Genomic DNA, 72,089 nt, shown 5'->3' with positions numbered 1-72,089 from the left:
ACCTCACAAACTTAAAATCTTCATACTTGTATTAAATATAATTATTCTCTCGCTATTCCCTATCTCTGTAACCCTTGAAGATGTACACGACACTCCAAACTCCCTTTGCTCGAACTCGTCTGTCGATGTTTCTGATGTGGCAGCAGAATTTTCTATCCTCTTTGCAGCTTTACTATATTATGGTGGCCCATAACTCTACTGGGAAGAGACAAGAATGCAATCATTAATCGTATCAATCCACAGCTCAGCCTTTAGGACTATAGAACGGCCAACTGCTGCTCTTTTTAAAATATATATTGGACTGGGATTAAACATAATAAAAAATTTAGCATGAACTCCACTGTCATCAACAGAGCAAAATTAGATTTGTTTCCGAATTTAGCTGCCACATTAGTGGCCTCCTCGATGCAAAGGTTACACCATCGTAATCCTTCTGAAAGGTCCAGAACGGCCGCATTTTCACATGCGCAGTGCAGGCATGAAAACTCGGAACCTGCAATCTGTCAAGCTACGCTTTGGCACATCTACAGAACCGAAAGAAAAATCAGTTTCGCTGGTGCAGTGTTGAGCTATTTGAACAACAACTCGGCAGCATTTGCCCACGTAATTCTTACAGTTGGTAAAAGCAGGCATAGGGCCTGCTTTCGTCAGCATAAGCATTATTATAAATCTTAAATTAAGCATTTAAATATAAAGTATGATGCTGAAACACATATTGGCTAAACATTGGCTAAAATTAAAATGTTTAACATTACTTTTCAAAATATTATTTTTTTTATCATAGTTGAGGTAATGGAGAGTCTTTTAATTAAATTTTAAAATTAGAACATTTAAAGTTATTACAATTGTGTAAATTGTTTATAATTATTTGGAGATTCAGTTGCACGTTATTAAAGGATACGGTTCGGAAATGACTGAAATGCAAACCTCCTTTGCGATTGCAGGATCTGGCCCACGTGAACGCAGGGGCCCTTTCGAACTACCTGTAACCCTGGAATCCGTGCACATTTAAGCAGGCCCACGACTGAAGGCCTGAGACCTGAACTCGCCATATCTTCGGAGTCTGGAAGTAAGTTCGGAAATGTTTTCCGGGTGATAGCCATTATGTAGAGATATTCCTAAAATCGCAAATTCAGAGCCAATATTTACCAAATATTGATGGTAGTCCCAGATGTAGAAAGACAGTTCTTTTGTAGTTGCTTCACAAGAAACTTACCACAATTTTTCACCCTGAACGAGTTACTTATTCGTTTATCCATTTCAGTCATTAAAAGGTATAGAATTAGAATTTATGTAAAATAACAGAACAGTTGCAAACATATCAGAATTTGTCCCACGTTGATGGTCATTTATAACATTTACATCTAAAATGTTTTACACTCAGGAGACATAATGCACATTTGAGCATCACATGTCTGCGTCCATCAGGGAACATTAGACAGCACCGTGGAGTCAAAAGTGCAGTGTTTTATTGATTGTCTGTTATATGCTCCTCCCGATACACAGCTCCATTGATTTCAACTGAAATGAATATCCAGTGCCTCATAAAATTGTTGACAAATGCGGTTACACCTGTTGCACGTGGAGCTCATATACAATTCACCCCCAATGTTATGCCTGCTCTTTACAATTATACCACTATATAGAACTTCATTCGCTCCAGCTGTTACATTTACATTTATATATCTACAGAATCAATAATGGAATAAGGCAAATCCGTTTTCCGCTGTCTTTATTTGATTTCTGGCGCAAAAAGGGCAGAATTGGTATTAAATATTCCTGCATATAAGGTTTTCAGTAAAGATAGGGTAGGAAAGAAAGAGATGAGGTGACAGTATTGATTAAGGAGAATATTATGGTGTTTGAGAAAGAGGATGTCCCGAAGGGGTTAAGGAGAAAATCTATTTCTTTAGAGTTATGCTACAGTAGGTATGCCATTACACGACGAGGTGTATTCTGTTGGCCACCAACTAGCGGCAGCAATAAAGCGGAACACATTTGGAGAGAAATAACAAAGAGGTGCAAGAACTATAGAGTAGTGATAATGAGCGTCTTCAATTATGCTAATATACACTGGGATAATAATAGTGCAATGAGCAGAGAGGGGGAATCATTTATGAAGTTTGTTCACGGGAAATTTCTTGATCATTACGTTTCCGGTCCGCCGAGAAAGGAGGCATTGCTGAATTTAGTTCTGGTCAATGAGGTGTAGCAAGAGTCAGTAGGGACCTTTCAGGGATTAGTGATCGGAGTATCATAAGGTTGAAAATAACTATGGAATAGGAACAGGAGCAATCTAGCATAAAAATAATTAATTATCAGAAAACCAGTTTCTGTGAGTTGAAAAAGCAGCTGGCCCGGGTGAAGTGGAATCAAACATTGGCAGGCAAATCTGTAATCGAACAATCAGTTGCCTTGAAGGAGAAGATGGTTCGGATACATTGGAGGTACATTTCCACGATGGGGAATGGTAAGGAAAGCAATGTCAGAGCTCAGTGGTTGACGAAGGATCTGGAGAGTTCGATGAAGAAGATAATGCAGTGTTCGACAGATATCAGGTTGTCAATAGAAGTGAGAACCAGGCTGAATATGTAAAGTTCAGAGTGGAAGTGAAAAATAAAATATGAGAAGCAAATAGAGATTAAGAGAATTGTCTGGCAACCATCATAAAAGGTAAGCCAAAAGTCTTCTATAGGCATACAATGAATAAATGCGTAGGAAGAGGAAGGGTGGAAATTGGCCAGAAAAAGTAGCAAACCTGAGGACTGGGAGAAATTTACATTTCAGCAGAGGAAGACAAAAGGATTAATTAGGAGGGGTAAAATAAAGTATGAGAGTAAGCTTGCAGGTAACATATAAACTGACTTCAAAACTCCTACAGATATATGAAGAGAAAAAGATTAGTGAAGACTAATGTAGATCCTTTGCAGTCAGAATCAGGGGAAATCATAATGGGGAACAAGGAAATGGCAGACCAATTGAACAAATACTTTGGTTCTGTCTTCACTAAGGAATACAAGAATAACCTCTAGGTGACCGAAGGTCTAATGATAAGGGGGAACTGAGGAAGTCCTTATTAGTCAGGAAATGTTGTTAATGAAACTGAAGGGACTGAACGCCGATAATCTCCAGGGCCTGATAGTCTGCATCCCAGAGTACTTAAGGAAGTGGACAGAGAAATAGTAGATGCATTGGTGGTCATTTTCCAACATTCCAGGGACTCTGGTTCAGTTCCGATGGATTGCAGCGCAGCTAATGTAACGCCACTTTTTAAAAAAGGAGGGAGAGAAAAACGGAATTATAGACCAGTTAGCCTGACATTGGTGATGGGGAAAATTTTGGAATAAATTATTAAAGATGTAATAGCAGCGCATTTGTAAAGCAGATACAGAATTGTTCCATGTCAGCATGGATTTATCAAAGGGAAATCATGCTTGACAAATCTTCTGGAGCTTTTTGAGGATTTAACTAGTAGAGTGGATAAGGGAGAACCAGGGCATGAGGTGTATTTGGAATGTCAAAAGGCTTTTGACAAGGTCCCACACATGCGATTAGTGTGCAAAATTAAGGCACATGGTATTGGGGTAATGAATTGACGTGGATAGAGAACTGTTTGGCAGATAGGAAGCAAAGAGTAGGAATAAACGGGTCCTTTTCAAAATGGCAGGCAGTGATTAGTGGGCTGCCGGACGCTTCAGTGCTGGGACCCCAGCTAATTACAACATACATTATTGACTTAGATGAAGGAATTGAAGGTAATATCTCCAGGTTTGCAGATGGCACTAAGCTTGGTGGCAGTGCGAGTTGCGAGAAGGATGCTTGGAGGCTGCAGGGGACTTGGACAGGTAGGTGAATGGCCAAATGAATGGCAGATGCAGTATAATGCGGATAAGTGTGAAGTTATCCACGTTAGTGGCAAAAACAGGAAGGCAGATTATTATCTGAATGGTGACAGATTAATAAAAGGGGAGGTGCAATGAGACGTGTGTGTCATGGTATATCAGTCATTGAACGTAGGCATGCAGCTACAGCAGGCAGTCAAGAAAGCAAATGGCGTGCCGGCCTTCATAGCGAGGGGATTTGAGTATAGGAGCAGTGAGGTCTTACGGCAGTTGTACAGGGTCTTGCTGAGAGCACACCTTCAGGATTGTGTGCAGTTTACATCTCCTAATCTGTGGAAGACATTCTTGCTATTGAGGGAGTACAGCAAAGGATCACCAGACTGATTCCCGGGATGGCAGGACTGACATATGCTGAAATACTGGATCGACTAGGCTTATTTTCTCTGGCGTTTAGAAGGATGAGAGGGGATCTCATAGAAACATATACAAATCTGATGGGTTAGACGCAGGAAGAAGGTTCCCGATGTCGGGGAAGTCCAGAACTAGAACTCACATTCTAAGAATAAGCGGAAAGCCATTTAGTACCAAGTTGAGGAGAAACTTCTTCACTCAGAGAATTGTGAACCTGTGGAATTCTCTACCACAGAAAGTTGTTGAGGCCAGTTTCTTAGATATATTCAAAAGGGAGTTAGGTGTGGCCCTTACGGCTAAAGGGGTCAAGGGGTATAGAATGAAAGCAGGAATGGGGTACTGAAGTTGCATGATCAGCCATGATCATTTTGAATGGTGCTGCGGACTCCAAGGGCCGAATGCCATACTGCTGCACCTACTTTCTATGTTTCTATGTTTCTAGTAAGATTTCCTTACTCTGGTACTACAAATCTCTTGCAATAAATGCCGAGAAGCTTCAATGGTAACATGCTGTGTTGGCGTACGAGGGCGCCTAAATCTTTCTGGACACCAACATTAAAGCTAAGTAGGAAAGTTGGCTGCAATGAGGCCATAAAGGGATAAAGACCGGTAAAGGCAAAAATGTGACAGATGGACTATATATGTGGGGAAATGTGAAATTATCCACAGTGGTAGGAAGAATGGACAAGCAGATTGTTTTTTTAAATGTGGACATCTATTCGAAATTGCAATTCAGACGGATGTGTGTGTGCTTCTCCACGAATCACAGAAAGTTAATGTGCAGGTACAGCAAGCAATTAGGAAGGCAAATGATGTGTTAGCCTTTTTTGCAGGAGGTTTGGAGTAGAAGAATAAGAAATTATTGTTGCAATTATATGGTGCTTTGGCGAGACCATGCCTGGAGTACTGTGCACAGTTATGGTCCCCTTACCTAATAAACGATGCACTTACCTCAGAGGGGTGTACAATGAAGATTCACCAGATTTAATCCTGGGATGAGAGGGCTGTTCTATGAAGAGGGAGCAAGTGGAATGGACCTATATTCGCTGGAATTTAGAAAAATGAGAGTGATCTCATTGAAACATGTAACAATCTTATAGTGCTTGACATGGTAGATGCAGAGATGCTGTTTCTCTTGCTTGATGTGTATAAAACTAGGTGTTACAGCCTCAACATAAGTGGTTGGTCATTTTGGACTGACCGGAGGATAAATGCCTTCATTCAAATGGGTGCGTATCTTTGGAATTTAATACCCCAGAGGGCTGTGGAGGCTCAGTGAAAATGTTATTAAATACTGAAGTCGATATATGTTTGGGCACTAAGGGAAAATTATATGGGGATAAGGCGGGAGAGTGTAATGGATATAGAATTTAAGTCATGATCTTATTGAATTGTCGAACATACTTGCTTGGCTTACACCTGCTCCTATTTCTTAAGTCTCTTTCATGTTCCACGTACACTGCATTATTCTTGCTTGATTCCATTTCTACACTCCATGATATAGACAGTTAATCGTCCTCATAACATTGCTGCTCCATCATATGGGAATATTTCCTGTGTCATAGGATTCGTGTGTATTTCATTCCACTTTCAAGTATATTCTGTGCCTTAGTAAGATCAACCATGAATTTGGATTAATCTGATGACATCACAACTCTCTCTTCTCGTCTGTGCAGGACTGCATGACTATTCCTGTACTGTCTGATGAATTTCCAGTTGGCATGTTTTGGGTGAGCTACAATTTGTGTTTGCTTAATAGTGGCATCACTCTATAGTTATCACCAAAATATTTTACTTCAGCTCAGAATAGCTAGATGTTTCGTTAGGCAATTGGTTATCGGCTTAACTGTTTGCAGCCAGAGAGGATTAATAACTGTTCTGTGAAAAAGTATTATAATGGCTTGCACAGTTGAAACATCACTTATTATTATGGGGCATAATTTGACGAAGTGCAGCGCCACCTGGAGGGTATCACACGGCGGATTAATTTCAATAGACCAAAATATAGCCTCTTTGGATCCCTCGATCTGTCGATCACAAGTTTGCGATAACCTTACGTCAAAATTACCCTGGCCCATTTGGAGAATATGAGACAAAATTATTGGCGAGCATTTGCCGGGCATTGTTCTTATTAAGCGTTTGCTATATGCTAACCCTCGCTCGTGGTGTCTCTGAAAACTCCGCTCTTCTTCCGTATAAACCACTGTTCACTATCAATAATGGTAAGCGAAGCAATTAAATCCTTTTGGTTACCTGATTCTTTTTTGCGGATAATGTTTTCTGCAAGCATATTTAAAAATAAGTGATATCAATAATATGTGCAGCCGTATCAATCCTCGTAAAAATAAGAAAAACAAAATATTAATAAGGAATCATTGGATGTTTAAAGCTTATGCTTGCTGGTACAAAATGTAATAAATTTAATGATATTATCGCTATCATCCTCTAACTGCAAGATGAGAGCAGAAATTGACTTGTTTGCTAGGTTCCTGCGTTTGCTCTCACATCTCCAGCTAGTACTGATCAAGAAGGGATGATTAAAATTGTTGTTTGTGAAAATGTGATACCGTCCAATCAGATCTTTAGTGATATAATCGAAGCATTTGAAATAATTCCATATGTACTGTGCACTACTCTGCAATCAGTGTTTATAGAGACCATAAAGAATCATTGGAATAACTGCTTGCTAGTGACTAATCAGAAATCGCGAGCAGCATGTTTGGAGAGAATACCTGATCTCCAGAGGAGGACCAGCTAATATGACCAGTAAACAATTGTTGTGGAATTATCGGGAATATATTTTCACTGAGAGCGGAATATGAATAGCTAATCGGAGAAAAAAGCTGAAGGAGGTGGGAGATCATTGGAATTTGTGAAAATAAGCATGTATAACACAAGACACGAACTCTACTGAAGGTTTTATTTCCGAAGAGAATAAGTAAATTCGTGCGGAAAGATTTGGGTCAAAGTGAATGAGCGAGCAAGAAATGGTTCCTGAAAGACAAAGGAAGGTAATGGTAGTAATAAATATGCTGCCGACTTGCATTGCCAGCAACATCCAGCAAAGTCCATTGCAGTCACTGGAACTGAATATCAAATGCTGCCTATAATGAGCAGCCAATGCCATACCGCTCGATTTGTGTCACCTTCCGAGTAGAATTTATATCAAATACAGCCCATGGCAATATCACGAACAAAACAATGTTTGCGCATTGTAGTCTTGAAAACGTTTTGCACTTTTAATAACTCTACTGATTTACTGTGAGAAACAGGTATCAGATAACGTACAGACAAGATGCCATACAGGAAGTGGAGTCAGCAGTGTTTGGATGGGATCGTTCATCCTTGCAGAAAAGCGCTTAAAAATATTTTATGCTGAAGAATTGACAGCAAAATTGAATAAATAAGAAAACTGAAAAGCAATAACAAATTAATTTAATGAGCGCTGTGAACGACTCTGCATAACTAGAAATATAGGAAAATGAGTTCAACAAGGAATGTATAAGCAGCTTATGTACTGTGAATTGTTATATATAACAAAAGATATAAAGCTGAAAATGGAAAGGAAAAACGAGGTTTGTTTTATAATGGGTCTCTAATTCGACATCGCTCATTTTACAACATCGCTGGAAGTTAACATTAAGGCTATCAAATGCTAAACACCGGGGCCAAACAGGTAATGCAAATGAGGGATATTTAGTGAGGCGCTATTCCTCTCTTTACATAACAATCAGCATAGTTCTCCATACCTATGGACAAAGGCATTTTACGTATATTCAGCCAGTCTGCTCCAGGCTACCAGGGAAATATTTGGGAGAGAAGGAAATCCTAGACGAATATCTTTGAAATGACAATATAATTTCAGCGAACATGTCATGATAGGTTGACTCACCAGCTTCCAGCAGATCTTTTGTCAGACTTTCTATTGCTGAAATCAGATATTGGCACAAAACAGGATTATGTGTCGGCAACAACTGAGGATATTATGAAGTGCAAATCATTTGTTTAATAAATTGGACACAACAACTGTATTGTCAACTGGCATGCTACATACAGGAAAGAAAATCTGAGGCTGCATGCTGTGGTCTGCACCAGGAATTCTGACGGTGGGATATCTGAATGGAGTGTGTCACGTGACCGAAAAGTCGCAGATGGAACCACCATTACAAATTAGAAAGGACATTTATAACATTTACTTCTAAAATGTTTTACACTCAGGAGACATAATGCACATTTGAGCATCACATGTCTGCGTCCATTAGGGAACATTAGACAGCACTGTGGAGTCAAAAGTGCAGTGTTTTATCGATTGTCTGTTATATACTCCGCCCGATACACAGCTCCATTGACTTCAACTGAAATGAATATCCAGTGTCTCATAAAATTGTTGACAAATGCGGTTACACCTGTTGCACGTGGAGCTCAATGTTATGCCTGCTCTTTACAATTATACCACTATATAGAACTTCATTCGCTCCAGCTGTTACATTTACATTTATATATCTACAGAATCAATAATGGAATAAGGCAAATTCGTTTTCCGCTGTCTTTATTTGATTTCTGGCGCAAAAAGGGCAGGATTGGTATTAAATATTCCTGCATATAAGGTTTTCAGGAAAGATAGGGTAGGAAAGAAAGGGATGAGGTGACAGTATTGATTAAGGAAAATATTATGGTGTTTGAGAAAGAGGATGTCCCGGAGGGGTGAAGGAGAAAATCTGTTTTTTAGAGTTAAGCAACAGTAGGTATGCCATTACACGACGAGGTGTATTCTGTTGGCCACCAACTAGCGGCAGCAATAAAGAGGAACACATTTGGAGAGAAAAAACAAAGAGGTGCAAGAACTATAGAGTAGTGATAATGAGTGTCTTCAATTATGCTAATATACACTGGGATAATAATAGTGCAATGAGCAGAGAGGGGGAATCATTTCTGAAGTTTGTTCATGGGAACTTTCTTGATCATTACGTTTCCGGCCCGCCGATAAAGGAGGCCTTGCTGAATTTAGTTCTGGTCAATGAAGTGGGTAACGTGTAGCAAATGTTAGTAGGGAACTTTCAGGGATTAGTGATCGTAGTATCATAAGGTCGAAAATAACTATGGAATAGGAAAAGGAGCAATCTAGCATAAAAATAATTAATTGGCAGAAAACCAGTTTCTGTGAGTTGAAAAAGCAGCTGGCCCGGGTGAAGTGGAATCAAACATTGGCAGGCAAATCTGCAATCGAACAATTGGTTCCCTTGAAGGATAAGATGGTTCGGGTACATTGGAGGTACATTTCCACGATGGGGAATGGTAAGGAAAGGAATGTCAGAGCTCAATGGTTGATGAAAGAGATGGAGAGTTCGATGAAGAAGATAATGCAGTGTATGACAGATATCAGGTTGTCAATAGAAGTGAGAACCAGGCTGAATATGTAAAGTTCAGAGTGGAAGTGAAGAAGGAAATATGAGAAGCAAAGAGAGATTAAGAGAAATATCTGGCAACCATCATAAAAGGTAAGCCAAAAGTCTTCTATAGGCATACAATGAATAAATGCATAGGAAGAGGAAGGGTGGAAATTGGCCAGAAAAAGCAGCAAATCTGAGGACTGGGAGAAATTTACATTTCAGCAGAGGAAGACAAAAGGATTAATTAGGAGGGGTAAAATAAAATATGAGAGTAAGCTTGCAGGTAACATATAAACTGACTTCAAAACTTCTACAGATATATGAAGAGAAAAAGATTATTGAAGACTAATATAGATCCTTTGCAGTCAGAATCAGGGGAAATCATAATGGGGAACAAGGAAATGGCAGACCAATTGAACAAATACTTTGGTTCTGTCTTCACTAAGGAAGACAAGAATAAACTCTCGAAAATACTAGGGGACCGAAGGTCGAATGAGAAGGGGGAACTGAGGAAGTCCTTATTAGTCACGAAATGGTGCTAATGAAACTGAAGGGACTGAACGCCGATAATCCCCAGGGCCTGATAGTCTGCATCCCAGAGTACTTAAGGAAGTGGACAGAGAAATAGTAGATGCATTGGTGGTCATTTTCCAACATTCCAGGGACTCTGGTTCAGTTCCGATGGATTGCAACGTAGCTAATGTAACGCCACTTTTTACAAAAGGAGGGAGAGAAAAACGGAATTATAGACCAGTTAGCCTAACATTGGTGATGTGGAAAATTTTGGAATAAATTATTAAAGATGTAATAGCAGCGCATTTGTAAAGCAGTGACAGGATTGTTCCAAGTCAGCATGGATTTATCAAAGGGAAATCATGCTTGACAAATCTTATGGAGCTTTTTGAGGATGTAACTAGTAGAGTGGATAAGGGAGAACCAGGGCATGAGATGTATTTGGAATGTCAAAAGGCTTTTGACAAGGTCCAACACAAGCGATTAGTGTGCAAAATTAAGGCACATGATATTGGGGTAATGTATTGACATGGATAGAGATCTGTTTGGCAGATAGGAAGCAAAGAATAGGAATAAACGGGTCCTTTTCAGAATGGCAGGCAGTGATTAGTGGGCTGCCGGAGGCTTCAGTGCTGGGGCCCCAGCTATTTACAACATACATTATTGAGTTAGACGAAGGAATTGATGGTAATATCTCCAAGTGTGCAGATGGCACTAAGTTAGGTGGCAGTGCGAGTTGCGAGGAGGATGCTCGGAGGCTGCAGGGGACTTGGACATGTAGATGAATGGCGAAATGCATGGCAGATGCAGTATAATGCGGATAAGTGAGAAGTTATCCACTTTAGTGGCAAAAACAGGAAGGCAGATTATTATCTGAATGGTGACAGATTAATAAAAGGGGAGGTGCATTGAGACGTGCGTGTCATGGTATATCAGTCATTGAACGTAGGCATGCAGCTGCAACAGGCAGTCAAGAAAGCAAATGGCATGCCAGCCTTCATCGCGAGGGGATTTGAGTATTGGAGCAGTGAGGTGTTACGGCAGTTGTACAGGGTCTTGGTGAGTGCACACCTTCAGGATTGTGTGCAGTTTACATCTCCTAATCTGTGGAAGACATTCTTGCTATTGAGGGAGTGCAGCAAAGGTTCACCAGACTGATTCCCGAGATGGCAGGACTGACATATGCTGAAATACTGGATCGACTAGGCTTATTTTCTCTGGCGTTTAGAAGGATGAGAGGGGATCTCATAGAAACATATCTAATTCTGATGGGTTAGCAGCAGGAAGGTGGTTGCCGATGTCGGGGATGTCCAGAACTAGGGCTCACAGTCTAAGGATAAGGAGTAAGCCATTTAGGACCAAGTTGAGGAGAAACTTCTTCACTCAGAGAATTGTGAACCTGTGGAATTCTCTACCACAGAACGTTGTTGAGGCCAGTTTGTTAGATATATTCAAAACGGAATTCGGTGTGGCCCTTACGGCTAAAGGGATCAAGGGGAATGGAAAGAAAGCAGGAATGGGGTACTGAAGTTGTATGATCAGGCATGATCATTTTGAATGGTGGTGCGGACTCCAAGGGCCGATTGCCGTACTCCTGCAGCTACTTTCTATGTTTCTAGTACAATTTCCTTACTCTGGTACTCCAAACCTCTTGCAATAAAGGCCAAGAAGCTTGAATGGTAACATGCTGTGCTGGCGTACGAGGATGCCTAAATCTTTCTGGACACCAACATTAAAGCTGAGTGGGAAATGTTGGCTGCAATGAGGCTGTAAAGAGATAAAGACCGGTAAAGGCAAAAATGTGACAGATGGACTATAATGTGGGGAAATATGAAATTGTCCACGTTGGGAGGAAGAATGGAGGAGCAGATTGTTTTTTCTTAAATGTGGACGTCTATTAGAATTTGCTATTCAGACGGATTTGTGTGTGCTTCTACACAAATCACAGAAAGTTAATGTGCAGGTACAGCACGCAATTAGGAAGGCAAATGATGTATTAGCCTTTTTTGCAGGAGGTTTGGAGTTGAAGAATGAGGAATTCTTGTTGCAATTATATGTCGCTTTGGCGAGACCAGGCCTGGAGTACTGTGCACAGTTATGGTCCCCTTACCTCATAAACAATATACTTACCTCAGAGGGGTGTACAATGAAGATTCACCTGATTGAATCCTGGGATGAGAGGGCTGTTTTATGAAGAGGGAGCAAGTGGAATGGACCTTTCTTCGCTGGAGTTTAGAAAAATGAGAGTGATATCATTGAAACATGTAACATTCTTATAGTGCTTGACATGATAGATGCAGAGATGCTATTTCCCTTACTTGATGTGTATAAAACAAAGGGTTACTGCCTCAGCACAATTGGTTGGTTATTTAGGACTGAGCGGAGGATAAATGTCTTCATTCAAAGGGGTGTGTATCTTTGGAATTTAATGCCCCACAGGGCTGTGGAGGCTCAGTGAAAAAGTTATTAAATACTGAAGTCGATATATGTTTTGGCTCTAAGGGAAAATTATATGGGGATAAGGCGGGAGAGTCTAATGGATATAGAATTTAAGTCATGATCTTATTGAATTGTGGAACATACCCGATTGGCCTTCACCTGCTCCTAGTTCTTAAGTCTCTTTCATGTTCCACGTACACTGCATTATTCTTGCTTGATTCCATTTCTACACTCCATGACATAGACAGTAAATCGTCCTCATAACATTGCTGCTCCATCATATGGGAATATTTCCTGTGTCATAGGATTCGTGTGTATTTCCTCTTTCAAGTCCATTATGTGCCTTAGTAAGATCAACCATGAATTTGGATTAATCTGATGACATCACAACTCTCTCTTCTCGTCTGTGCAGGACTGCATGACTATTCCTGTACTGTCTGACAAATTTCCAGTTGCCATGTGTTGGGTGAGCTGCAATTTGTTCCTGCTTAATAGCGGCATGACTGTATAGTTATCACCAAAATATTTTACTTCAGCTCAGAATAGCGAGATGTTTGGTTAAGCAATTGGTTATCAGCTTAACTGTTTGCAGCTGGAGAGGATTAAAAACTGTTCCGTGATAAAGTATTATAATGGCTTGTACAGCTGAAACATCACTTATTATTATGGGGCGTAATTTGACGAAGTGCAGCACCACCTGGAGTGTATCACACGGCGGATTAATTTCAATAAACCAAAATATAGCCTCTTTGGTTCCCTCGATCTGTCGATCACAAGTTTGCGATAACCTTACATCAAAATTACCGAGGCCCATTTGGAGAATATGAGACAAGATTATCGGTGAGCATTTGCCGGGCATTGTTCTTATTAAGCGTCTGCTATATGCTAACCCTCGCTCGTGGTGTCTCTGAAAACTCCGCTATTCATCCGTGTAAACCACTGTTCACTATCAATAATGGTAAGCGAAGCAATTAAATCCTTTTGGTTACCTGATTCTTTTTTGCTGATAATGTTTTCTACAAACATATTTAAAAATAAGTGATATCAATAATATGTGCAGCCGTATCAATCCTAGTCAAAATAAGAAAAACAAAATATTAATAAGGAATCATTGGATGTTTAAAGCTTATGCTTGCTGCTACAAAATGTAATAAATTTAATGATATTATCGCTATCATCCTCTATCTGCAAGATGAGAGCAGAAATTGACTTGTTTGCTAGGTTCCTGCGTTTGCTCACACATCTCCAGCTAGTACCAAACAAGAAGGGATGATTAAAATTGTTGCTTGTGAAAATATGATACCGTCCAATCAGATCTTTAGTGATATAATCGATGCATGTGAAATAATTCCATATGTTCTGTGCACTACTCAGCAATCAGTGTTTACAGAGATCATAAAGAATATTTATTGGAAGAACTGCTTGCTAGTGACTAATCAGAAATCGCGAGCAGCATGTTTGGAGAGGATACCTGATCTCCAGAGGAGGACCAGCTAATATGACCAGTAAACAATTGTTGTGAAATAATCGGGATTATATTTTCACTGAGAGCGGAACATGAATAGCTAATCGTGGAAAAAAGCTTGACCCATCCACCTCCACGGAGGTGTTTGGGGGACCTGACCCATCCACCTCCATGGCACGAACCTGGTATTGCAGTACTTCCAGGAACGGTGCAGTGGCTCTAGGCCTTTTGGCTAAGAGCATTGGCGCAGAGTGATCCTTGGCGTGTGCAAGGTGACCTCTGGCGTTTGTGATTTGACAAAGAATTGGAACGATTGGCTACGAATTTCAAAAAAAAAATCGTAGAAAAAAGCTTGGCCTTTTGGCTAAGATCATGCATAACTGACCTGACAGGGGAGTAGCCACCATGACCTCCAGGTGGTTCTCCCTGGATCAGGAAGATATATGCTTGCTTTTTTGGAAACAGGAGGTGGGTGGGGTGGCTTGACCCATCCACCTCCACGGAGGTGTGTGCGGGACCTGACCCATCCACCTCCATGGCACGAACCTGGTATTGCAGTGCTTCCAAGAACGGTGCAGTGGCTCTAGGCCTTTTGGCTAAGAGCATTGGCGCAGAGTGATCCTTGGCGTGTGCAAGGTGACATCTGGCGTTTGTGATTTGACAAAGAATTGGAACGATTGGCTACGAATTTCAAAAAAAAAAAATCGTAGAAAAAAGCTGAAGGAGGTGGGAGATCATTGGAATTTGTGAAAATAAGCATGTATAAAACAAGACACGAACTCTACTGCAGGTTTTATTTCCGAAGAGAATAAGTAAATTCGTGTGGAAAGATTTGGGTCAAAGTGAATGACCGAGCAAGAAATGGTTCCTGAAAGACAAAGGAAGGTAATGGTAGTAATAAATATGCTGCCGAGTTGCCTTGTCAGCAATATCCAGCAAAGTCCATTGCAGTCAATGGAACTGAATATCAAACGCTGCCTATAACTAGCAGCCAATGCCATACCGCTCGATTTGTGTCACCTTCCGAGTAGAATTTATATCAAATACAGCCCATAGGATCATCATGGCAATATCACGAACAAAACAATGTTTGCGCATTGTAGTCTTGAAAAAGTTTTGCATTTTTAATAACTCTACTGATTTGGGTGCAAGCTTGTGAGAAACAGGTATCAGATAACGTACAGACAAGATGCCATACAGGAAGTGGAGTCAGCAGCGTTTGGATGGGATCGTTAATCCGTGCAGAAAAGCGCTTAAAAATATTTTATGCTGAAGAATTGACAGCAAAATTGAATAAATAAGAAAACTGAAAAGCAATAACAAATTAATTTAATGAGCGCTGTGAATGACTCTGCATAACTAGAAATATGGAAAATGAGTTCAACAAGGAATGTATAAGCAGCTTATGTACTGTGAATTGTTATATATAACATAAGATATAAAGCTGAAAATGGAAAGGAAAAACGAGGTTTGTTTTTTCATGGGTCTCTAATTCGACATCGCTCATTTTACAACATCGCTAGAAGTTAACATTAAGGCTATCAAATGCTAAACACCGGGGCCAAACAGGTAATGCAAATGAGGGATATTTAGTGAGGCGCTATTCCCCTCTTTACATAACAATCAGCATAGTTCTCCATACCTATGGACAAAGGCATTTTACGTATATTCAGCCAGTCTGCTCCAGCCTACCAGGGAAATCTTTGGCAGAGAAGGAAAGCTTAGACGAAGATCTTTGAAATTACAATATAATTTCAGCGAACATGTCATGATAGGTTGACTCACCAGCTTCCAGCAGATCTTTTGTCAGACTTTCTATTGCTGAAATCAGATATTGGCACAAAACAGGATTATGTGTCGGCAAGAACTGAGGATATTATGAAGTGCAAATCATTTGTTTAATAAATTGGACACAACAACTGTATTGTCAACTGGCATGCTACATACAGGAAAGACAATCTGAGGCTGCATGCTGTAGTCTGCAGCAGGAATTCTGACGGTGGGATATCTGACTGGAGTGTGTCACGTGACCGAAAAGTCGCAGATGGAACCACCATTACAAATTAGAAAGGACATTTATAACATTTACATCTAAAATGTTTTACACTCAGGAGACACAATGCACATTTGAGCATCACATGTCTGCGTCCATTAGGGAACATTAGACAGCACTGTGGAGTCAAAAGTGCAGTGTTTTATCGATTGTCTGTTAGATACTCCGCCCGAGACACAGCTCCATTGACTTCAACTGAAATGAATATCCAGTGTTTCATAAAATTGTTGACAAATGCGGTTACACCTGGTGCACGTGGAGCTCATGTACAATTCACCCCAATGTTATGCCTGCTCTTTACAATTATACCACTATATAGAACTTCATTCGCTCCAGCTGTTACATTTACATTTATATATCTACAGAATCAATAATGGAATAAGGCAAATTCGTTTTCCGCTGTCTTTATTTGATTTCTGGTGCAAAAAGGGCAGGATTGGTATTAAATATTCCTGCATATAAGGTTTTCAGGAAAGATAGGGTAGGAAAGAAAGAGATGAGGTGACAGTATTGATTAAGGAGAATATTATGGTGTTTGAGAAAGAGGATGTCCCGGAGGGGTTAAGGAGAAAATCTATTTCTTTAGAGTTAAGCAACAGCAGGTATGCCATTACACGACGAGGTGTATTCTGTTGGCCACCAACTAGCGGCAGCAATAAAGAGGAACACATTTGGAGAGAAATAACAAAGAGGTGCAAGAACTATAGAGTAGTGATAATGAGCGTCTTCAATTATGCTAATATACACTGGGATAATAATAGTGCAATGAGCAGAGAGGGGGAATCATTTATGAAGTTTGTTCACGAGAACTTTCTTGATCATTACCTTTCTGGCCCGCCGATAAAGGAGGCCTTGCTGAATTTAGTTCTGGTCAATGAGGTGGATACCGTGTAGCAAGTGTTAGTAGGGAACTTTCACGGATTAGTTATCGTAGTATCATAAGGTCGAAAATAACTATGTAATAGGAAAAGGAGCAATCTAGCATAAAAATAATTAATTGGCAGAAAACCAGTTTCTGTGAGTTGAAAAAGCAGCTGGCCCGGGTGAAGTGGAATCAAACATTGGCAGGCAAATCTGTAATCGAACAATCGGTTGCCTTGAAGGAGAAGATGGATCGGGTACATTGGAGGTACATTTCCACGATGGCGAATGGTAAGGAAAGCAATGGTTGATGAAGGAGATGGAGAGTTCGATGAAGAAGATAATGCAGTGTATGACAGATATCAGGTTGTCAATAGAAGTGAGAACCAGGCTGAATATGTAAAGTTCAGAGTGGAAGTGAAAAAGCAAATATGCGAAGCAAAGAGATATTAAGAGAATTGTCTGGCAACCATCATAAAAGGTAAGCCAAAAGTCTTCTATAGGCATACAATGAATAAATGCATAGGAAGAGAAAGGGTGGAAATTGGCCAGAAAAAGCAGCAAACCTGAGGACTGGGAGAAATTTACATTTCAGCAGAGGAAGACAAAAGGATTAATTAGGAGGGGTAAAATAAAATATGAGAGTAAGCTTGCAGGTAACATATAAACTGACTTAAAAATTTCAACAGATATATGAAGAGAAAAAGATTAGTGAAGACTAATGTAGATCCTTTGCAGTCAGAATCAGGGGAAATCATAATGGGGAACAAGGAAATGGCAGACCAATTGAACAAATACTTTGGTTCTGTCTTCACTAAGGAAGACAAGAATAACCTCTCGAAAATACTAGGTGACCGAAGGTCTAATGAGAAGGGGGAACTGAGGAAGTTCTTATTAGTCAGGAAATGGTGTTAATGAAACTGAAGGGACTGAACGCCGATAATCCCCAGGGCCTGATAGTCTGCATCTCAGAGTACTTAAGGAAGTGGACAGAGAAATATTAGATGTATTGGTGGTCATTTGCCAACATTCCAGGGACTCTGGTTCAGTTCCGATGGATTGCAGCGTAGCTAATGTAACGCCACTTTTTTAAAAAGGAGGGAGAGAAAAACGGAATTATAGACCAGTTAGCCTGACATTGGTGATGGGGAAAATTTTGGAATAAATTATTAAAGATGTAATAGCAGCGCATTTGTAAAGCAGTGACAGGATTGTTCCAAGTCAGCATGGATTTATCAAAGGGAAATCATGCTTGACAAATCTTCTGGAGCTTTTTGAGGATGTAACTAGTAGAGTGGATAAGGGAGAACCAGGGCATGAGGTGTATTTGAATGTCAAAAGGCTTTTGACAAGGTCCCACACATGCGATTAGTGTGCAAAATTAAGGCACATGGTATTGTGGTAATGTACTGACGTGGATAGAGAACTGTTTGGCAGATAGGAAGCAAAGAGAGGATTAAACGGGTCCTTTTCAGAATGGCTGGGAGTGATTAGTGGGCTGCCGGAGGCCTCAGTGCTGGGACCCCAGCTATTTACAACATACATTATTGACTTAGACGAAGGAATTAAAGGTAATATCTCCAAGTTTGCAGATGGCACTAAGCTAGCTGGCAGTGCGAGTTGCGAGGAGGATGCTCGGAGGCTGCAGGGGACTTGGAAAGGTAGGTGAATGGCCAAATGCATGGCAGATGCAGTATAATGCGGACAAGTGTGAAGTTATCCACTTTAGTGGCAAAAACAGGAAGGCAGATTATTATCTGAATGGTGACAGATTAATAAAAGGGGAGGTGCAATGAGGCGTGCGTGTCATGGTATATCAGTCATTGAACGTAGGCATGCAGCTACAGCAGGCAGTCAAGAAAGCAAATGGCATGCCGGCCTTCATAGCGAGGGGATTTGAGTATAGGAGCAGTGAGGTCTTACGGCAGTTGTACAGGGTCTTGGTGAGAGCACACCTTCAGGATTGTGTGCAGTTTACATCTCCTAATCTGTGGAAGACATTCTTGCTATTGAGGGAGTACAGCAAAGGATCACCAGACTGATTCCCGGGATGGCAGGACTGACATATGCTGAAATAGTGGATCGACTAGACTTATTTTCTCTGGCGTTTAGAAGGATGAGAGGGGATCTCATAGAAACATATCCAATTCTGATGGGTTAGAAGCAGGAAGGTGGTCCCCGATGTCGGGGAAGTCCAGAACTTGGGCTCAAAGTCTAAGGATAAGGGGTAAGCCATTTAGGACCAAGTTGAGGAGAAACTTCTTCACTCAGAGAATTGTGAACCTGTGGAATTCTCTACCACAGAACGTTGTTGAGGCCAGTTTGTTAGATATATTCAAAACGGAATTCGGTGTGGCCCTTATGGCTAAAGGGATCAAGGCGAATGGAAAGAAAGCAGGAATGGGGTACTGAAGTTGCATGATCAGGCATGATCATTTTGAAAGGTGGTGTGGACTCCAAGGGCCGATTGCCGTACTCCTGCGCCTACTTTCTATGTTTCTAGTAAGATTTCCTTACTCTGGTACTCCAAACCTCTTGCAATAAAGGCCAAGAAGCTTGAATGGTAACATGCTGTGCTGGCGTACGAGGATGCCTAAATCTTTCTGGACACCAACATTAAAGCTAAGTGGGAAAGTTGGCTGCAATGAGGCTCTAAAGAGATAAAGAGCGGTAAAGGCAAAAATGTGACAGATGGACTATAATGTGTGGAAATATGAAATTGTCCACGTTGAGAGGAAGAATGGAGGAGCACATTGTTTTTTTTTAAATGTGGACGTCTATTAGAATTTGCTATTCAGACGGATTTGTGTGTGCTTCTCCACAAATCACAGAAAGTTAATGTGCAGGTACAGCAAGCAATTAGGAAGGCAAATGATGTGTTAGCCTTTTTTGCAGGAGGTTTGGAATAGAAGAATGAGGAATTCTTGTTGCAATTATATGTCGCTTTGGCGAGATCACGCCTGGAGTACTGTGCACAGTTATGGTCACCTTACCTAATAAACGATATACTTACCTCAGAGGGGTGTACAATGAAGATTCACCAGATTGAATCCTGGGATGAGAGGGCTGTTCTATGAAGAGGGAGCAAGTGGAATGGACATATATTCGCTGGAGTTTAGAAAAATGAGAGTGATATCATTGAAATATGTAACATTCTTATAGTGCTTGACATGATAGATGCAGAGATGCTATTTCCCTTACTTGATGTGTATAAAACAAGGGGTTACTGCCTCAGCACAATTGGTTGTTAATTTAGGAATGAGAGGAGGATAAATGTCTTCATTCAAAGGGGTGTGTATCTTTGGAATTTAATACCGCAGAGGGCTGTGGCGGCTCAGTGAAAAAGTTATTAAATAGTGAAGTCGATATATGTTTGGGCACAAAGGGAAAGTTATATGGGGATAAGGTGGGAGAGTGTAATGGATATAGAATTTAAGTCATGATCTTATTGAATTGTCGAACATAACCGATTGGCCTTCACCTGCTCCTAGTTCTTAAGTCTCTTTCATGTTCCACGTACACTGCATTATTCTTGCTTGATTCCATTTCTACACTCCATGGCATCGACAGTAAATCGACCTCATAACATTGCCGCTCCATCATATGGGAATATTTCCTGTGTCATAGGATTCGTGTGTATTTCATTCCTCTTTCAAGTACATTATGTGCCTTAGTAAGATCAACCATGATTTTGGATTAATCTGATGACAACACAACTCTCTCTTCTCGTCTGTGCAGGACTGCATGACTATTCCTGTACTGTCTGACGAATTTCCAGTTGGCATGTTTTGGGTGAGCTACAATTTGTTCCTGCTTAATAGTGGCATGACTGTATAGTTATCACCAAAATATTTTACTTCAGCTTTGAATAGCTAGATGTTTGGTTAGGCAATTGGTTATCGGCTTAACTGTTTGCAGCTGGAGCGGATTAAAAACTGTTCCGTGATAAAGTATTATAATGGCTTGTACAGTTGAAACATCACTTATTATTATGGGGCATAATTTGACGAAGTGCAGCGCCATCTGGAGGGTATCACACAGCGGATTAATTTCAATAAACCAAAAAGCCTCTTTGGTTCCCTCGATCTGTCGATCACAAGTTTGCGATGACCTCACACCAAAATTACCGAGGCCCATTTGGAGAATATGAGACAAAATTATCGGTGAGCGTCTGCTATATGCTAACCCTCGCTCGTGGTGTCTCTGAAAACTCCGCTATTCAACCGTGTAAACCACTGTTCACTATCAATAATGGTAAGCGAAGCAATTAAATCCTTTTGGTTACCTGATTCTTTTTTGCGGATAATGTTTTCTACAAACATATTTAAAAATAAGTGATATCAATAATATGTGCAGCCTTATCAATCCTAGTCAAAATAAGAAAAACAAAATATTAAAAAGGAATCATTGGATGTTTAAAGCTTATGCTTGCTGGTACAAAATGTAATACATTTAATGATATTATCGCTATCATCCTCTAACTGCAAGATGAGAGCAGAAATTGACTTGTTTGCTAGGTTCCTGCGTTTGCTCACACATCTCCAGCTAGTACCAAACAAGAAGGGATGATTAAAATTGTTGTATGTGAAAATGTGATACCATCCAATCAGATCTTTAGTGATATAATCGATGCATGTGAAATAATTCCATACGTACTGTGCACTACTCTGCAATCAGTGTTTACAGAGAGCATAAAGAATGTTTATTGGAAGAACTGCTTGCTAGTGACTAATCAGAAATCGCGAGCAGCATGTTTGGAGAGGATACCTGATCTCCAGAGGAGGACCAGCTAATATGACCAGTAAACAATTGTTGTGGAATTATCGGGAATATATTTTCACTGAGAGCAGAACATGAATAGCTAATCATAGAAAAAAGCTAAAGGAGGTGGGAGATCATTGAAATTTGTGAAAATAAGCATGTATAAAACAAGACACGAACTCTACTGAAGGTTTTATTTCCGAAGAGAATAAGTAAATTCGTGTGGAAAGATTTGGGTCAAAGTGAATGAGCGAGCAAGAAATGGTTCCTGAAAGACAAAGGAAGGTAATGGTAGTAATAAATATGCTGCCGTGTTGCCTTGTCAGCAACATCCAGCAAAGTTCATTGCAGTCAATGGAACTGAATATCAAACGCTGCCTATAACGAGAAGCCAATGCCATACCGCTCGATTTGTGTCACCTTCCGAGTAGAATTTATATCAAATACAGCCCATAGGATTATCATGGCAACATCACGAACAAAACAATGTTTGCGCATTGTAGTCTTGAAAACGTTTTGCACTTTTAATAACTCTACTAATTTGGGTGCAAGCTTGTGAGAAACAGGTATCAGATAACGTACAGACAAGATGCCATACAGGAAGTGGAGTCAGCAGCTTTTGGATGGGATCGTTAATCCGTGCAGAAAAGCGCTTAAAAATATTTAATGCTGAAGAATTGACAGCAAATTTGAACAAATAAGAAAACTGAAAAGCAATAACAAATTAATTTAATGAGCGTTAGAAATATAGGAAAATGAGTTCAACAAGGAATGTATAAGCAGCTTATGTACTGTGAATTGTTATATATAACATAATATATAAAGCTGAAAATGGAAAGGAAAAACGAGGTTTGTTTTATAATGGGTCTCTAATTCGACATTGCTCATTTTACAACATCGTTAGAAGTTAACATTAAGGCTATCAAATGCTAAACACCGGGGCCAAACAGGTAATGGCCGTTCAGTGTTTCGCAAATGTAAATGAGGGATATTTAGTGAGGCGCTATTCCCCTCTTTACATAACAATCAGCATAGTTCTCTGTACCTATTGACAAAGGCATTTTACGTATATTCAGCCAGTCTGCTCCAGGCTACCAGGGAAATCTTTGGGAGAGAAGGAAAGCCTAGACGAATATCTTTGAAATGACAATATAATTTCAGCGAACATGTCATGATAGGTTGACTCACCAGCTTCCAGCAGATCTTTTGTCAGATTTTCTAATGCTGAAATCAGATATTGGCACAAAACAGGATTATGTGTCAACAAGAACTGAGGATATTATGAAGTGCAAATCATTTGTTTAATAAATTGGACACAACAACTGTATTGTCAACTGGCATGCTACATACAGGAAAGAAAATCTGAGGTTGCATGCTGTGGTCTGCACCAGGAATTCTGACGGGGGGGATATGACTGGAGTGTGTCACGTGACCGAAAAGTCGCAGATGGAATCACCATTACAAATTAGAAAGGACATTTCAAATTCATATTTGAACTAAAAGCAGACAGAGGACAGATATTCCGACTGATTTACCTGCATCTTTGATCAGCTGAGCATTCCCTGTATAGTAAATTCACAGCTCACGTGAACAATTATGAATTTTCGAGGAAACTTTCAAAATTAACTCAGATTACGTAGTATTTCACGATTAAATAATAGTTTGGAAAACTCGACTAACAGATACCAATATGGAATGGTCGTGTTGAACGCTAACAATAGCCCTGGATTCGCGGTCGGAGGCATACCTCCAGAGCACGCCAGGGATCGAAAAAAAATCCAGAACTTCAGAGTGTTTGGTTCCTGGGCCTCCAACCGTAGGCCTGCCTTAAGGTTCCCAGATCCTCGGGACTCAGTCAGTTTGGAAGCGTCCCTCGGATCACATGGGCCGGACCAACCAATTAGAAAGCGGATTGCTCATAAATGTATGGGGATTCCAAACGGAATCCCATAAGCTTATGGGAAGTCCACAAATAAAGCTCAATTATTATAACAACAAATAACCCAATGTTAATTAAAAGTCCATTTGATTATGCATTAAAAATAAAATATTAATTGTTTGAATAATAAAACATGCCCATAATTTACATTAATTAATTTTAAATGTATTTGTATCTATAATCATTTTTTAAATGTTAATTTAGCAATTATTTTAACACTTACGCTGTTAAGCTCAGGGCTCACGCCTGCTTTTAGCAGGCATAAAAGTTTTGTCGGGGTTCGTTGAGCAGTAGTTGGGCAAATAGCCCAAATCTGCACCAACAAAAGTGTTTTTAGTGCGCATGCGTATCTGTCAAGTTCCGGGTTTTTACACATGTGCAAGGCATGCAGAGACTCAGAATCGCAACGCCATTCTGAGGGCTTACAAAGGTGCACGTTTTGATGCTGCCCGACAGAATACAGGCCAATAGGTTCGATATTGCCAGAAAAAAAACAACGACCACTGATATTTCTATAGCGCATTTAAAGTAGTGAAACATCCTAAGATGCTTCACATGAGTATTATGCGATAAAAATTTGACACGAGGCGCAGAAGCAGACATTACCACATGTGACTAAAAGCTTAGTCAAATAGATATGTTTTAAGGAGCGCCTTGAAGGAGGAAAGAAAGGTAGAGAGGCAGAGAGGTTCAGGAAGGGAGTTCCAGAGCTTCTGGCTTAGGCAATAGAATGCATAGCCGCCAATGGTTGCACCATGATAATCAGGGATGCTCAGGCGGGCAAAATTTGAGCAGCACAGACGTCTCGAGTGTTTGTGCGGCTGGAGGAGATTACAGAGATAGCGAAGGTCGAGGCCTTCGAGAGATTTGAAAATAAGAATGAGCATTCCGAAACACGGGAATCGGGACAACAGGTTCAGATATAGAAGGTGTATAAGCAGTTTAGGTTTAATATTTAATTCAATTGGGGACAAGTGCGTGGAATGCCTTAGCCAGGAAAACAAAGATGCCAAAAAATAAACAGATACATTTTATTTGATGGTTTGGGTTGGGGTGATTTTAACCTAATGGGCGAGAAACCCACAGGATTGAGTGTAGTGTTGGCTTTACACTCCAACCAATATTGCACTCCTTTGATTTTAGTGGAGAGTAAAATTGTGCGGCATATAAAATAAGCATTATACTCGATCACATCAGTCTCCTGATGGGCGGCTTAGTTTAATGTGATCCCCCGAAGATTACATGGTTTGTAGGGTCCTTTCGGTAATATAAATTCATAACATGCGTTGTCAACTCCCAGATCCGTTTCCTTCAAGTCCCTGCTTGAAAAGATTGAGTTAGATTCCTACCTTTCTCACAGCAATGAAGTATCTCTCGCCAAAGTCAGAAACTATAACCGCAAGAGGATTGTAATTGTGCTGCATTACACGTTGTCTTCTTCATTCTACTCCTCTCTATATCCTTTGTCACAGTAGATCCACCATCCTCCTCTTACATCTCTCTTCAATTGTGCAGGCGAGTGATATTTTGCCGGCTTTCTTCTACTTTTACACATCTGTACAAAACCAAGGGATTTTTACCAATGGCTTCTATTTTCATCCCCTTTCAGCCACTTCCACAATTCTCCACAACTTCATCCTTAGTCCATCCGTTTACTCATCAACATTTAGCCGCTTTGTGATATCATCGTGAACATGGTCAGCTGCCACTTGTATAATTATGACAGACAGATCTACCTCTCCATAATTCCCCTCTCTGCTCCCTCTGTTGTGTCAAATTGGTTTTGTAACATACTGTCTTGTATGAGTCACAACTTAGTCCAGCTGAAAAGTGGCAAGATGAAAGCCAATATTATTCATGTCCACCAGATATTATGCACCTTCCCCATTGACAAAATACTCTCATCAAAAAAAATAGCAAGCTCAACTCGACGGTTTGAAATTGTGATGTCCTGACCCTTTATCTGTGACGTCACAAAGGTCACCTACTTCCAGCTCAATATATTTGCGTTCTTCCATTACTACATCATTCTGCAGTAAGCCTCATTCATGTAGGAGGCATCTCTAGCCAAGAATATCCAACATCTTATCCACCAGGCTTTGTAAACTTTAGCTCATATTCTGCATCAAAAACAGCTTAGCCATGAGACCTGTTTCCATTGCTTTACATTTACTTCTAATCCCTCAACCTCACAAACTTAAAATCTTCATATTTGTATTAAACATAATTATTCTCTCGCTATTCCCTATCTCTGTAACCCTTGAAGATGTACACGACACTCCAAACTCCCTTTGCTCGAACTCGTCTGTCGATGTTTCTGATGTGGCAGCAGAATTTTCTATCCTCTTTGCAGCTTTACTATATTATGGTGGCCCATAACTCTACGGGGAAGAGACAAGAATGCAATCATTAATCGTATCAATCCACAGCTCAGCCATTTGGACGATAGAACGGCCAACCGCTGCTCTTTTTAAAATATATATTGGACTGGGATTAAACATAATAAAAAATTTAGCATGAACTCCACTGTCATCAACAGAGCAAAATTAGATTTGTTTCCGAATTTAGCTGCCACATTAGTGGCCTCCTCGATGCTAAGGTTATACCATCGTAATCCTTCTGAAAGGTCCGGAACGGCCGCATTTTCACATGCGCAGTGCAGGCATGAAAACTCGGAACCTGCAATCTGTCAAGCTACGCTTTGGCACATCTACAGCACCGAAAGAAATATCTGTTTCGCTGGTGCAGTGTTGAGCTATTTGACCAACAACTCGGCAGCATTTGCCCACGTAATTCTTACAGTTGATAAAAGCAGGCATAGGGCCTGCTTTCGTCAGCATAAGGGTTATTATAAATCTTAAATTAAGCATTTAAAAATAAAGTATGATGCTGAAACACATATTGGCTAAACATTGGCTAAAATTAAAATGTTTAACATTACTTTTCTAAATATTAATTTTTTTATCATAGTTGAGGTAATGGCGAGTCATTTAATTAAATTTTAAAATTAGAACATTTAAAGTTATTACAATTGTGTAAATTGTTTAATTATTTGGAGATTCAGTTGCACGTTATTAAAGGATACGGTTCAGAAATGACTGAAATGGAAACCTCCTTTGCGATTGCAGGATCTGGCCCACGTGATCGTAGGGGCTCTTCCGAACCACCTGTAACCCTGGGATTCGTGCACATTTAAGCAGGCCCACGCCTGAAGGCCTGAGATACGAACTCGCCATATCTTCGGAGTCTGGAAGTAAGTTCGGAAATTTTTCCGGGTGATAGCCATTCTGTAGAGATATGCCTAAAATCGCAAATTCAGAGCCAATATTTACCAAATATCGATGGTTGTCCCAGATGTAGAAAGGCAGTTCTTTTGTAGTTGCTTCACAAGAAACTTACCACAATTTGTAACCCTGAACGAGTTACGTATTTGTTTATCCATTTCAGTCATTAAAAGGTATAGAATTAGAATTTATGTAAAGTAACTGAACAGTTGCGAACATATCAGAATTTGTCCCACGTTGATGGTCATTTATAACATTTACATCTAAAATGTTTTACACTCAGGAGACATAATGCACATTTGAGCATCACATGTCTGCGTCCATCAGGGAACATTAGACAGCACCGTGGAGTCAAAAGTGCAGTGTTTTATTGATTGTCTGCTATATACTCCGCCCGATACACAGCTCCATTGACTTCAACTGAAATGAATATCCAGTGTCTCATAAAATTGCTGACAAATGCGGTTACACCTGTTGCACGTGGCGCTCATGTACAATTCACCCCCAATGTTATGCCTGCTCTTTACAATTATACCATTATATAGAACTTCATTCGCTCCAGCTGTTACATTTACATTTATATATCTACAGAATCAGTAATGGAATAAGGCAAATTAGTTTTCTGCTGTCTTTATTTGATTTCTGGCGCAAAAAGGGCAGAATTGGTATTAAATATTCCTGCATATAAGGTTTTCAGTAAAAATAGGGTAGGAAAGAAAGAGATGAGGTGACAGTATTGATTAAGGAGAATATTATGGTGTTTGAGAAAGAGGATGTCCCGGAGGGGTTAACGAGAAAATCTATTTCTTTAGAATTAAGCAACAGTAGGTATGCCATAACACGACGAGGTGTATTCTGTTAGCCACCAACTAGCGGCAGCAATAAAGAGTTAGAGAGAAATAACAAAGAGGTGCAAGAACGAAAGAGTAGTGATAATGAGCGTCTTCAATTATGCTAATATACACTGGGATAATAATAGTGCAATGAGCAGAGAGGGGGAATCATTTATGAAGTTTGTTCACGGGAACTTTCTTGATCATTACGTTTCCGGCCCGCCGAGAAAGGAGGCATTGCTGAATTTAGTTCTGGTCAATGAGGTGAGTAACGTGCAGCAAGTGTTAGTAGGGAACTTTCAGGGATTAGTGATCATAGTATCATAAGGTTGAAAATAACTATGGAATAGGAAAAGGAGCAATCTAGCATAAAAATAATTAATTGGCAGAAAACCAGTTTCTGTGAGTTGAAAACGCAGCTGGCCCGGGTGAAGTGGAATCAAACATTAGCAGGCAAATCTGTAATCGAACAATCGGTTGCCTTGAAGGAGAAGATGGTTCGGGTACATTGGAGGTACATTTCCACGATGGCGAATGGTAAGGAAAGCAATGTCAGAGCTCAATGGTTGACGAAGGAGATGGAGAGTTCGATGAAGAAGATAATGCAGTGTATGACAGATATCATGTTGTCAATAGAAGTGAGAACCAGGCTGAATATGTAAAGTTCAGAGTGGAAGTGAAAACGAAAATATGAGAAGCAAAGAGAGATTAAGAGAATCGTCTGGCAACCATCATAAAAGGTAAGCCAAAAGTCTTCTATAGGCATACAATGAATAAATGCGTAGGAAGAGGAAGGGTGGAAATTCGCCAGAAAAAGCAGCAAACCTGAGGACTGGGAGAAATTTACATTTCAGCAGAGGAAGACAAAAGGATTAATTAGGAGGGGTAAAATAAAGTATGAGAGTAAGCTTGCAGATAACATATAAACTGACTTCAAAACTTCAACAGATATATGAAGAGAAAAAGATTAGTGAAGACTAATGTAGATCCTTTGCAGTCAGAATCAGGGGAAATCATAATTGGGAACAAGGAAATGGCAGACCAATTGAACAAATACTTTGGTTCTGTCTTCACTAAGGAAGACACGAATAACCTCTCGAAAATACTAGGTGACCAAATGAGAAGGGGGAACTGAGGAAGTCCTTATTAGTCAGGAAATGGTGTTAATGAAACTGAAGGGACTGAACGCTCATAATCCCCAAGGCCTGATAGTCTGCATCCCAGAGTACTTAAGGAAGTGGACCGAGAAATAGTACATGCATTGGTGGTCATTTTCCAACATTCCAGGGACTCTGGTTCAGTTCCGATGAATTGCAGCGTAGCTAATGTAACGCCACTTTTTAAAAAAGGAGGGAGAGAAAAACGGAATTATAGACCAGTTAGCCTGATATTGGTGATGGGGAAAATTTTGGAATAAATTATTAAAGATGTAATAGCAGCGCATTTGTAAAGCAGTGACAGGATTGTTCCAAGTCAGCATGGATTCATCAAAGGGAAATCATGCTTGACAAATCTTCTGGAGCTTTTTGAGGATGTAACTAGTAGAGTGGATAAGGGAGAACCAGGGCATGAGGTGTATTTGGAATGTCAAAAGGCTTTTGACAAGGTCCCACACATGCGATTAGTGTGCAAAATTAAGGCACATGGTATTGGGGTAATGTATTGACGTGGATAGAGAACTGTTTGGCAGATAGGAAGCAAAGAGTAGGAATAAACGGGTCCTTTTCAGAATGGCAGGCAGTGATTAGTGGGCTGCCGGAGGCTTCAGTGCTGGGACCCCAGCTATTTACAACATACATTATTGACTTAGACGAAGGAATTGAAGGTAATATCTCCAAGTTTGCAGATGGCACGAAGCTACGTGGCAGTGCGAGTTGCGAGGAGGATGCTCGAAGGCTGCAGGGGACTTGGACAGGTAGGTGAATGGTCAAATGCATGACAGATGCAGTATAATGCGGTAAGTGTGAAGTTATCGACTTTAGTGGCAAAAACAGGAAGGCAGATTATAATCTGAATGGTGACAGATGAATAAAAGGGGAGGTGCAATGAGACTTGCGTGTCATGGTATATCAGTCATTGAACGTAGGCATGCAGCTACAGCAGGCAGTCAATAAAGCAAATGGCATGCCGGCCTTCATAGCGAGGGGATTTGAGTATAGGAGCAGTGAGGTCTTACGGCAGTTGTACAGGGTCTTGATGAGAGCACACCTTCAGGATTGTGTGCAGTTTACATCTCCTAATCTGTGGAAGACATTCTTGCTATTGAGGGAGTACAGCAAAGGTTCACCAGACTGATTCCCGGGATGGCAGGACTGACATATGCTGAAATATTGGATCGACTAGGCTTATTTTCTCTGGCGTTTAGAAGGATGAGAGGGGATCTCATAGAAACATATACAAATCTGATGGGTTAGACGCAGGAAGAAGGTTCCCGATGTCGGGGAAGTCCAGAACTGGAACTCACAGTTAAAGAATGAGCGGTAAGTCATTTAGGAGCAAGTTGAGTAGAAACTTCTTCACTCAGAGAATTGTGAACCTGTGGAATTCTCTACCACAGAAAGTTGTTGAGGCCAGTTTCTTAGATATATTCAAAAGGGAGTTAGGTGTGGCCCTTACGGCTAAGCGATCAAGGGGTATGGAATGAAAGCAGGAATGGGGTACTGAAGTTGAATGATCAGCCATGATCATTTTGAATGGTGGTGCGGACTCCAAGGGCCGAATAGCATACTCTTGCACCTATTTCTATGTTTCTAGTAAGATTTCCTTACTCTGGTATGACAAGCCTCTTGCAATAAAGGCCAAGAAGCTTGAATGGTAACATGCTGTGCTGGCGTACGAGGACGCCTAAATCTTTCTGGACACCAACATTAAAGCTAAATAGGAAAGTTGGCTGCAATGAGGCCATAAAGGGATAAAGACCGGTAAAGGCAAAAATGTGACAGGTGGACTATAATGTGGGGAAATGTGAAATTATCCACATTGGTAGGAAGAATGGAGAAGCAGATTGTTTTTTTTAAAATGTGGACATCTATTAGAAATTGCAATTCAGACGGATGTGTGTGTGCTTCTCCACGAATCACAGAAAGTTAATGTGCAGGTACAGCAAGCAATTAGGAAGGCAAATGATGTGTTAGCCTTTTTGGCAGGAGGTTTGGAGTAGAAGAATAAGGAATTCGTGTGGCAATTATATGGTGCTTTAGCGAGACCATGCCTGGAGTACTGTGCACAGTTATGGTTCCCTTACCTAATAAACGATATACTTACCTCAGAGGGGTGTACAAAGAAGTTTCACCAGATTTAATCCTGGGATGAGAGGGCTGTTCTATGAAGAGGGAGCAAGTGGAATGGACCTATATTCGCTGGAGTTTAGAAAAATGAGAGTCATCTCATTGAAACATGTAACATTCTTATAGTGCTTGACATGATAGATCCAGAGATGCTGTTTCTCTTGCTTGATGTGTATAAAACTAGGGGTTACAGCCTCAACATGAGTGGTTGGTCATTTAGGACTGAGAGGAGGATAAATGCCTTCATTCAAAGGGGTGCGTATCTTTGGAATTTAATACCCCAGAGGGCTGTGGAGGCTCAGTGAAAAAGTTATTAAATAGTGAAGTCGATATATGTTTGCGCATTAAGGGAAAATTATATGGGGATAAGGCGGGAGAGTCTAATGGATATAGAACTTAAGTCATGATCTTATTGAATTGTCGAACATACCCGCTTGGCCTACTCCTGCTCCTATTTCTTAAGTCTCTTTCATGTTCCTCATACACTGCATTATTCTTGCTTGATTCCATTTCTACACTCCATGATATAGACAGTAAATCGTCCTCATAACATTGCCGCTCCATCATATGGGAATATTTCCTGTGTCATAGGATTCGTGTGTATTTCTTTCCTCTTTCAAGTACATTATGTGCCTTAGTAAGATCAACCATGATTTTGGATTAATCTGATGACATCACAACTCTCTCTTCTCGTCTGTGCAGGACTGCATGACTATTCCTGTACTGTCTGACGAATTTCCAGTTGGCATGTTTTGGGTGAGCTACAATTTGTTCCTGCTTAATAGTGGCATGACTGTATAGTTATCACCAAAGTATTTTACTTCAGCTCAGAATAGCTAGATGTTTGGTTCGGCAATTGGTTATCGGCTTAACTGTTTGCAGCCGGAGAGGATTCATAACTGTTCTGTGATAAAGTATTATAATGGCTTGCACAGTTGAAACATCACTTATTATTATGGGGCATAATTTGACGAAGTGCAGCGCCACCTGGAGGGTATCACACGGCGGATTAATTTCAATAGACCAAAATATAGCCTCTTTGGTTCCCTCGATCTGTCGATCACAAGTTTGCGATAACCTTACGTCAAAATTACCGAGGCCCATTTGGAGAATATGAGACAAATTATTGCCGAGCATTTGCCGTGCATTGTTCTTATTCAGCGTCTGCTGTATGCTAACCCTCGCTCGTGGTGTCTCTGAAAACTCCGCTATTCATCCGTGTAAACCACTGTTCACTATCAATAATGATAAGCAAGGCAATTAAATCCTTTTGGTTACCTGATTCTTTTTTGCGGATAATGTTTTCTGCAAGCATATTTAAAAATAAGTGATATCAATAATATGTGCAGCCGTATCAATCCTCGGCAAAATAAGAAAAACAAAATATTAATAAGGAATCATTCGATGTTTAAAGCTTATGCTTGCTGGTACAAAATGTAATAAATGTAATGATATTATCGCTATCATCCTCTAACTGCAAGATGAGAGCAGAAATTGACTTGTTTGTTAGGTTCCTGCTTTGCTCACACATCTCCAGCTAACACCAAAGAAGAAGGGATGATTAAAATTGTTGTTTGTGAAAATGTGATACCATCCAATCAGATCTTTAGTGATATAATCGATGCATGTGAAATAATTCCATATGGACTGTGCACTACTCTGCAATCAGTGTTTACAGAGATCATAAAGAATGTTTATTGGAAGAACTGCTTGCTACTGACTAATCAGAAATCGCGAGCAGCATGTTTGGAGAGGATACCTGATCTCCAGAGGAGGACCAGCTAATATGACCAGTAAACAATTGTTGTGGAATTATCGGGAATATATTTTCACTGAGAGCGGAACATGAATAGCTAATCGTAGAAAAAAGCTGAAGGAGGTGGGAGATCATTGGAATTTGTGAAAATAAGCATGTATAAAACAAGACACGAACTCTACTGAAGGTTTTATTTCCGAAGAGAATGAGTAAATTCGTGTGGAAAGATTTGGGTCAAAGTGAATGAGCGAGCAAGAAATGGTTCCTGAAAGACAAAGGAAGGTAATGGTAGTAATAAATATGCTGCCGAGTTGCTTTGTCAGCAACATCCAGCAAAGTTCATTGCAGTCAATGGAACTAAATATCAAACGCTGCCTATAACGAGCAGCCAATGCCATAGCGCTCGATTTGTGTCACCTTCCGAGTAGAATTTATATCAAATACAGCCCATAGGATCATCATGGCAATATTACAAACAAAACAATGTTTGCGCATTGTAGTCTTGAAAACGTTTTGCACTTTTAATAACTCTACTGATTTGGGTGCAAGCTTGTGAGAAACAGGTATCAGATAACGAACAGACAAGATGTCATACAGGAAGTGGAGTCAGCAGCGTTTGGATGGGATCGTTAATCCTTGCAGAAAAGCGCTTAAAAATATTTTATGCTGAAGAATTGACAGCAAAATTGAATAAATAAGAAAACTGAAAAGCAATAACAAATTAATTTAATGAGCGCTGTGAATGACTCTGCATAACTAGAAATATAGGAAAATGAGTTCAAAAAGGAATGTATAAGCAGCTTATGTACTGTGAATTGTTATATATAACAAAAGATATAAAGCTGAAAATGGAAAGGAAAAACGAGGTTTGTTTTATAATGGGTCTCTAATTCGACATCGCTCATTTTACAACATCGCTAGAAGTTAACATTAAGGCTATCAAATGCTAAACACCGGGGCCAAACAGGTAATGCAAATGAGGGATATTTAGTGAGGCGCTATTCCCCACTTTACATAACAATCAGCATAGTTCTCCATACCTATGGACAAAGGCATTTTACGTATATTCAGCCAGTCTGCTCCAGGCTACCAGGGAAATCGTTGGCAGAGAAGGAAAGCCTAGACGAATATCTTTGAAATGACAATATAATTTCAGCGAACATGTCATGATAGGTTGACTCACCAGCTTCCAGCAGATCTTTTGTCAGACTTTCTATTGCTGAAATCAGATATTGGCACAAAACAGGATTATGTGTCGGCAAGGACTGAGGATATTATGAAGTGCAAATTATTTGTTTAATAAATTGGACACAACAACTGTATTGTCAACTGGCATGCTACATACAGGAAAGAAAATCTGAGGCTGCATGCTGTGGTCTGCAGCAGGAATTCTGACGGTGGGATATCTGACTGGAGTGTGTCACGTGACCGAAAAGTCGCAGATGGAACCACCTTTGCAAATTAGAAAGGACATTTATAACATTTACATCTAAAATGTTTTACACTCAGGAGACATAATGCACATTTGAGCATCACTTGTCTGCGTCCATCAAGGAACATTAGACAGCACCGTGAAGTCAAAAGTGCAGTGTTTTCTTGATTGTCTGTTATATACTACGCCCGATACACAGCTCCATTGACTTCAACTGAAATGAATATCCAGTGTCTCATAAAATTGTTGACAAATGCGGTTACACCTGTTGCACGTGGAGCTCATGTACAATTCACCCCCAATGTTATGCCTGCTCTTTACAATTATACCACTGTATAGAACTTCATTCGCTCCAGCTGTTACATTTACATTTATATATCTACAGAATCAATAATGGAATAAGGCAAATTCGTTTTCCGCTGTCTTTATTTGATTTTTGGCGCAAAAAGGGCAGGATTGGTATTAAATATTCCTGCATATAAGGTTTTCAGGAAAGATAGGGTAGGAAAGAAAGAGATGAGGTGACAGTATTGATTAAGGAGAATATTATGGTGTTTGAGAAAGAGGATGTCCCGGAGGGGTTAAGGAGAAAATCTATTTTTTAGAGTTAAGCAACAGTAGGTATGCCATTACACGAAGAGATATATTCTGTTGGCCACCAACTAGCGGCAGCAATAAAGAGATACACATTTGGAGAGAAATAACAAAGAGGTGCAAGAACTATAGAGTAGTGGTAATGAGTGTCTTCAATTATGCTAATATACACTGGGATAATAATAGTGCAATGAGCAGAGAGGGGGAATCATTTCTGAAGTTTGTTCACGGGAACTTTCTTGATCATTACGTTTCCGGCCCGCCGATAAAGGAGGCCTTGCTGAATTTAGTTCTGGTCAATGAGGTGGGTAAAGTGTAGCAAGTGTTAGTAGGGAACTTTCAGGGATTAGTGATCGTAGTATCATAAGGTTGAAAATAACTATGTAATAGGAAAAGGAGCAATCTAGCATAAAAATAATTAATTGGCAGAAAACCAGTTTCTGTGAGTTGAAAAAGCAGCTGCCCCGGGTGAAGTGGAATCAAACATTGGCAGGCAAATCTGTAATCGAACAATCGGTTGCCTTGAAGGAGAAGATGGTTCGGGTACATTGGAGGTACATTTCCACGATGGGGAATGGTAAGGAAAGGAATGTCAGAGCTCAATGGTTGATGAAGGAGATGGAGAGTTCGATGAAGAAAATAATGCAGTGTATGACAGATATCAGGTTGTCAATAGAAGTGAGAACCAGGCTGAATATGTAAAGTTCAGAGTGGAAGTGAAAAAGGGAATATGAGAAGCAAAGAGAGATTAGGAGAAATGTCTGGCAACCATCATAAAAGGTAAGCCAAAAGTCTTCTATCGGCATACAATGAATAAATGCATAGGAAGAGGAAGGGTGGAAATTGGCCAGAAAAAGCAGCAAACCTGAGGACTGGAAAAACTTACATTTCAGCAGAGGAAGACAAAAGGATTAATGAGGAGGGGTAAAATAAAGTATGAGAGTAAGCTTGCAGGTAACATATAAACTGACTTCAAAACTTCTACAGATATATGAAGAGAAAAAGATTATTGAAGACTAATATAGATCCTTTGCAGTCAGAATCAGGGGAAATCATAATGGGGAACAAAGAAATGGCAGACCAATTGAACAAATACTTTGGTTCTGTCTTCACCAAGGAAGACAAGAATAAACTCTCGAAAATACTAGGTGACCGAAGGTCGAATGAGAAGGGGGAACTGAGGAAGTCCTTATTAGTCACAAAATGGTGTTAATGAAACTGAAGGGACTGAACGCCGATAATCCCCAGGGCCTGATAGTCTGCATCCCAGAGTACTTAAGGAAGTGGACCGAGAAATAGTAGATGCATTGGTGGTCATTTTCCAACATTCCAGGGACTCTGGTTCAGTTCCTATGGATTGCAGCGTAGCTAATGTAACGCCACTTTTTAAAAAATGAGGGAGAGAAAAACGGAATTATAGACCAGTTAGCCTGACATGGGTGATGTGGAAAATTTTGGAATAAATTATTAAAGATGTAATAGCAGCGCACTTGTAAAGCAGTGACAGGATTGTTCCAAGTCAGCATGGATTTATCAAAGGGAAATCATGCTTGACAAATCTTATGGAGCTTTTTGAGGATGTAACTAGTAGAGTGGATAAGGGAGAACCAGGGCATGAGGTGTATTTGGAATGTCAAAAGGCTTTTGACAAGGTCCCACACAAGCGATTAGTGTGCAAAATTAAGGCACATGATATTGGGGTAATGTATTGACGTGGATAGAGAACTGTTTGGCAGATAGGAAGCAAAGAATAGGAATAAATGGGTCCTTTTCAGAATGGCAGGCAGTGATTAGTGGGCTGCCGGAGGCTTCAGTGCTGGGGCCCCAGCTATTTACAACATACATTATTGACTTAAACGAAGGAATTGATGGTAATATCTCCAAGTTTGCAGATGGCACTAAGCTAGGTGGCAGTGCGAGTTGCGAGGAGGATGCTCGGAGGCTGCAGGGGACTTGGACATGTAGGTGAATGGCCAAATGCATGGCAGATGCAGTATAATGCGGATAAGTGTGAAGTTGTCCGCTTTTGTGGCAAAAACAGGAAGGCAGATTATTATCTGAATGGTGACAGATTAATAAAAGGGGAGGTGCAATGAGACGTGCGTGTCGTGGTATATCAGTCATTGAACGTAGGCATGCAGCTACAGCAGGCAGTCAAGAAAGCAAATGGCATGCCGGCCTTCATCGCGAGGGGATTTGAGTATTGGAGCAGTGAGGTGTTACGGCAGTTGTACAGGGTCTTGGTGAGTGCACACCTTCAGGATTGTGTGCAGTTTACGTCTCCTAATCTGTGAAAGACATTCTTGCTATTGAGGGAGTGCAGCAAAGGTTCACCAGACTGATTCCCGAGATGGCAGGACTGACATATGCTGAAATACTGGATCAACTCGGCTTATTTTCTCTGGCGTTTAGAAGGATGAGAGGGGATCTCATAGAAACATATCTAATTCTGATGGGTTAGAAGCAGGAAGGTGGTTCCCGATGTCGGGGATGTCCAGAACTAGGGCTCACAGTCTAAGGATAAGGGGTAAACCATTTAGGACCAAGTTGAGGAGAAACATCTTCACTCAGAGAATTGTGAACCTGTGGAATTCTCTACCACAGAACGTTGTTGAGGCCAGTTTGTTAGATATATTCAAAACGGAATTCGGTGTGGCCCTTACGGCTAAAGGGATCAAGGGGAATGGAAAGAAAGCAGGAATGGGGTACTGAAGTTGTATGATCAGGCATGATCATTTTGAATGGTGGTGCGGACTCCAAGGGCCGATTGCCGTACTCCTGCAGCTACTTTCTATGTTTCTAGTAAGATTTCCTTACTCTGGTACTCCAAACCTCTTGTAATAAAGGCCAAGAAGCTTGAATGGTAACATGCTGTGCTGGCATACGAGGATGCCTAAATTAAAGCTAAGTGGGAAAGTTGGCTGCAATGAGGCTGTAAAGAGATAAAGTCCGGTAAAGGCAAAAATGTGACAGATGGACTATAATGTGTAAAAATATTAAATTGTCCACGTTGAGTGGAAGAATGGAGGAGCAGATTGTTTTTTTTTTTAAATGTGGAGTCTATTCGAATTTGCTATTCAGACGGATTTGTGTGTGCTTCTCCACAATTCACAGAAAGTTAATGTGCATGTACAGCAAGCAATTAGGAAGGCAAATGATGTATTAGCCTTTTATGCAGGAGGTTTGGAGTAGAAGAATGAGGAATTCTTGTTGCAATTATATGTCGCTTTGGCGAGACCACGCCTGGAGTACTGTGCACAGTTATGGTCCCCTTACCTAATAAACGATATACTTACCTCAGAGGGGTGTACAATAAAGATTCACCAGATTGAATCCTGGGATGAGAGGGCTGTTCTATGAAGAGGGAGCAAGTGGAATGGACATATATTCGCTGGAGTTTAGAAAAATGAGAGTGATATCATTGAAACATGTAACATTCTTATAGTGCTTGACATGATAGATGCAGAGATGCTATTTCCCTTACTTGATGTGTATAAAACAAGGGGTTACTGCCTCAGCACAATTGGTTGGTTATTTAGGACGGAGCGGAGGATAAATGTCTTCATTCAAAGGGGTCTGTATCTTTGGAATTTAATACCCCAGAGGGCTGTGGAGGCTCAGTGAAAAAGTTATTAAATACTGAAGTCGATATATGTTTTGGCACTAAGGGAAAATTATATGGGGATAAGTCCGGAGAGTGTAATGGATATAGAATTTAAGTCATGATCTTATTGAATTGTGGAACATAACCGATTGGCCTTCACCTGCTCCTAGTTCTTAAGTCTCTTTCATGTTCCACGTACACTGCATTATTCTTGCTTGATTCCATTTCTACACTCCATGACATAGACAGTAAATCGTCCTCATAACATTGCTGCTCCATCATATGGGAATATTTCCTGTGTCATAGGATTCGTGTGTATTTCATTCCTCTTTCAAGTACATTATGTGCCTTAGTAAGATCAACCATGAATTTGGATTAATCTGATGACATCACAACTCTCTCTTCTCGTCTGTGCAGGACTGCATGACTTTTCCTGTACTGTCTGACGAATTTCCAGTTGGCATGTGTTGGGTGAGCTACAATTTGTTCCTGCTTAATAGTGGCATGACTGTATAGTTATCACCAAAATATTTTACTTCAGCTCAGAGTAGCTAGATGTTTGGTTAAGCAATTGGTTATCGGCTTAACTGTTTGCAGCTGGAGCGGATTAAAAACTGTTCCGTGATAAAGTATTATAATGGCTTGCACAGTTGAATCATCACTTATTATTATGGGCCATAATTTGACGAAGTGCAGCGCCACCTGGAGGGTATTACACGGCGGATTAATTTCAATAAACCAAAATATAGCCTCTTTGGTTCCCTCGATCTGTCGATCACAAGTTTGCGATAACCTTACATCAAAATTACCGAGGCCCATTTGGAGAACATGAGACAAAATTATCGGTGAGCATTTGCCGGGCATTATTCTTATTAAGCGTCTGCTATATGCTAACCCTCGCTCGTGGTGTCTCTGAAAACTCCGCTATTCATCCGTGTAAACCACTGTTCACTATCAATAATGGTGAGCGAAGCAATTAAATCCTTTTGGTTACCTGATTCTTTTTTGCGGATAATGTTTTCTACAAACATATTTAAAAATAAGTGATATCAATAATATGTGCAGCCTTATCAATCCTAGTCAAAATAAGAAAAACAAAATATTAAAAAGGAATCATTGGATGTTTAAAGCTTATGCTTGCTGGTACAAAATGTAATACAGTTAATGATATTATCGCTATCATCCTCTCACTGCAAGATGAGAGCAGAAATTGACTTGTTTGCTAGGTTCCTGCGTTTGCTCACACATCTCCAGCTAGTACCAAAGAAGAAGGGATGATTAAAATTGTTGTTTGTGAAAATGTGATACCATCCAATCAGATCTTTAGTGATATAATCGATGCATGTGAAATAATTCCATACGTACTGTGCACTACTCTGCAATCAGTGTTTACAGAGACCATAAAGAATTTTTATTGGAAGAACTGCTTGCTAGTGACTAATCAGAAATCGCGAGCAGCATGTTTGGAGAAGATACCTGATCTCCAGAGGAGGACCAGCTAATATGACCAGTAAACAATTGTTGTGGAATTATAGGGAATATATTTTCTCTGAGAGCGGAAAATGAATAGCTAATCGTAGAAAAAAGCTGAAGGAGGTGGGAGATCATTGGAATTTGTGAAAATAAGCATGTATAAAACAAGACACGAACTCTACTGAAGGTTTTATTTCCGAAGAGAATAAGTAAATTCGTGTGGAAAGATTTGGGTCAAAGTGAATGACCGAGCAAGAAATGGTTCCTGAAAGACAAAGGAAGGTAATGGTAGTAATAACTATGCTGCCGTGTTGCCTTGTCAGCAACATCCAGCAAAGTCCATTGCAGTCAATGGAACTGAATATCAAACGCTGCCTATAACGAGCAGCCAATGCCATACCGCTCGATTTGTGTCACCTTCCGAGTAGAATTTATATCAAATACAGCCCATAGGATTATCATGGCAATATCACGAACAAAACAATGTTTGCGCATTGTAGTCTTGAAAACGTTTTGCACTTTTAATAACTCTACTGATTTGGATGCAAGCTTGTGAGAAACAGGTATCTGATAACGTACAGACAAGATGCCATACAGGAAGTGGAGTCAGCAGTGTTTGGATGGGATCGTTAATCCGTGCAGAAAAGCGCTTAAAAATATTTAATGCTGAAGAATTGACAGCAAAATTGAACAAATAAGAAAACTGAAAAGCAAGAACAAATTAATTTAATGAGCGTTGTGAATGACTCTGCATAACTAGAAATATAGGAAAATGAGTTCAACAAGGAATGTATAAGCAGCTTATGTACTGTGAATTGTTATATGTAACATAAGATATAAAGCTGAAAATGGAAAGGAAAAACGAGGTTTGTTTTATAACGGGTCTCTAATTCGACATCGCTCATTTTACAACATCGCTAGAAGTTAACATTAAGGCTATCAAATGCTAAACACCGGGGCCAAACAGGTAATGGCCGTTCAGTGTTTCGCAAATGTAAATGAGGGATATTTAGTGAGGCGCTATTCCCCTCTTTACATAACAATCAGCATAGTTCTCTGCAGCTATGGACAAAGGCATTTTACGTATATTCAGCCAGTCTGCTCCAGGCTACCAGGGAAATCTTTGAGAGAGAAGGAAAGCCGAGACGAATATCTTTGAAACGACAATATAATTTCAGCGAACATGTGATGATAGGTTGACTCACCAGCTTCCAGCAGATCTTTTGTCAGACTTTCTAATGCTGAAATCAGATATTGGCACAAAACAGGATTATGTGTCGGCAAGAACTGAGGATATTATGAAGTGCAAATCATTTGTTTAATAAATTGGACACAGCAACTGTATTGTCAACTGGCATGCTACATACAGGAAAGAAAATCTGAGGTTGCATGCTGTGGTCTGCACCAGGAATTCTGACGGGGGGAAATGACTGGAGTGTGTCACGTGACCGAAAAGTCGCAGATGGAACCACCATTACAAATTAGAAAGGACATTTCAAATTCATATTTGAACTAAAAGCAGACAGAGGACAGATGTTCCGACTGATTTACCTGCATCTTTGATTAGCTGAGCATTCCCTGTATAGTAAATTCACAGCTCACGTGAACAATTATGAATTTTCGAGGAAACTTTCAAAATGAACTCAGATTACGTACTATTTCACGAATAAATAATAGTTTGGAAAACTCGACCAATAGATACCAATATGGAATGGTCGTGTTGAACGCTAACAATAGCCCTGGATTCGCGGTCGGAGGCATACCTCCAGAGCACGCCAGGGATCGAAAAAAAAATCCACAACTTCAGAGTGTTTGGTTCCTGGGCCTCCAACCGTAGGCCTGCCTAAAGGTTCCCAGATCCTATGGACTCAGGCAGTTTGGAAGCGTATCTCGGATCACATGGGCCGGATCAACCAATTAGAAAGCGGATTGTTCATAAATGTATGGGGATTCCAAACGGAATCCCATAAGCTTGTGGGAAATTCAAATAAAGCTCAATTATTGTAACAACAAATAATCCAATGTTAATTAAAAGTCCATTTGATTATGCATTAAAAATAAAATATTAATTGTTTGAATAATAAAACATGCCCATAATTTACATTAATTAATTTTAAATGTATTTGTATCTATAATCATTTTTTAAATGTTAATTTAGCAATTATTTTAACACTTACGCTGTTAAGCTCTGGCCTCACGCCTGCTTTTAGCAGGCATAAAGGTTTTGTCGGGGTTCGCTGAGCAGTAGTTGCGCAAATAGCCCAAATCTGCACCAACAAAAGTGTTTTTAGTGCGCATGCGTATCTGTCAAGTTCCGGGTTTTTACACATGTGCAAGGCATGCAGAGATTCAGAATCGCAACGCCATTCTGAGGGCTTACAAAGGTGCACGTTGTGAGCTGCCTGATAGAATACAGGCCAATAGGTTCGATATTGCCAGAAAAAAAAACAACGACCACTGATATTTCTATAGCACATTTAAAGTAGTGAACCATCCGAAGGTGCTTCACATGAGTATTATGCGATAAAAATTTGACACGAGGCGCATAAGCAGACATTACCACATGTGACTAAAAGCTTAGTCAAATAGATATGTTTTAAGGAGCGCCTTGAAGGAGGAAAGAAAGGTAGAGAGGCAGAGAGGTTCAGGAAGGGAGTTCCAGAGCTTCTGGCTTAGGCAATAGAATGCATGGCCGCCAATGGTTGCACCATTATAATCAGGGATACTCAGGCGGGGAGAATTTGAGCAGCACAGACGTCTTGAGTGTTTGTGCGGCTGGAGGAGATTACAGAGATAGCGAAGGTCGAGGCCTTCGAGAAATTTGAAAATAAGAATGAGCGTTCCGAAATACGGGAATCAGGACAACAGGTTCAGATATAGAAGGTGCATAAGCAGTTTAGGTTTTAGTATTTAATTCAATTGGGGACAAGTGCGTGGAACGCCTTAGCCAGGAAAACAAAGATGCCAAAAAATAAACAGACACATTTTATTTGATGGTTTGGGTTGGGGTGATTTTAACCTAATGGGCGAGAAACCCACAGGATTGAGTGTAGTGTCGGCTTTACACTCCAACCAATATTGCACTCCTTTGATTTCAGTGGAGAGTAAAATTGTGCGGCATATAAAATAAGCATTATACTCGATCACATCAGTCTCCTGATGGGCGGCTTAGTTTAATGTGATCCCCGAAAGATTACATGGTTTGTAGGGTCCTTTCGGTAATATAAATTCATAACATGCGTTGTCAACTCCCAGATCCGTTTCCTTCAATTCCCTGCTTGAAAAGATTGAGTTAGATTCCTACCTTTCTCACAGCAATGAAGTATCTCTCGCCAAAGTCAGAAACTATAACCGCAAGAGGATTGTAATGGTGCTGCATTACACGTTGTCTTCTTCATTCTACTCCTCTCTATATCCTTTGTCACAGTAGATCCACCATCCTCCTCTTACATCTCTCTTCGATTGTGCAGGCGAGTGATACTTTGCCGGCTTTCTTCTACTTTTACACATCTGTTCAAAACCAAGGCATTTTTACCAATGGCTACTATTTTCATCCCCGTTCAGCCACTTCCACAATTCTCCAAAACTTCATCCTTAGTCCATCCGTTTACTCATCAACATTTAGCCGCTTTGTGATATCATCGTGAAACATGGTCAGCTGCCACTTGTATAATTACGACAGACAGATCTACCTCTCCATAATTCCCCTCTCTGCTCCCTCTGTTGTGTCAAATTGGTTTTGTAACATACTGTCTTGTATGAGTCACAACTTAGTCCAGCTGAAATGTGGCAAGATGAAAGCCAATATTATTCATGTCCACCAGATATTATGCACCTTCCCCACTGACAAAATTCTCTCATCAAAAAAAATAGCAAGCTCAACTCGACGGTTTGAAATTCAATATATTTGCGTTCTTCCATTACTACATCATTCTGCAGTAAGCCTCATTTATGTAGGTGGCATCTCTAGCCAAGAATATCCAACCTCTTATCCACCAGGCTTTGTAAACTTTAGCTCATATTCTGCATCAAAAACAGCTTAGCCATGAGACCTGTTTCCATTTCTTTACATTTACTTCTAATCCCTCAACCTCACAAACTTAAAATCTTCATACTTGTATTAAATATAATTATTCTCTCGCTATTCCCTATCTCTGTAACCCTTGAAGATGTACACGACACTCCAAACTCCCTTTGCTCGAACTCGTCTGTCGATGTTTCTGATATGGCAGCAGAATTTTCTATCCTCTTTGCAGCTTTACTATATTATGGTGGCCCATAACTCTACTGGGAAGAGACAAGAATGCAATCATTAATCGTATCAATCCACAGCTCAGCCTTTAGGACTATAGAACGGCCAACTGCTGCTCTTTTTAAAATATATATTGGACTGGGATTAAACATAATAAAAAATTTAGCATGAACTCCACTGTCATCAACAGAGCAAAATTAGATTTGTTTCCGAATTTAGCTGCCACATTAGTGGCCTCCTCGATGCTAAGGTTATACCATCGTAATCCTTCTGAAAGGTCCAGAACGGCCGCATTTTCACATGCGCAGTGCAGGCATGAAAACTCGGAACCTGCAATCTGTCAAGCTACGCTTTGGCACATCTACAGAACCGAAAGAAAAATCAGTTTCGCTGTTGCAGTGTTGAGCTATTTGACCAACAACTCGGCAGCATTTGCCCACGTAATTCTTACAGTTGGTAAAAGCAGGCATAGGGCCTGCTTTCGTCAGCATAAGCGTTATTATAAATCTTAAATTAAGCATTTAAAAATAAAGTATGATGCTGAAACATATATTGGCTAAACATTGGCTAAAATTAAAATGTTTAACATTACTTTTCAAAATATTATTTTTTTAAATCATAGTTGAGGTAATGGAGAGTCTTTTAATTAAATTTTAAAATTAGAACATTTAAAGTTATTACAATTGTGTAAATTGTTTAATTATTTGGAGATTCAGTTGCACGTTATTAAAGGATACGGTTCAGAAATGACTGAAATGGAAACCTCCTTTGCGATTGCAGGATCTGGCCCACGTGATCCCAGGAGCCTTTTCGAACCACCTGTAACCCTGGGATCCGTGCACATTTAGCAGGCCCACGTCTGAAGGCCTGAGACCCGAACTCGCCATATCTTCGGAGTCTGGAAATAAGTTCTGAAATATTTTCCGGGTGATAGCCATTCTGCAGAGATATGCCTAAAATTGCAAATTCAGAGCCGATATTTACCAAATATCGATGGTTGACCCAGATGTAGAAAGGCAGTTCTTTTGTAGTTGCTTCACAAGAAACTTACCACAATATGTAACTCTGAACGAGTTACTTATTCGTTTATCCATTTCAGTCATTAAAAGGTATAGAATTAGAATTTATGTAAAGTAACTGAACAGTTGCAAACATATCAGAATTTGTCCCATGTTGATGGTCATTTATAACATTTACATCTAAAATGTTTTACACTCAGGAGACATAATGCACATTTGAGCATCACATGTCTGCGTCCATCAGGGAACATTCGACAGCACCGTGGAGTCAAAAGTGCAGTGTTTTATTGATTATCTGCTATATACTCCGCCCGATACACAGCTCCATTGACTTCAACTGAAATGAATATCCAGTGTCTCATAAAATTGCTGACAAATGCGGTTACACCTGTTGCACGTGGCGCTCATGTACAATTCACCCCCAATGTTATGCCTGCTCTTTACAATTATACCACTATATAGAACTTCATTCGCTCCAGCTGTTACATTTACATTTATATATCTAAAGAATCAATAATGGAATAAGGCAAATTCGTTTTCCGCTGTCTTTATTTGATTTCTGGCGCAAAAAGGGCAGAATTGATATTAAATATTCCTGCATATAAGGTTTTCAGTAAAGATAGGGTAGGAAAGAAAGAGATGAGGTGACAGTATTGATTAAGGAGAATATGATGGTGTTTGAGAAAGATGATGGCCCGGAGGGGTTAACGATAAAATCTATTTCTTTAGAGTTAAGCTACATTAGGTATGCCATTACACGACGAGGTGTATTCTGTTGGCCACCAACTAGCGGCAGCAATAAAGAGGAACACATTTGGAGAGAAATAACAAAGAGGTGCAAGAACTATAGAGTAGTGATAATGAGCGTCTTCAATTATGCTAATATACACTGGGATAATAATAGTGCAATGAGCAGAGAGGGGGAATCATTTATGAAGTTTGTTCACGGGAACTTTCTTGATCATTACGTTTCCGGCCCGCCAAGAAAGGAGGTATTGCTGAATTTAGTTTTGGTCAATGAGGTGGGTAACGTGTAGCAAGTGTTAGTAGGGAACTTTCAGGGATTAGTGATCGTAGTATCATAAGGTTGAAAATAACTATGGAATAGGAAAAGGAGCAATCTAGCATAAAAATAAGTAATTGGCAGAAAACCAGTTTCTGTGAGTTGAAAAAGCAGCTGGCCCGGGTGAAGTGATATCAAACATTGGCAGGCAAATCTGTAATTGAACAATCGGTTGCCTTGAAGGAGAAGATGGTTCGGGTACATTGGAGGTACATTTCCACGATGGCGTATGGTAAGGAAAGCAATGTCAGAGCTCAATAGTTGACGAAGGAGATGGAGAGTTCGATGAAGAAGATAATGCAGTGTATGACAGATATCAGGTTGTCAATAGAAGTGAGAACCAGGCTGAATATGTAAAGTTCAGAGTGGAAGTGAAAAAGAAAATATGAGAAGCAAAGAGAGATTAAGAAAATTGTCTGGCAACCATCATAAAAGGTAAGCCAAAAGTCATCTATAGGAATACAATGAATGAATGCATAGGAAGAGGAAGTGTGGAAATTGGCCAGAAAAAGCAGCAAAACTGAGGACTGGGAGAAATTTACATTTCAGCAGAGGAAGACAAAAGGATTAATTAGGAGGGGTAAAATAAAGTATGAGAGTAAGCTTGCAGGTACCATATAAACTGACTTCAAAACTTCTACGGATATATGAAGAGAAAAAGATTAGTGAAGACTAATATAGATCCTTTGCAGTCAGAATCAGGGGAAATCATAATGGGGAACAAGGAAATGGCAGACCAATTGAACAAATACTTTGGTTCTGTCTTCACTAAGGAAGACAAGAATAACCTCTCGAAAATACTAGGTGACCGAAGGTCTAATGAGAAGGGGGAACTGAGGAAGTCCTTATTAGTCAGGAAATGGTGTTAATGAAACTGAAGGGACTGAACGCCGATAATCCCCAGGGCCTGATAGTCTGCATCCCAGAGTACTTAAGGAAGTGGACCGAGAAATAGTAGATGCATTGGTGGTCATTTTCCAACATTCCAGGAACTCTGGTTCAGTTCCTATGGATTGCAGAGTAGCTAATGTAACGCCACTTTTTTAAAAAGGAGGGAGAGAAAAACGGAATTATAGACCAGTTAGCCTGACATTGGTGATGGGGAAAATTTTGGAATACATTATTATAAATGTAATAGCAGCGCATTTGTAAAGCAGTGACAGGATTGTTCCAAGTCAGCATGGATTCATCAAAGGGAAATCATGCTTGACAAATCTTCTGGAGCTTTTTGAGGATGTAACTAGTACAGTGGATAAGGGAGAACCAGGGCATGAGGTGTATTTGGAATGTCAAAAGGCTTTTGACAAGGTCCCACACATGCGATTAGTGTGCAAAATTAAGGCACATGGTATTGGGGTAATGTATTGACGTGGATAGAGAACTGTTTGGCAGATAGGAAGCAAAGAGTAGGAATAAACGGGTCCTTTTCAGAATGGCAGGCAGTGATTAGTGGGCTGCCGGAGGCTTCAGTGCTGGGACCCCAGCTATTTACAACATACATTATTGACTTAGACGAAGGAATTGAAGGTAATATCTCCAAGTTTGCAGATGGCACTATGCTACGTGGCAGTGCGAGTTGCGAGGAGGATGCTCGGAGGCTGCAGGGGACTTGGACAGGTCAGTGAATGGTCAAATGCATGGCAGATGCAGTATAATGCGGTAAGTGTGAAGTTATCAACTTTAGTGGCAAAAACAGGAAGGCAGATTATTATCTGAATGGTGACAGATTAATAAAAGGGGAGGTGCAATGAGACGTGCGTGTCATGGTATATCAGTCATTGAACGTAGGCATGCAGCTACAGCAGGCAGTCAAGAAAGCAAATGGCATGCCGGCCTTCATAGCGAGGGGATTTGAGTATAGGAGCAGTGAGGTCTTACGGCAGTTGTACAGGGTCTTGGTGAGAGCACACCTTCAGGATTTTGTGCAGTTTACGTCTCCTAATCTGTGGAAGACATTCTTGCTATTGAGGGAGTACAGCAAAGATTCACCAGACTGATTCCCGGGATGGCAGGACTGACATATGCTGAAATATTGGATCGACTAGGCTTATTTTCTCTGGCGTTCAGAAGGATGAGAGGGGATCTCATAGAAACATATGCAAATCTGATGGGTTAGATGCAGGAAGAAGGTTCCCGATGTCGGGGAAGTCCAGAACTAGAACTCACAGTTAAAGAATGAGCGGTAAGCCATTTAGGAGCAAGTTGAGTAGAAGCTTCTTCACTCAGAGAATTGTGAACCTGTGGAATTCTCTACCACAGAAAGTTGTTGAGGCCAGTTTCTTAGATATATTCAAAAGGGAGTTAGGTGTGGCACTTACGGCTAAAGGGATCAAGGGGTATGGAATGAAAGCAGGAATGGGTTACTGAAGTTGCATGATCAGCCATGATCATTTTGAATGGTGGTGCGGACTCCAAGGGCCGAATAGCATACTCCTGCACCTATTTCTATGTTTCTATGTTTCTAGTAAGATTTCCTTACTCTGGTACGACAAACCTCTTGCAATAAAGGCCAAGAAGCTTGAATGGTAACATGCTGTGCTGGCGTACGAGGACGCCTAAATCTTTTTGGACACCAACATTAAAGCTAAGTAGGAAAGTTGGCTGCAATGAGGCCATAAAGGGATAAAGACCGGTAAAGGCAAAAATGTGACAGATGGACTATAATGTGGGGAAATGTGAGATTATCCACAGTGGTAGGAAGAATGGACAAGCAGATTGTTTTTTTAAATGTGGACATCTATTAGAAATTGCAATTCAGACGGATGTGTGTGTGCTTCTCCACGAATCACAGAAAGTTAATGTGCAGGTACAGCAAGCAATTAGGAAGGCAAATGATGTGTTAGCCTTTTTGGCAGGAGGTTTGGAGTAGAAGAATAAGGAATTCGTGTGGCAATTATATGGTGCTTTGGCGAGACCATGCCTGGAGTACTGTGCACAGTTATGGTCCCCTTACCGAATAAACGATATACTTACCTCAGAGGGGTGTACAAAGAAGATTCACCAGATTTAATCCTGGGATGAGAGGGCTCTTCTATGAAGAGGGAGCAAGTGGAATGGACCTATATTCGCTGGAGTTTAGAAAAATTAGAGTGATCTCATTGAAACATGTAACATTCTCATAGTGCTTGACATGATAGACGCAGAAATGCTGTTTCTCTTGCTTGATGTGTATAAAACTAGGGGTTACAGCCTTAGCATAAGTGGTTGGTCATTTAGGACTGAGAGGAGGATAAATGCCTTCATTCAAAGGGGTGCGTATCTTTGGAATTTAATACCCCAGAGGGCTGTGGAGGCTCAGTGAAAATGTTATTAAATACTGAAGTCGATATATGTTTGGGCACTAAGGGAAAATTATATGTGGATAAGGCGCGAGAGTGTAATGGATATAGAATTTAAGTCATGATCTTATTGAATTGTCGAACATACCCGCTTGGCTTACTCCTGCTCCTATTTCTTATGTCTCTTTCATGTTCCATGTACACTGCATTATTCTTGCTTGATTCCATTTCTACACTCCATGATATAGACAGTAAATCGTCCTCATAACATTGCCGCTCCATCATATGGGAATATTTCCTGTGTCATAGGATTCGTGTGTATTTCATTCCTCTTTCAAGTACATTATGTGCCTTAGTAAGATCAACCATGATTTTGGATTAATCTGATGACATCACAACTCTCTCTTCTCGTCTGTGCAGGACTGCATGACTATTCCTGTACTGTCTGACGAATTTCCAGTTGGCATGTTTTGGGTGAGCTACAATTTGTTCCTGCTTAATAGTGGCATGACTGTATAGTTATCACCAAAGTATTTTACTTCAGCTCAGAATAGCTAGATGTTTGGTTCGGCAATTGGTTATCGGCTTCACTGGTTGCAGCCGGAGAGGATTCATAACTGTTCTGTGATAAATTATTATAATGGCTTGCACAGTTGAAACATCACTTATTATTATGGGGCATAATTTGACGAAGTGCAGCGCCACCTGGAGGGTATCACACGGCGGATTAATTTCAATAGACCAAAATATAGCCTCTTTGGTTCCCTCGATCTGTCGATCACAAGTTTGCGATAACCTTACGTCAAAATTACCGAGGCCCATTTGGAGAATATGAGACAACATTATTGGCGAGCATTTGCCGGGCATTGTTCTTATTCAGCGTCTGCTGTATGCTAACCCTCGCTCGTGGTGTCTCTGAAAACTCCGCTATTCATCCGTGTAAACCACTTTTCACTATCAATAATGGTAATCGAAGCAATTAAATCCTTTTGGTTACCTGATTCTTTTTTGCGGATAATGTTTTCTACAAACATATTTAAAAATAAGTGATATCAATAATATGTGCAGCCGTATCAATCCTCGTCAAAATAAGAAAAACAAAATATTAAAAAGGAATCATTGGATGTTTAAAGCATATGCTTGCTGGTACAAAATGTAATAAATTTAATGATATTATCGCTATCATCCTCTAACTGCAAGATGAGAGCAGAAATTGATTTGTTTGCTAGGTTCCTGCGTTTGCTCACACATCTCCAGCTAGTACCAAAGAATATGGGATGATTAAAATTGTGTTTTGGGAAAATGTGATACCATCCAATCAGATCTTTAGTGATATAATCGATGCATGTGAAATAATTCCATATGGACTGTGCAGGACTCTGCAATCAGTGTTTACAGAGATCATAAAGAATGTTTATTGGAAGAACTGCTTTCTAGTGACTAATCAGTAATCGCGAGCAGCATGTTTGGAGAGGATACCTGATCTCCAGAGGAGGACCAGCTAATATGACCAGTAAACAATTTTTGTGGAATTATTGGGAATATATTTTCACTGAGAGCGGAAAATGAATAGCTAATCGTAGAAAAAAGCTGAAGGAGGTGGGAAATCATTGGAATTTGTGAAAATAAGCATGTATAAAGCAAGACACGAACTCTACTGAAGGTTTTATTTCCGAAGAGAATAAGTAAATTCGTGTGGAAAGATTTGGGTCAAAGTGAACGACCGAGCAAGAAATGGTTCCTGAAAGACAAAGGAAGGTAATGGTAGTAATAAATATGCTGCCGAGTTGCCTTGTCAGCAACATCCAGCAAAGTCCATTGCAGTCAATGGAACTGAATATCAAACGCTGCCTATAACGAGCAGCCAATGCCATAGCGCTCGATTTGTGTCACCTTCCGAGTAGAATTGATGTCAAATACAGCCCATAGGATCATCATGGCAATATTACAAACAAAACAATGTTTGCGCATTGTAGTCTTGAAAACGTTTTGCACTTATAATAACTCTACTGATTTGGGTGCAAGCTTGTGAGAAACAGGTATCATATAACGTACAGACAAGATGCCATACAGGAAGTGGAGTCAGCAGCGTTTGGATGGGATCGTTAATCCTTGCAGAAAAGCGCTTAAAAATATTTTATGCTGAAGAATTGACAGCAAAATTGAATAAATAAGAAAACTGAAAAGCAATAACAAATTAATTTAATGAGCGCTGTGAATTACTCTGCATAACTAGAAATATAGGAAAATGAGTTCAACAAGGAATGTATAAGCAGCTTTGTACTGTGAATTGTTATATATAACATAAGATATAAAGCTGAAAATGGAAAGGAAAAACGAGGTTTGTTTTATAATGGGTCTCTAATTCGACATCGCTCATTTTACAACATCGCTAGAAGTTAACATTAAGGCTATCAAATGGTAAACACCGGGGCCAAACAGGTAATGCAAATGAGGGATATTTAGTGAGCCGCTATTCCCCTCTTTACACAACAATCAGCATAGTTCTCCATACCTATGGACAAAGGCATTTTACGTATATTCAGCCAGTCTGCTCCAGGCTACCAGGGAAATCTTTGGCAGAGAAGGAAAGCCTAGACGAATGTCTTTGAAATGACAATATAATTTCAGCGAACATGTAATGATAGGTTGACTCACCAGCTTCCAGCAGATCTTTTGTCAGACTTTCTATTGCTGAAATCAGATATTGTCACAAAACAGGATTATGTGTCGGCAAGAACTGAGGATATTATGAAGTGCAAATCATTTGTTTAATAAATTGGACACAACAACTGTATTGTCAACTGGCATGCTACATACAGGAAAGAAAATCTGAGGCTGCATGCTGTGGTCTGCATCAGGAATTCTGACGGTGGGATATCTGAATGGAGTGTGTCACGTGACCGAAAAGTCGCAGATGGAACCAGCATTACAAATTAGAAAGGACATTTATAACATTTACATCTAAAATGTTTTACACTCAGGAGACATAATGCACATTTGAGCATCACTTGTCTGCGTCCATCAGGGAACATTAGACAGCACCGTGGAGTCAAAAGTGCAGTGTTTTATTCATTGTCTGTTATATACTCCGCCCGATACACAGCTCCATTGACTTCAACTGAAATGAATATCCAGTGTCTCATAAAATTGTTGACAAATGCGGTTACACCTGTTGCACGTGAAGCTCATGTACAATTCACCCCCAATGTTATGCCTGCTCTTTACAATTATGCCACTATATAGAACTTCATTCGCTCCAGCTGTTACATTTACATTTATATATCTACAGAATCAATAATGGAATAAGGCAAATTCGTTTTCCGCTGTCTTTATTTGATTTCTGGCGCAAAAAGGGCAGGATTGGTATTAAATATTCCTGCATATAAGGTTTTCAGGAAAGATAGGGTAGGAAAGAAAGAGATGAGGTGACAGTATTGATTGAGGAGAATATTATGGTGTTTGAGAAAGAGGATGTCCCGGAGGGGTTAAGGAGAAAATCTATTTTTTAGAGTTAAGCAGCAGTAGGTATGCCATTATACAACGAGGTGTATTCTGTTGGCCACCAACTAGCGGCAGCAATAAAGAGATACACATTTGGAGAGAAATAACAAAGAGGTGCAAGAACTATAGAGTAGTGATAATGAGTGTCTTAAATTATGCTAATAAACACTGGGATAATAATAGTGCAATGAGCAGAGAGGGGGAATCATTTATGAAGTTTGTTCAGGGGAACTTTCTTGATCATTACGTTTCCAGCCCGCCGATAAAGGAGGCATTGCTGAATTTAGTTCTGGTCAATGAGGTGGGTAACGTGTAGCAAGTGTTAGTAGGGAACTTTCAGCGATTAGTGATCGTAGTATCATAAGGTTGAAAATAACTATGGAATAGGAAAAGGAGCAATCTAGCATAAAAATAATTAATTGGCAGAAAACCAGTTTCTGTGAGTTGAAAAAACAACTTGCCCGGGTGAAGTGGAATCAAACATTGGTAGGCAAATCTGTAATTGAACAATCGGTTGCCTTGAAGGAGAAGATGGTTCGGGTACATTGGAGGTACATTTCCACGATGGGGAATGGTAAGGAAAGGAATGTCAGAGCTCAATGGTTGATGAAGGAGATGGAGAGTTCGATGAAGAAGATAATGCAGTGTATGACAGATATCAGGTTGTCAATAGAAGTGAGAACCAGGCTGAATATGTAAAGTTCAGAGTGGAAGTGAAAAAGGAAATATGAGAAGCAAAGAGAGATTAGGAGAAATGTCTGGCAACCATCATAAAAGGTAAGCCAAAAGTCTTCTATAGGCAAACAATGAATAAATGCGTAGGAAGAGGAAGGGTGGAAATTGGCCAGAAAAAGCAGCAAACATGAGGACTGGGAGAAATTTACATTTCAGCAGAGCAAGACAAAAGGATTAATGAGGATGGGTAAAATAAAGTATGAGAGTAAGCTTGCAGGTAACATATAAACTGACATCAAAACTTCTACAGATATATGAAGAGAAAAAGATTATTGAAGACTAATATCGATCCTTTGCAGTCAGAATCAGGGGAAATCATAATGGGGAACAAGGAAACGGCAGACCAATTGAACAAATACTTTGGTTCTGTCTTCACTAAGGAAGACAAGAATAAACTCTCGAAAATACTAGGTGACCGAAGGTCGAATGAGAAGGGGGAACTGAGGAAGTCCTTATTAGTCAGGAAATGCTGTTAATGATACTGAAGGGACTGAACGCCGATAATCCCCAGGGCCTGATAGTCTGCATCCCAGAGTACTTACGGAAGTGGACCGAGAAATAGTAGATGCATTGGTGGTCATTTTCCAACATTCCAGGGACTCTGGTTCAGTTCCTATGGATTGCAGCGTAGCAAATGTAACGCCACTTTTTAAAAAATGAGGGAGAGAAAAACGGAATTATAGACCAGTTAGCCTGACATTGGTGATGTGGAAAATTTTGGAATAAATTATTAAAGATGTAATAGCAGCGCATTTGTAAAGCAGTGACAGGATTGTTCCAAGTCAGCATGGATTTATCAAAGGGAAATCATGCTTGACAAATCTTCTGGAGCTTTTTGAGGATGTAACTAGTAGAGTGGATAAGGGAGAACCAGGGCATGAGGTGTATTTGGAATGTCAAAAGGCTTATGACAAGGTCCCACACAAGCGATTAGTGTGCAAAATTAAGGCACATGATATTGGGGTAATGTATTGACGTGGATAGAGATCTGTTTGGCAGATAGGAAGCAAAGAATAGGAATAAACGGGTCCTTTTCAGAATGGCAGGCAGTGATTAGTGGGCTGCCGGAGGCTTCAGTGCTGGGGCCCCAGCTATTTACAACATACATTATTGACTTAGACGAAGGAATTGATAGTAATATCTCCAGGTTTGCAGATGGCACGAAGCTAGGTGGCAGTGCGAGTTGCGAGGAGGATGCTCGGAGGCTGCAGGGGACTTGGAAAGGTAGGTGAATGGCCAAATGCATGGCAGATGCAGTATAATGCGGATAAGTGTGAAGTTATCCACTTTAATGGCAAAAACAGGAAGGCAGATTATTATCTGAATTGTGCCAGATTAATAAAAGGGGAGGTGCAATGAGGCGTGAGTGTCATGGTATATCAGTCATTGAACGTAGGCATGCAGCTACAGCAGGCAGTCAAGAAAGCAAATGGCATGCCGGCCTTCATCGCGAGGGGGTTGAGTATTGGAGCAGTGAGGTGTTACGGCAGTTGTACAGGGTCTTGGTGAGTGCACACCTTCAGGATTGTGTGCAGTTTACATCTCCTAATCTGTGGAAGACATTCTTGCTATTGAGGGAGTGCAGCAAAGGTTCAGCAGACTGATTCCCGAGATGGCAGGACTGACATATGCTGAAATACTGGATCAACTAGGCTTATTTTCTCTGGCGTTTAGAAGGATGAGAGGGGATCTCATAGAAACATATCTAATTCTGATGGGTTAGAAGCAGGAAGGTGGTTCCCGATGTCGGGGATGTCCAGAACTAGGGCTCACAGTCTAAGGATAAGGAGTAAGCCATTTAGGACCAAGTTGAGGTGAAACTTCTTCACTCAGGGAATTGTGAACCTGTGGAATTTTCTACCACAGAAAGTTGTTGAGGCCAGTTTGTTTGATATATTCAAAACGGAATTAGGTGTGTCCCTTACGGCTAAAGGGATCAAGGGGAATGGAAAGAAAGCAGGAATGGGGTACTGAAGTTGCATGATCAGGCATGATCATTTTGAATGGTGGTGCGGACTCCAAGGGCCAATTGCCGTATTCCTGCACCTACTTTCTATGTTTCTAGTAAGATTTCCTTACTCTGGTACTCCAAACCTCTTGCAATAAAGGCCAAGAAGCTTGAATGGTAACATGCTGTGCTGGCGTACGATGATGACTAAATCTTTCTGGACACCAACATTAAAACTAAGTGGGAAAGTTGGCTGCAATGAGGCTGTGAAGAGATAAAGACCGGTAAAGGCAAAAATGTGACAGATGGACTATAATGTGGGGAATTATGAAATTGTCCACGTTGGGAGGAAGAATGGAGGAGCAGATTGTTTTTTCTTAAATGTGGATGTCTATTAGAATTTGCTATTCAGCCGGATTTGTGTGTGCTTCTCCACAAATCACAGAAAGTTAACGTGCAGGTACAGCAAGCAATTAGGAAGGCAAATGATGTATTAGCCTTTTTTGCAGGAGGTTTGGAGTTGAAGAATGAGGAATTCTTGTTGCAATTATATGTCGCTTTGGTGAGACCACGCCTGGAGTACTGTGCACAGTTATGGTCCCCTTACCTAATAAACGATATACTTACCTCAGAGGGGTGTGCAATGAAGATTCACCAGATTGAATCCTGGGATGAGAGGGCTGTTTTATGAAGAGGGAGCAAGTGGAATGGACCTAATTTCGCTGGAGTTTAGAAAAATGAGAGTGATATCATTGAAACATGTAACATTCTTATAGTGCTTGACATGATAGATGCAGAGATGCTATTTCCCTTACTTGATGTGTATAAAACAAAGGGTTACTGCCTCAGCACAATTGGTTGGTTATTTAGGACTGAGCGGAGGATAAATGTCTTCATTCAAAGGGGTGTGTATCTTTGGAATTTAATACCACATAGGGTTGTGGAGGCTCAGTGAAAAAGTTATTAAATACTGAAGTCGATATATGTTTTGGCACTAAGGGAAAATTACATGGGGATAAGGCGGGAGAGTGTAATGGATATAGAATTTAAGTCATGATCTTATTGAATTGTAGAACATACCCGATTGGCCTTCACCTGCTCCTAGTTCTTAAGTCTCTTTCATGTTCCAGGTACACTGCATTATTCTTGCTTGATTCCATTTCTACACTCCATGACATAGACAGTAAATCGTCCTCATAACATTGCTGCTCCATCATATGGGAATATTTCCTGTGTCATAGGATTCGTGTGTATTTCATTCCTCTTTCAAGTACATTATGTGCCTTAGTAAGATCAACCATGAATTTGGAGTAATCTGATGACATCACAACTCTCTCTTCTCGTCTGTGCAGGACTGCATGACTATTCCTGTACTGTCTGACGAATTTCCAGTTGGCATGTGTTGGGTGAGCTACAATTTGTTCCTGCTTAATAGTGGCATGACTGTATAGTTATCACCAAAATATTTTACTTCAGCTCAGAATAGCTAGAAGTTTGGTTAAGCAATTGGTTATCGGCTTAACTGTTTGCAGTTGGAGATGATTAAAAACTGTTCCGTGATAAAGTATTATAATGGCTTGTACAGTTGAAACATCACTTATTATTATGGGGCATAATTTGACGAAGTGCAGCGCCACCTGGAGTGTATCACACGGCGGATTAATTTCAATAAACCAAAATATAGACTCTTTGGTTCCCACGATCTGTCGATCACAAGTTTGCGATTACCTTACATCAAAATTACCGACACCCATTTGGAGAATATGAGACAAAATTATCGGTGAGCATTTGCCGGGCATTGTTCTTATTAAGCGTCTGCTATATGCTAACCCTCGCTCGTGGTGTCTCTGAAAACTCCGCTATTCATCCGTGTAAACCACTGTTCACTATCAATAATGTTAAGTGAAGCAATGAAATCCTTTTGGTTACCTGATTCTTTTTTGCGGATAATGTTTTCTACAAACATATTTAAAAATAAGTGATATCAATAATATGTGCAGCCGTATCAATCCTAGTCAAAATAAGAAAAACAAAATATTAATAAGGAATCATTGGATGTTTAAAGCTTATGCTTGCTGCCACAAAATATAATAAATTTAATGATATTATCGCTATCATCCTCTAACTGCAAGATGAGAGCAGAAATTGACTTTTTTGCTAGGTTCCTGCGTTTGCTCACACATCTCCAGCTAGTACCAAACAAGAAGGGATGATTAAAATTGTTGTTTGTGAAAATGTGATACCTTCCAATCAGATCTTTAGTGATATAATCGATGCATGTGAAATAATTCTATATGTACTGTGCACTACTCTGCAATCAGTGTTTACAGAGACCATAAAGAACGTTTATTGGAAGAACTGCTTGCTCGTGACGAATCAGAAATAGCGAGCAGCATGTTTGGAGAGGATACCTGATCTCCAGAGGAGGACCAGCTAATATGACCAGCAAACAATTGTTTTGAAATTATCGGGAATATATTTTCACTGAGAGCGGAACATGAATAGCTAATCGTAAAAAAAAGCTGAAGGAGGTGGGAGATCATTGGAATTTGTGAAAATAAGCATGTATAAAACAAGACACGTAATCTGCTGAAGGGTTTATTTCCGAAGAGAATAAGTAAATTCGTGTGAAAATATTTGGGTCAAAGTGAATGAGCGAGCAAGAAATGTTTCCTGAAAGACAAAGGAAGGTAATGGTAGTAATAAATATGCTGCCGAGTTGCCTTGTCAGCAACATCCAGCAAAGTCCATTGCAGTCAATGGAACTGAATATCAAAAGCTGCTTATAACGAGCAGCCAATGCCATACCGCTCGATTTGTGTCACCTTCCGAGTAGAATTTATATCAAATACAGCCCATAGGATCATCATGGCAATATCACGAACTAAACGATGTTTGCGCATTGTAGTCTTGAAAACGTTTTGCACTTTTAATAATTCTACTGATTTGGGTGCAAATTTTTGAGAAACAGGTATCAGATAACGTACAGACAAGATGCCATACAGGAAGTGGAGTCAGCAGCGTTTGGATGGGATTGTTAATCCTTGCAGAAAAGCGCTTAAAAATATTTTAAGCTGAAGAATTGACAGCAAAATTGAATAAATAAGAAAACTGAAAAGCAATAACAGATTAATTTAATGAGCGCTGTGAATGACTCTGCATAACTAGAAATATAGGAAACTGAGTTCAACAAGGAATGTATAAGCAGCTTATGTACTGTGAATTGTTATATATAACATAAGATATAAAGCTGAAAATGGAAAGGAAAAACGAGGTTTGTTTTATATTGGGTCTCTAATTCGACATCGCTCATTTTACAACATCGCTAGAAGTTAACATTAAGGCTATCAATCGCTAAACACCGGGGCCAAACAGGTAATGGCCGTTCACTGTTTCGCAAATGCAAATGAGGGATATTTAGTGAGGCGCTATTCCCCTCTTTACATAACAATCAGCATAGTTCTCCGTACCTGTGGAGAAAGGCATTTTACGTATATTCAGCCAGTCTGCTCAAGGCTACCAGGGAAAGCTTTGGGAGAGAAGGAAAGCCAGACGAATAGCTTTGAAATGACAATATAATTTCAGCGAACATGTCATGATAGGTTGACTCACCAGCTTCCAGCAGATCTTTTGTCAGACTTTCTAATGCTGAAATCAGATATTGTCACAAAACAGGATTATGTGTCGGCAAGAACTGAGGATATTATGAAGTGCAAATCATTTGTTTAATAAATTGGACACAACAACTGTATTGTCAACTGGCATGCTACATACAGGAAAGAAAATCTGAGGCTGCATGCTGTGGTCTGCACCAGGAATTCTGACGGGGGGGATATCTGACTGGAGTGTGTCACGTGACCGAAAAGTCGCAGATGGAACCACCATTACAAATTAGAAAGGACATTTCAAATTTATATTTGAACTAAAAGCAGACAGAGGACAGATGTTCCGACTGATTTACCTGCATCTTTGATTAGCAGAGCATTCCCTGTATAGTAAATTCACAGCTCACGTGAACAATTAGGAATTTTCGAGGAAACTTTCAAAATTAACTCAGATTACGTAGTATTTCACGAATAAATAATAGTTTGGAAAACTCGACCAACAGATACCAATTTGGAATGGTTGTGTTGAACGCTAACAATAGCCCTGGATTCACGGTCGGAGGCATACCTCCAGAGCACGCCAGTGATCGAAAAACAATCCACAACTTCAGAGTGTTTGGTTCCTGGGCCTCCAACCGTAGGCCTGCCTAAAGGTTCCCAAATCCCAGGGACTCAGGCAGATTGGAAGCGTCCCTCGGATCACATGGGCCAGATCAACCAATTAGAATGCGGATTGCTCATAAATGTATGGTGATTCCAAACGGAATCCCATAAGTTTATGGGAAATCCACAAATAAAGCTCAATTATAATAACAACAAATAACCCAATGTTAAGTAAAAGTCCATTTGATTAGGCATTAAAAATAAACTATTAATTGTTTGAATAATAAAACATGCCCATAATTTACATTAATTAATTTTAAATGTATTTGTATCTATAATCATTTTTAAAATGTTAATTTAGCATTTATTTTAACACTTACGCTGTTAAGCTCTGGCCTCACGCCTGCTTTTAGCAGGCATAAAAGTTTTGTCGGGGTTCGCTGAGCAGTCGTTGGGCAAATAGTCCAAATCTGCACCAACAAAAGTGTTTTTAGTGCGCATGCGTATCTGTCAAGTTCCGGGTTTTTACACATGTGCAAGGCATGCAGAGACTCAGAATCGCAACGCCATTCTTAGGGCTTACAAAGGTGCACGTTATGAGCTGCCCGACAGAATACAGGCCAATATGTTCGATATTGCCAGAAAAAAAAACAATGACCTCTGATATTTCGCTCGCGTATTTAATGTAGTGAAACATCCTAAGGTGCTTCACATGAGTATTATGCGATAGAAATTTGACACGAGGCGCATAACTAGACATTAGCACATGTGACTAAAAGCTTAGTCAAATAGATATGTTTTAAGGAACACCTTGAAGGAGAAAAGAAAGGTAGAGAGGCAGAGAGGTTTAGGAAGGGAATTCCAGAGCTTCTGGCCTAGGCAACAGAATGCATGGCCGCCAATGGTTGCACCATTATAATCAGGGATGCTCAGGCGGGCAGAATTTGAGCAGCACAGACGTCTCGGGTGTTTGTGCGGCTGGAGGAGATTACAGAGATAGCGAAGGTCGAGGCCTTCGAGAGATTTGAAAATAAGAATGAGCGTTCCGAAATACGGGAATCAGGACAACAGGTTCAGATATAGAAGGTGCATAAGCAGTTTAGGTTTAAGTATTTAATTCAATTGGGGACAAGTGTGTGGAACGCCTTTGCCAGGAAAACAAAGATGCCAAAAAATAAACAGATACATTTTATTTGATGGTTTGGGTTGGGGTGATTTTAACCTAATGGGCGAGAAACCCACAGAATTGAGTGTAGTGTCGGCTTTACACTCCAACCAATATTGCACTCCTTTGATTTCAGTGGAGAGTAAAATTGTGCGGGATATAAAATAAGCATTATACTCGATCACATCAGTCTCCTGATGGGCGGCTTAGTTTAATGTGATCCCCGGAAGATTACATGGATTTGTAGGGTCCTTTCGGTAATATAAATTCATAACATGCGTTGTCAACTCCCAGATCCGTTTCCTTCAATTCCCTGCTTGAAAAGATTGAGTTAGATTCCTACCTTTCTCACAGCAATGAAGTATCTCTCGCCAAAGTCAGAAACTATAACCGCAAGAGGATTGTAATGGTGCTGCATTACACGTTGTCTTCTTCATTCTACTCCTCTCTATATCCTTTGTCACAGTAGATCCACCATCCTCCTCTTACATCTCTCTTCGTTTGTGCAGGCGAGTGATACTTTGCCGGCTTTCTTCTACTTTTGCACATCTGTTCAAAACCAAGGCATTTTTACCAATGGCTACTATTTTCATCCCCGTTCAGCCACTTCCACAATTCTCCAAAACTTCATCCTTAGTCCATCTGTTTACTCATCAACATTTAGCCGCTTTGTGATATCATCGTGAAACATGGTCAGCTGCCACTTGTATAATTACGACAGATAGATCAACCTCTCCATAATTCCCCTCTCTGCTCCCTCTGTTGTGTCAAATTGGTTTTGTAACATACTGTCTTGTATGAGTCACAATTTAGTCCAGCTGAAAAGTGGCAAGATGAAAGCCAATATTATTCATGTCCACCAGATATTATGCGCCTTCCCCATTGACAAAATTCTCTCATCAAAAAAAATAGCGAGCTCAACTCGACGGTTTGAAATTGTGATGTCCTGACCCTTTATCTGTGACGTCACAAAGGTCACCTACTTCCAGCTCAATATATTTGCGTTCTTCCACTCCTACATCATTCTGCAGTAAGCCTCATTCATGTAGGTAGCATCTCTAGCCAAGACTATCCAACCTCTTATCCACCAGGCTTTGTAAACTTTAGCTCATATTCTGCATCAAAAACAGCTTAGCTATGAGACCTGTTTCCATTGCTTTACATTTGCTTCTAATCCCTCAACCTCACAAACTTAAAATCTTCATACTTGTATTAAATATAAGTATTCTCTCGCTATTCCCTATCTCTATAACGCTTGAAGATGTAAACGACACTCCAAACTCCCTTTGCTCGAACTCGTCTGTCGATGTTTCTGATGTGGCAGCAGAATCGTCTATGCTCTTTGCAGCTTTACTATATTATGGTGGCCCATAACTCTACTGGGAAGAGACAAGAATGCAATCATTAATCTTATCAATCCACAGCTCAGCATTTAGGACTATAGAACGGCCAACTGCTGCTCTTTTTAAAATATATATTGGACTGGGATTAAACATAATAAAAAATTTAGCATGAACTCCACTATCATCAACAGAGCAAAATTAGATTTGTTTCCAAATTTAGCTGCCACATTAGTGGCCTCCTCGATGCTAAGGTTATACCATCGTAATCCTTCTGTAAGGTCCAGAACGGCCGCATTTTCACATGCGCAGTGCAGGCATGAAAACTCGGAACCTGCAATCTGTCAAGCTACGCTTTGGCACAGCTACTGAACCGAAAGAAAAATCAGTTTCGCTGGTGCAGTGTTGAGCTATTTGACCAACAACTCGGCAGCATTTGCCCACGTAATTCTTACAGTTGGTAAAAGCAGGCATAGGGCCTGCTTTCGTCAGCATACGGGTTATTATAAATCTTAAATTAAGCATTTAAAAATAAAGTATGATGCTGAAACACATATTGGCTAAACATTGGCTAAAATTAAAATTACTTTCCAAAATATTAATTTTTTTATCATAGTTGAGGTAATGGAGAGTCTTTTAATTAAATTTTAAAATTAGAACATTTAAAGTTATTACAATTGTGTAAATTCTTTAATTATTTGGAGATTCAGTTGCACGTTATTAAAGGATACGGTTCGGAAATAACAGAAATGGAAACCTCCTTTACGATTGGAGGATCTGGCCCACGTGATCCCAGGGGCCCTTCCGAACTACCTGCAACCCTGGGATCCGTGCACATTTAAGCAGGCCCACGCCTGAAGGCCTGAGACCCGAACTCGCCATATCTTCGGAGTCTGGAAATGTTTCCCGGGTGATAGCCATTATGTAGAGATATGCCTAAAATCGCAAATTCAGAGCCAATATTTACCAAATATCGATGGTTGACCCAGATGTAGAAAGGCAGTTCTTTTGTAGTTGCTTCACAAGAACCTTACCACATTTGTCACCCTGAACGAGTTACTTATTCGTTTATCCATTTCAGTCATTAAATGGTATAGAATTAGAATTTATGTAAAATAACAGAACAGTTGCAAACATATCAGAATTTGTCCCACGTTGATGGTCATTTATAACATTTACATCTAAAATGTTTTACACTCAGGAGACATAGTGCATATTTGAGCATCACATGTCTGCGTCCATCAGGGAACATTAGACAGCACCGTGGAGTCAAAAGTGCAGTGTTTTATTGATTGTCTGTTATATACTCCGCCCGATACACAGCTCCATTGACTTCAACTGAAATGAATATCCAGTGTCTCATAAAATTTTTGACAAATGCAGTTACACCTGTTGCACGTGGAGCTCATGTACAATTCACCCCCAATGTTATTCCTGCACTTTACAATTGTACCACTATTTCGAACTTCATTCACTCCAGCTGTTACATTTACATTTATATATCTACCGAATCAATAATGGTAAAAGGCAAATTCGTTTTCCGCTGTCTTTATTTGATTTCTGGCGCAAAAAAGGGCAGGATTTGTATTAAATATTCCTGCATATAAGGTTTTCAGGAAAGATAGGGTAGGAAAGAAAGAGATGAGGTGACAGTATTGATTAAGGAGAATATTATGGTGTTTGAGAAAGAGGATGTCCCGAAGGGGTTAAGGAGAAAATCGATTTCTTTAGAATTAAGCAACAGTAGGTTTGCCAATCCACGACGAGGTGTATTCTGTTGGCCACCAACTAGCGGCAGCAATAAAGAGGAACACATTTGGAGAGAAATAACAAAGAGGTGCAAGAACTATAGAGTAGTGATAATGAGCGTCTTCAATTTTGCTGATATACACTGGGATAATAATAGTGCAATGAGCAGAGAGGGGGAATCATTTATGAAGTTTGTTCACGGGAACTTTCTTGATCATTACGTTTCCGGCCCGCCGAGAAAGGAGGCATTGCTGAATTTCGTTCTGGTCAATGAGGTGGGTAACGTGTAGCAAGTGTTAGTAGGGAACTTTCAGGGATTAGTGATCGTAGTATCATAAGGTTGAAAATAACTATGGAATAGGAAAAGGAGCAATCTAGCATAAAAATAATTAATTGGCAGAAAACCAGTTTCTGTGAGTTGAAAAAGCAGCTGGCCCGGGTGAAGTGGAATCAAACATTGGCAGGCAAATCTGTAATCGAACAATCGGTTGCCTTGAAGGAGAAGATGGTTCGGGTACATTGGAGCTACATTTCCACGATGTGGAATGGTAAGGAAAGCAATGTCAGAGCTCAATGGTTGACGAAGGAGATGGAGAGTTCGATGAAGAAGATAATGCAGTGTATGACAGATATCAGGTTGTCAATAGAAGTGAGAACCAGGCTGAATATGTAAAGTTCAGAGTGGAAGTGAAAAAGAAAATATGAGAAGCAAAGAGAGATTAAGAGAATTGTCTGGCAACCATCATAAAAGGTAAGCCAAAAGACTTATATAGGCATACAATGAATAAATGCATAAGAAGAGGAAGGATGGAAATTGGCCAGAAAAAGCAGCAAACCTGAGGACTGGGAGGAATTTACATTTCAGCAGAGGAAGACAAAAGGATTAATTAGGAGGTGTAAAATAAAGTATGAGAGTAAGCTTGCAGGTAACATTTAAACTGACTTCAAAACTTCTACAGATATATGAAGAGAAAAAGATTAGTGAAGACTAATGTAGATCCTTTGCAGTCAGAATCAGGGGAAATCATAATGGGGAACAAGGAAATGGCAGACCAATTGAACAAATACTTTGGTTCTGTCTTCACTAAGGAAGACAAGAATAACCTCTCGAAAATACTAGGTGACCGAAGGTCTAATGAGAAGGGGGAACTGAGGAAGTCCTTATTAGTCAGGAAATGTTGTTAATGAAACTGAAGGGACTGAACGCCGATAATCCCCAGGGCCTGATAGTCTGCATCCCAGAGTAATTAAGGAAGTGGACCGAGAAATAGTAGATGCATTGGTGGTCATTTTCCAACATTCCAGGGACTCTGGTTCAGTTCCTATGGATTGCAGCGTAGCTAATGTAACGGCACTTTTTAAAAAAGGAGGGAGAGAAAAACGGAATTATAGACCAGTTAGCCTGACATTGGTGATGAGGAAAATTTTGGAATAAATTATTAAAGATGTAATAGCAGCGCATTTTTAAAGCAGTGACAGGATTGTTCCAAGTCAGCATGGATTATCAAAGGGAAATCATGCTTGACAAATCTTCTGGAGCTTTTTGAGGATGTAACTAGTAGAGTGGATAAGGGAGAACCAGGGCATGAGGTGTATTTGGAATGTCAAAAGGCTTTTGACAAGGTCCCACCCATGCGATTAGTGTGCAAAATTAAGGCACATGGTATTGGGGTAATGTATTGACGTGGATAGAGAACTATTTTGGCAGATAGGAAGCAAAGAGTAGGAATAAACGGGTCCTTTTCAGAATGGCAGGCAGTGATTAGTGGGCTGCCGGAGGCTTCAGTGCTGGGACCCCAGCTATTTACAACATATATTATTGACTTCGACGAAGGAATTGAAGGTAATATCTCCAAGTTTACAGATGGCACTAAGCTAGGTGGCAGTGCGAGTTGCGAGGAGGATGCTCGGAGGCTGCAGGGGACTTGGACAGATAGGTGAATGGCCAAATGCATGGCAGATGCAGTATAATGCGGATAAGTGTGAAGTTATCCACTTTAGTGGCAAAAACAGGAAGGCAGATTATTATCTGAATGGTGAGAGATTAATAAAAGGGGAGATGCAATGAGACGTGCGTGTCATGGTATATCAGTCATTGAACGTTGGCATACAGCTACAGCAGGCAGTCAAGAAAGCAAATGGCATGCCGGCCTTCATAGCGAGGGGATTTGAGTATAGGAGCAGTGAGGTCTTACGGCAGTTGTACAGGGTCTTGGTGAGAGCACACCTTCAGGATTGTGTGCAGTTTACGTCTCCTAATCTGTGGAAGACATTCTTGCTGTTGAGGGAGGACAGCAAAGGTTCACCAGACTGATTCCCGGGATGGCAGGACTGACATATGCTGAAATATTGGATCGACTCGGCTTATTGTCTCTGGCGTTTAGAAGGATGAGAGGGAATCTCATAGAAACATATACAAATCTGATGGGTTAGAAGCAGGAAGAAGGTTCCCGATGTCGGGGAAGTCCAGAACTAGAACTCACAGTCTAAGAATAAGGGGTAAGCCATTTAGGACCAAGTTGAGGAGAAACTTCATCACTCAGAGAATTGTGAACCTGTGGAATTCTCTACCACAGAAAGTTGTTGAGGCCAGCTTCTTAGATATATTCAAAAGGGAGTTAGGTGTGGCCCTTATGGCTAAAGGGATCAAGGGGTATGGAAAGACAGCAGGAATGGGGTACTGAAGCTGCATGATCAGCCATGATAATTTTGAATGGTGGTGCAGACTCCAAGGGCCGAATGCCATACTCCTGCACCTACTTTCTATGTTTCTATGTTTCTAGTAAGATTTCCTTACTCTGGTACTACAAACCTCTTGCAATAAAGGCCAAGAAGCTTTAATGGTAACATGCTGTGCTGACGTACGAGGACGCCGAAACTTTCTGGACACCAACATTAAAGCTAAGTAGGAAAGTTGGCTGCAATGAGGCCACAAAGGGATAAAGACCGGTAAAGGCAAAAATGTGACAGATGGACTATAATGTGGGGAAATGTGAAATTATCCACATTGGTAGGAAGAATGGAGAAGCAGATTGTTTTTTTAAATGTGGACATCTATTAGAAATTTCTATTCAGACGGATGTGTGTGTGCTTCTCCACGAATCACAGAAAGTTAATGTGCAGGTACAGCAAGCAATTAGGAAGGCAAATGACGTGTTAGCATTTTTGGCAGGAGGTTTGGAGTCGAAGAATAAGGAATTCGTGTGGCAATTATATGGTGCTTTGGCGAGACCACGCCTGGAGTACTGTGCACAGTTATGGTCCCCTTACCTAATAAACGATATACTTACCTCAGAGGGGTGTACAATGAAGATTCACCAGATTTAATCCTGGGATGAGAGGGCTGTTCTATGAAGAGGGAGCAAGTGGAATGGACCTATATTCGCTGGAGTTTAGAAAAATGAGAGTGATCTCATTGAAACATGTAACATTCTTATAGAGCTTGACATGATAGATGCAGAGATGCTGTTTCTCTTGCTTGATGTGTATACAACGAGGGGTTACAGCCACAGCATAAATGGTTGGTCCTTTAGGACTGAGTTGGAGGATAAATGCCTTCATTCAAAGGGGTGCGTATCTTTGGAATTTAATACCCCAGAGGGCTGTGGAGGCTCAGTGAAAATGTTATTAAATACTGAAGTCGATATATGTTTGGGCACTAAGGGAAAATTATATGGGGATAAGGCGGGAGAGTATAATGGATATAGAATTTAAGTCATGATCTTATTGAATTGTCGAACATACCCGCTTGGCTTACTCCTGCTCCTAATTCTTAAGTCTCTTTCGTGTTCCACGTACACTGAATTATTCTTGCTTGATTCCATTTCTACACTCCATGATATAGACAGTAAATCGTCCTCATAACATTGCCGCTCCATCATATGGGAATATTTCCTGTTTCATAGGATTCGTGTGTATTTCATTCCTCTTTCAAGTAGATAATGTGCCTTAGTAAGATCAACCATGATTTTGGATTAATCTGATGACATCACAACTCTCTCTTCTCGTCTGTGCAGGACTGCATGACTATTCCTGTACTGTCTGACGAATTTCCAGTTGGCATGTTTTGGGTGAGCTACAATTTGTTCCTGCTTAATAGTGGCATGACTGTATAGTTATCACCAAAATATTTTACTTCAGCTCAGAATAGCTAGATGTTTGGTTCGGCAATTGGTTATCGGCTTAACTGTTTGCAGCCAGTGAGGATTAATAACTGTTCTGTGATAAAGTATTATAATGGCTTGTACAGCTGAAACATCACTTATTATTATGGGGCATAATTTGACGAAGTGCAGCGCCACCTGGAGGGTATCACACGGCGGATTAATTTCAATAGACCAAAATATAGCCTCTTTGGTTCCCTCGATCTGTCGATCACAAGTTTGCGATAAGCTTACGTCAAAATTACCGAGGCCCATTTGGAGAATATGAGACAAAATTATTGGCGAGCATTTGCCGGGCATTGTTCTTATTAAGCGTCTGCTATATGCTAACCCTCGCTCGTGGTGTCTCTGAAAACTCCGCTATTCATCCGTGTAAACCACTGTTCACTATCAATAATGGTAAGCGAAGCAATTAAATCCTTTTGGTTACCTGATTCTTTTTTGCGGGTAATGTTTTCTGCAAGCATATTTAAAAATAAGTGATATCAATAATATGTGCAGCCGTATCAATCCTAGTCAAAATAAGAAAAACAAAATATTAATAAGGAATCATTGGATGTTTAAACTTATGCTTGCTGGTACAAAATGTAATAAATTTAATGATATTATCGCTATCATCCTCTAACTGCAAGATGAGAACAGAAATTGACGTGTTTGCTAGATTCCTGCGTTTGCTCACACATCTCCAGCTCGTACAAAATAAGAAGGGATGATTAAAATTGTTGATTGTGAAAATGTGATACCATCCAATCATATCTTTAGTGATATAATCGATGCATGTGAAATAATTCCATATGTACTGTGCACTACTCTGCAATCAGTGTTTACAGAGACCATAAATAATGTTTATTGAAGAACTGCTTGCTAGTGACTAATCAGAAATCGCGAGCAGCATGTTTGGAGAGGAAACCTGATCTCCGGAGGAGGACCAGCTAATATGACCAGTAAACAATTGTTGTGAAATAATCGGGATTATATTTTCACTGAGAGCGGAACATGAATAGCTAATCATAGAAAACGCTGAAGGAGGTGGGAGATCATTGGAATTTGTGAAAATAAGCATGTATAAAACAAGACACGAACTCTACTGCAGGTTTTATTTCCGAAGAGAATAAGTAAATTCGTGTGGAAAGATTTGGGTCAAAGTGAATGACCGAGCAAGAAATGGTTCCTGAAAGACAAAGGAAGGTAATTGTAGTAATAAATATGCTGCCGAGTTGCCTTGTCAGCAACATCCAGCAAAGTCCATTGCAGTCAATGGAACTGAATATCAAACGCTGCCTATAACGAGCAGCCAATGCCATACCGCTCGATTTGTGTCACCTTCCGAGTAGAATATATATCAAATACAGCCCATAGGATCATCATGGCAATATCACGAACAAAACAATGTTTGCGCATTGTAGTCTTGAAAACGTTTTGCACTTTTAATAACTCTACTGATTTGGGTGCAAGCTTGTGAGAAACAGGTATCAGATAACGTACAGACAAAATGCCATACAGGAAGTGGAGTCAGCAGTGTTTGGATGGGATCGTTAATCCTTGCAGAAAAGCGCTTAAAAATATTTTATGTTGAAGAATTGACAGCAAAATTGAATAAATAAGAAAACTGAAAAGCAATAACAAATTAATTTAATGAGCGCTGTGAATGACTCTGCATAACTAGAAATATAGGAAAATGAGTTCAAAAAGGAATGTATAAGCAGCTTATGTACTGTGAATTGTTATATATAACAAAAGATATAAAGCTGAAAATGGAAAGGAATAACGAGGTTTGTTTTATAATGGGTCTCTAATTCGACATCGCTCATTTTACAACATCGCTAGAAGTTAACATTAAGGCTATCAAATGCTAAACACCGGGGCCAAACAGGTAATGCAAATGAGGGATATTTAGTGAGCCGCTATTCCCCTTTTACATAACAATCAGCATAGTTCTCCATACCTATGGACAAAGGCATTTTACGTATATTCAGCCAGTCTGCTCCAGGCTACCAGGGAAATCTTTGGCAGAGAAGGAAAGCCTAGACGAATATCTTTGAAATGACATTATAATTTCAGCGAACATAGGTTGACTCAACAGCTTCCAGCAGATCTTTTCTCAGACTTTCTATTGCTGAAATCAGATATTGGCACAAAACAGGATTATGTGTCGGCAAGAACTGAGGATATTATGAAGTGCAAATCATCTGTTTAATAAATTGGACACAACAACTGTATTGTCAACTGGCATGCTATATACAGGAAAGAAAATCTGAGGCTGCCTGCACCAGGAATTCTGATGGTGGTATATCTGATTGGAGTGTGTCACGTGACCGAAAAGTCGCAGATGGAACCACCATTACAAATTAGAAAGGACATTTATAACATTTACATCTAAAATGTTTTACACTCAGGAGACATAATGCACATTTGAGCATCACATGTCTGCGTCCATCAGGGAACATTAGACAGCACTGTGGAGTCAAAAGTGCAGTGTTTTATTGATTGTCTGTTAAATACTCCGCCCGATACACAGCTCCATTGACTTCAACTGAAATGAATATCAAGTGTCTCATAAAATTGTTGACAAATGCGGTTACACCTGTTGCACGTGGAGCTCATGTACAATTCACCCCCAATGTTATGCCTGCTCTTTACAATTATACCACTATATAGAACTTCATTCGCTCCAGCTGTTACATTGACATGTATATATCTACAGAATCAATAATGGAAAAAGGCAAATTCGTTTTCCGCTATCTTTATTTGATTTCTGGCGCAAAAAGGGCAGGATTGGTATCAACTATTCCTGCATACAAGGTTTTCAGGAAAGATAGGGTAGGAAAGAAAGAGATTAGGTGACAGTATTGATTAAGGAGAATATTATGGTGTTTGAGAAAGAGGATGTCCCGGAGGGGTTAAGGAGAAAATCTACTTATTTAGAGTTAAGCAACAGTAGATATGCCATTACACGACGAGGTGTTTTCTGTTGGCCACCAACTAGCGGCAGCAATAAAGAGGAACACATTTGGAGAGAAATAACAAAGAGGTGCAAGAACTATAGAGTAGTGATAATGAGTGTCTTCAATTATGCTAATATACACTGGGATAATAATAGTGCAATGAGCAGAGAGGGGGAATCATTTATGAAGTTTGTTCACGGGAACTTTCTTGATCATTGCGTTTCCGGCCCGCCGAGAAAGGAGGCATTGCTGAATTTAGTTCTGGTCAATGAGGTGGGTAACGTGTAGCAAGTGTTAGTAGGGAACTTTCAGCGATTAGTGATCGTAGTATCATAAGGTTGAAAATAACTATGGAATATGAAAAGGAGCAATCTAGCATAAAAATAATTAATTGCCAGAAAACCAGTTTCTGTGAGTTGAAAAAGCAGCTGCCCCGGGTGAAGTGGAATCAAACATTGGCAGGCAAATCTGTAATCGAACAATCGGTTGCCTTGAAGGAGAAGATGGTTCGGGTACATTGGAGGTACATTTCCACGATGGGGAATGGTAAGGAAAGCAATGTCAGAGCTCAATGGTTGACGAAGGAGATGGAGAGTTCGATGAAGAAGATAACGCAGTGTATGACAGATATCAGGTTGTCAATAGAAGTGAGAACCAGGCTGAATATGTAAAGTTCAGAGTGGAAGTGAAAAAGAAAATATGAGAAGCAAAGAGAGATTAAGAGAATTGTCTGGCAACCATCATAAAAGGTAAGCCAAAAGTCTTCTATAGCATACAATGAAT

This window comes from Pristiophorus japonicus, chromosome 19, assembly GCF_044704955.1.
Source record: "Pristiophorus japonicus isolate sPriJap1 chromosome 19, sPriJap1.hap1, whole genome shotgun sequence".
Classification (NCBI taxonomy): Eukaryota; Metazoa; Chordata; class Chondrichthyes; family Pristiophoridae; genus Pristiophorus; species Pristiophorus japonicus.
Note: the sequence above shows the minus strand (reverse complement) of the source record.